Source organism: Convolutriloba macropyga, chromosome 3 (genome assembly GCF_964194025.1).
Source record: "Convolutriloba macropyga chromosome 3, txConMacr16.3, whole genome shotgun sequence".
Taxonomy (NCBI): domain Eukaryota; kingdom Metazoa; phylum Xenacoelomorpha; order Acoela; family Convolutidae; genus Convolutriloba; species Convolutriloba macropyga.
The window spans coordinates 45,744,230-45,816,318 of NC_134470.1; the positions used below are offsets into that span (position 1 = coordinate 45,744,230).

Below are 72,089 nucleotides of genomic sequence, written 5' to 3' on the forward strand. Positions count from 1 at the left end.
ATATTCTTTTTTTTAAAGGTAGTTCCAGAAAAAGTCAATATATAACTTTAAGCAACTGTTTCAATTGATTTTACAATGCGACTATCCCGCACTTTTTTCCCGTTGGTTATGCCGCTCGTTATCTAAACGACAATTTAGCAAAAAAGGTCGAAAGAAAAAAATATACCCTAGACTAAAAAGACTTACGCATTGGCGATCAGTTTCAATTACGAACGACAACAACAAGAAAGAACTCTTTATTTCTACTCACTTGGTATGATGCGGTTTTTCCACACAAGGAAGTTTCTGTCTCCAACAACGAGTAAAAGATAGTACCACGCGTGTAATTTCTCACCTGTTTTCCTGCGACTGGTTTCCTGCGGCTGATTTCCTCCGCTGTGACTTCTGCAATTGATTCCCACAAAAACTGGTGGAAATTGGTGGAAATTGAAGATTTGTTATCCCAAATCTTGTGTTTTGTCTCAAGAAAGTTTCGATTTGAGGAGTTTTTGGGAATGAAGTGCTTTTCATTTGCGTCCCCCTACTGACAAATTTGTTAAAGATTTTAAAATGTTAACTTTCCTTTAAATCTCTGTCGCCAGTGTAATATCCGTGCACTGTCTACGGTTACGGTTTGGGTTGGATATTATTCTTAAGCACTTTAAACATCGGAGTTACAGAGGAAAATTTTCCACGTTTCAGACTTGAATTTATTTGAGCAGATGTAAATGTACAATCAGTTTAATACAAAGTTAGATCTATTGCTTGTAGATATTAGAAATTTTGTGAAGATGAGAGATGTAAAGCATTTAAAGAGAGGCAGCCCGATTGTGTGAGGTTTAGTTTTGAATATGTTCTTTGGTTTCAGTCCTATCAATGGTTAATTAATCTTAGGTTATTTTTACCCATTTTCGTTAATCTTCTTGAGATTTTCTCATAGTTATTTTCTACCGCACTGGTCCCTGTTAGTTAAACTACAGATAACAGGTTTACCTATTTGACAAATCCCGTCATGCACAAACATTACTTAACGTGTCCCGTCAAAATGAAATTCCATGATGATTCCCATCATTATTTATGATGCTTTCTCTATATTGTTAAAATCCGGTTTACTATTAGTAACCATCTCTTGTTTTCCTATTTGTTTGTGAAAACTTCGAATTATGCTTTTAATATGTAATTTATGAGCATGTCATACCTTATGGTTCATACAATAGGAGAACAAAAAGAGATGGTTACTAATAGTAGACCGGATTTAAACGATATAGAGAAAGCATCAATATTAATGATGGGAATCATCATGGAATTTCATCTTGACGGGACACGTCAAGGAATGTTTGTTCCTGACGGGATTCGTCAAGCAGGTAAAACTGTTATCTGTTAGTTTAACTAACAGGGACCCGTGCGGTAGAAAATAACTATGAGAAAATCCCAAATAGATTAAAGAAAGCAATGTGAATCAGCAGTTGAACAACAAAAACAAGCTTTACAGAAAGCACCAATTTTGGGTTATCCGAATAACACGGATCTCTATAGGTTAACCACCGACGCCTCTCTATTTGGCATTGGCGCAATTATTTCCCAAAGACAACAATGGGATGAAAGAGTTATTGCATACGCAAGCAAAACGTTCAGCAAAAGTCAACGAAACTATTCTGCAACAAAACGAGAACTTTTTGCGATAGTTTATTTCACTCAACACTTCAGAAAATATCTTCTGGCACAAAAATTTTAAATTGTTACTGACCATAGGGCCCTCACGTGGTTATATACTTTTAAGGAACCAGACAGATTTTGGGCCCGATGGATAGAAAAGCTCCGACAGTTTGACTTTGAAATCAAACACGATGCGGCAAAAAATATCCCTCACGCGGACTGTCTGTCGAGAGTTCCACAGACAGAAGAACAAGTCAAAAACTACGATCAAGTGAACCAAGTAAATACGGAAGACAAAAACATCTGGTCCATTCGACTAGGGAAATCTGTTGAACAACTACTTGAACATCAGAAAAATGCAGCCGACATCATTATACTTAGAAACTGGATTGAGAGCGGGAAACGCCCTCAAATAAAACACAGGGCAGAAGCCTCTAGGGCACTGTGCAAACTTTGGACTGATTTCAGAAAGTTACGGATTGAAAATGATCTAATCAAGAGACAGCAACGTATTGACGAATTTAATAACTTAACACAAATAGTCATCCAGAGATCACTTTTAAAAGAAATTCTACCTTTCCTATGATCGTAGCACATTTGGACCACAATATGAAGTAGGTGAATTAGTAATGGTGTTCAACCCCACAATAAAACCTGGCCAGACAAAGAAATTTAAATCCTTTTACAACGGACCGCAGGTAATACGTGAAATAATAAACGATCTGAACTTTGTCATTGAGGATGTGAAAAAAACAACAAAAGGTCCACTACGATTGATTCAAACGTTTTAACAGTAGAAGTGCTACCACTGATAAAAAAAGAAACTTAGAAGGGAAAGATTGAACCGAGAATAACACAAAACGACCTTACGGAGGACAATGATTTTGTGGAAACTGAAGTGGTGACCCCAAAATTGAATGACACAGAAAGAAGAGAAGTTCAACTTGAAGGAAATTTTAGTCAAATTAATCCTAATACTGAAACTCACAATGAGACAGTCAAAGACGAATTGTTTCAAGCACCTATGGGTGGGAGTACAAGAGAATCAATAAATACTAACACCAACAATAAGAGCAGAAGCACAAAGATACCTGCACACAAAGTAGCCACACAGCAGAAGCTGGATATTCTGGTGTTAACATCCGCAAGGAGTGAAGGCGAAGAATTTCCAAATAGGAGCACGGCTTCTACTTTGCAAAATGTCGCCGAACGACGATATCAGACAAGAAGTGCGTTGGGAATAACAAGACCACGGAAACTGACAGACTATTTTCTATTCAAGGATAACGATTCAGATGAAAAAATTGATAATGATGTAATTTTTTAAAAGGTGATACGACAAAATGCAGAGGGCGTGGAACTCACATTGGATTGTGCAGCTGAACTGGAAACTTCTTCAGTTGGTTAGCATATCAGGTTTTTCACAATCCTTTGAGGTTGTGGGGTATGATTTTCTCTAGACGCAGAAACTTGCAATGAAGGAAGCGACAAAATGTGAAATGTCACATATAAATGAGGAGCAGGTAAACAAAGGACTGATCTACGCCAAAAGCAGCATCATTAAACCAAAATACTGCATGTACAGGGCTGCATACACGGTAACTGTGCTGAAAAAGAGTAGTTGGTATGACGACGCACCTTACTTAAACGAAAAATCACAAATAATTCCAACGTTTTACCCAATAAAAGAGTCAGTCTATCAAAATCTATGGCAGGGACACAAAGCGCGAATACCGGGTCTTGGTGATTTTGAATTCAATGCTACCAAAGATGTCCTCAACGAGATGAATGTTGACCAAACCGACGCTGAATTTTTTCAGAAGATATCAAAAATTTTATTGAAAGGCGGAGATGAGAAAGGAGTGAATTATGTCTACCCCGTGGATTGGATCAATCCAAAAGGTGAAACAGAGAAAAGTAACATCATGATAAATGCCGAAATTTTCATGGGGACTTTGTTCATTGAAACTAGGGAAGCAAATAAACGAACATGTTTATTTTTTTAAGACCCTTTGAAACAGGAGCAGAGCAGACCTTTTAATATCAAGGAGATACATTTGAAATAGATTCAGTACAATATTTTTTCGACCAAGACAAAAAACCTAATATCTTAACGATAGTTTAATTTTCAGACTCGATAACAGCAAAAACAGTCCGCGCTGGAAACAAAAAGTCCTTGACGAGCAAAACAGAAAAAGAAATTTAGTTGTCCATTGAAAAACAAGACAAAACATATAGACAATTTTCTGCTTTTTGAAACAAACCACAGAAATTTGTTTTAAACAACGGAAAAGTTGACGGCCAAGGAACAAAATTTTTCAACAACAGATATATTTGAGACAGATCTCAGGGACATAAAACTCGACCAACTTTTTGTGTGGGATTTTCGAGGCATGTTTGAAAACCTGAAACAAATAGAGTTAATAAATTGTCACATAGAAAAATTGCATAGAATTATGATTCTAACGACATCAATCAACGGAAATTCACACCAAATTTTCTTAAGTCAACAAAACGCTCTGGGTACACACGCAGAAAGAGCGGGAGGAATACTTTATGTCCATAGGTGCGCTAAAGTAATCGTACATGTCGTCGAAAATCAGTTTTGTACGGAGGCAGTACCAATTAGGGTGTCTTCTGACAATACTTCAGAAGTAATTAGATACATGGATCCCATTTCTAGAGTATTCTATTGAAATTTTACACTAATTAATTGCAAACCCATGTACCCGAATGCTCTTAAATTGCAGAATGGGTCATGGATAACATATGGGCGAAGAATACAATTAATTGAAAAACCCAATGATATGCCTAATTATAGAGTTAACGTCAATTGGTCAACTTCGGCGCCAATGGAAGGGCTTTTCATACTTAGGTAATGAAGAGAAACAAATCTGGCACGTGGCCAGGGAAATAACTATCAGTTTGATTTATTGGATCTAATTTTATTGGATCAAAAATCATGTTTTGTTTGGTACGCGTGTTTCTTTAAATCGATATGCTACGCAGTGGCACCAATCCTGTAATTGCACTGCAACCCATTAACCCAATAGGGGAACTAGGTTATTTTCATCATCTAAAACAACGTACAAAGGAACAAAAATTGACAAGAAAAAGGACAGTTGAAAGGTGTGATGGTGAAACAAGCATCGTAAAAGCAAAAAAAGCAAAATCTGTACCAGATATGACAGAAATTGAGGTTGATACGTTAGACTAATTTACGTGTATGATATGTAGGAATGGCAGAACCAAAAATCGGTGATTTTTGCTACTATCTACCCGAGTTGTTCGAGGTCAGGTCAATAGTCAGGCACCAAGTGTATCGGATTGTTGGAGTAACCTCAAACAAAGGTACGTGGTGCCATTTCTGAACTTCTATTCCTGCTACAGGGGGCCACAACCTGTACTATCCAGAAACATTTCAAAATGTTGGCAATGCTCTGTCATCCGGACAATGGTAGTCGTGAGGACATGTTCAAAATCATTCTTCAAGCAAAGAAAATTATGGAAGACGAGGAGGCCGGTAATATTTAAGACAATAACGGGATTGAAAATGCACAAGAATATGAAATCGAAAATGGACATTTGAAACTCTTGCTGGGTGAGTGAGTGGAACACTCACATTTTCTAAGAGGGAGGCAGTATAGTGAACCATAATGTATAACATGCTCATAAATTACATATTAAACGCATAATTTGAAGTTTTCACAAACAAATAGGAAAACAAGAGATGGTTACTAATAGTAAACAGGATTTTAACAATATAGAGAAAGCATCATAAATAATGATGGGAATCATCATGGAGTTTCATTTTGACGGGACACGTTAAGTAATGTTTGTGCATGACGGGATTTGTCAAGCAGGTAAACCTGTTATCTGTAGTTTAACTAACAGGGACCCGTGCGGTAGAAAATAACTATGAAAAAATCCCAAGGAGATTAATGAAAAGGGTAAAAATAACCTGAGGTTAGTTAACCATTGATAGGACTGAAAACAAAAAAGAACATATTCAAAACTAAACGTCACACAATCGAGCTGCCTCTTTTAAATTGCTTTACATCTCTCGCCTTCACAAAACTTCTAATATTTACAAGCAATAGATCTAACTTTGTATTAAACTGGTTTTACATTTACATCTGCTCAATTAAATTAAATATCATTAACGAAAATAATGAAAAACTAAGGACCGAGCACGCTGCCACGAGGAACTCCAGAAGCAACCGGTAAAGGAGGAGAAGAGAAGAAAGATGTTTATTAATTTTTACACATTGAGAACTGTTCGTTAGATAACCGTTGAAAAGGTTGAGAAAAGCTGAGTCAAAACCAAAATTCACAAACTTAGGCAAAAGTCTTTGATGGGACACAGAGTCAAAAGCTTTTCTTAAGTCGAAGGAGATAGAAATGGCAGGAGAATTGGTATCACGAGCTAAAAAAACAGAATCAAGATACATTATCATCTTACTTATTGACCTACGTGATTTTATAAAACCAGGTTCTTGACGTTTGATTTGATGCCATATCTTTGTGTAAAACAAATTAAACAGTAATCTTTCTCTCACGTACAAGCTCGAAAACCGGCGCTGACAGAACCTTCGCACATTGGCGAAAGAGGAATGAGTGTAACTCATCAGCACCAGCAGCACTAGAATCATCACACCACTCTAATAGAAGGAGAACATCAGATAGTGAAAAATCAAGGTTTATCAATTTGATGGAAGGTTCTGAACTGCTGTCTTGAAAGAGAAGCAAAAAATTTATTGAATATCAAGGCTTTCTCTGAATCGGTGAAGAAGGATTCATTTCCATGCAACATAACAGGAGGAAATGACGAGTTGAAACCAAAACTTCTCAGTAGTGTGAGTGTCACACGTATGTAAAAAAAGGGGTGTACTAAAAACTTTGGGTTTCAAGGTCAAAGATTTAGTTTAAATTTTAATTTATTACTTGATTAATGACTGACACAATCTTGATAGGTGTCGACATATTGAAATAGACAAAGCTCGGGCTTCGAGCAATACTAACAATTGTGACATATCAGTATTTACTTGGTTAATTTACCACGGTGATAGAACCGATATTGGGTACGGGCAAAACTGAGGATAAAACTCACTCATTGAATAATAAACCTACCTTCAGGGTTAATAACACAATTAGATCTTCATTTTTTTGAAACAATTCTCTTCTGCTTTTATCTACTTATTAATTAAACTTCAATCCTTGTATTTTAAACAAGTACCACGCTCAACTACAAAAGATAATACATATTGCGCACGGGCGGCTGCTATAGTGGCGACAGAGATTAAAAGTAAATAGAAAACCACCACCCAATAACATTGAGCGTTGTACTAATTTCAAAGAGAAATCTATTTTTTGTTTGAAAACCAATTTTTAAACTCGAGTTCGACGTCTTAACATCACGACCCGGAAGAGGAATTGTGGACTGCTGTCGGGATTCGACAACAACAACTGCCATCTTGGAACTATAAAGTGAGTACTCCCTAAGAATTCGAATAGCATAAATCAGGGCGTACATGTTTTTTGATAGTAAAATAGCGCTCAGAAACATCAGTATTTTAATTTGATTTAATTTGACTTAAACCCAAGCATTAAACCTCGAGTTTTTTTGCATTTATTGACGAGGGAATTAGAGTTTCAATCATATTTAAAAGCTGTTAACTAGAGTGTCGGGATAATAGTTCGAGTTTCGAACAGAATTAGTGAAATATTTTGAATAACAACAGCTTTTAAATAAAAAAAGGATGGCGCGGCACTCCTCAAAAACGCTGTTACCGGAACCGTTTACTGGATCAAATGATTTTGAAAGTTACATTACACACTTTGAGCTCTTGTCACAACTTCAAAAGTGGCAAAGAAAAGAAACAGTAAACGGCGCCGAGACCGAAATTGATGAACGGCCGCATTATTTCGCGTTAAGGTTACAAAAGTCGGCTATTGATTTCTATCGTACACTTTCGGAGGACACTAGAAAAAGTTATGACGAGACCGTAAAGGCTTCCAGACAACATTATAATGAGAAACCAGTAGTGTTCCGGGGGAGGCTAGCTAGGAGAGTCCAGCAGCCTGGTGAAAAATTAACAGATTTTCTCGGTGATTTGCAAACTTTAGCCTTGAAAGCATACCCTCAGGAGTCTAATGAGATAAGAGAACATCTTATTTTGAGAAGATTCCTCGAAGACATAGAAAATAGTCAGGTGCGACTCGACCTGAGAAAGAACTTGGGTGACGCGGATATGACTTTAGACAAAGCTTTAGAAAGAGCACTACACATTGAAGCAGTCACGAGAATTGAGGAGGAGGATAATGAGCCGCGGGTTTCCGCCATCCAGTCGAATGAAAACACACAACTGGTTAATTCGATTAACGATTTAGTGCAAACACTGCAGACTAATCAACCTAATAGGCGAGAGAATCAAAAGTTTTCATCGCAAGGAGCGCGGCCAAAAGAGTTTCTGCGCCGTAGTCAGCGAAGTTCAAGAGAGAACGAAGATAGAAATAGAAATACTAATAGCTATACTAGAAGCAGCGCTGAGCATAGACGAAACAATTACGAAAGTAGAGCGCGTTCGCTAACACCGGGAGGTGAGAACAGAAGCCGAGATCGATCGCACGAGAGTCGTGCCGAGCAGTTGAAGGCAGCGGTGAGTTTCGAGAAAGAAAAATGTCGCCGTTGCCGTCAGCGAAACCATGCATCTAGGGAATGCAAAAATTGTTTCGAATGCGGGAGCCCAAATCACTTCAAACGAAATTGTCCGTATTTAAACGAGAATTAGCTGGAAATGGCAGGGCTTCATTTTCAGCCGGCTACGTAAAAACCTTGCGTGGCGGAAACAGCCCAGTGGAGGCGTTGTTCGCAAAAATAGTGATAAAAGACAAATTGATAATGGCCTTAATTGATAGTGGAAGTAGTGTTTATATTATAAGCGACACACTCTACAAGCAATTGGGGGAACCGAGCCAGATCAGAATGTGCAATAAAAATATAATAGCTGCCAATAACGGGAAAATGCCTATAATGGGGTCAACAGATATTCAAGTTCAACTTCAGAAATTTACATGTGAAATAACAGTCAAATTTCTAGTGACCAGAATTGAGATAATGCCTTGTTTATTAGGCATGGAATTCTTGTACAATTTTGACTGTATTTTAAATCTCAGAAAGAACGAAATTTTTTGCGGGGCGATTGGGAAAACATTACAATTGGCCCCATCCCAACGAAGTAATAGGAATCTGTTTTTAATTGCTGCTGAGGATCAAGAATTACCTCGTCGCTGCGAGGGTTTCATTAAATGCAGAATTATCGATGAAGAAGGTAACATAACACAGCAAACAGAAATTATAGTCGAACCTATGAAAGGGTTTGAAGACAAATCACACTTATTAATAGCGAGATCGCTGAATGACATGGTTGATGATGTCGTATGGGTTCGAGCTCTGAACCCTACATTAGAATCAAAGAAAGTTTACAAAAATGCGAGAATCGCATGTGCGGTAAACATCGAAAAAATTTCAAGAGTACAACAAAATAACCCCGACAATAGTAAAAAGCATAGGGACGAATTTAATTTCGACAAACACGTGAACTCAAGATCAATGAGCTTGTCTTGTGAGGAAATGTCAAAACTGAGGTCACTTTGCACAAAATATGAAATGATATCTTCGCGAAACTCAAATGATATGGGATTTTGCGACCGAATTTATCATAAAAAAAAATTAAAAAATGATGCTGTGCCATTCAGACGTACATACGGCAGCATGAGCTTTGAGAAAAGAAAAGCCATGAAGAAAATTGTCGAAGACTTGGAACGAGATGACTTAGTCGAACCAACACACTCTGATTGGGCAGCACCATCATTACTGGTATCAAAAAAAGACGGAACCTACCGTTTAGTTGTAGACTACCGTGGTCTAAACAAACAAATAGAGAAAACATGCTGGCCTTTACCGCGAATTAATGAGGTTATTGATTCACTGGAGGGAAACATGTACTTCTCAAACATTGATCTTCTGTCGGGATACTTTCAAGTGGCGCTGGAAGAAGAGAGTCAAAATGTAACAGCTTTTATTACAACTTTGGGCCTATATAAGTGGAAGAGGCTCCCTATGGGACTAGCTTCTGCACCAGGAGCTTTTCAAAACCTAATGGAATTAATTTTTGCTGGTCTCTCTTACGAAGTAGCTTTAGTTTAGCACCTGCATCTATAGCACACCACAGACCACAATATATGCAACACCAAGTGACTATGTTTTCACGATGAAACAGAAACTACAGGAAACACACCAGTTGATGCGAGAGTATATGGATGTCGAACAAGAACGCCAGATGTCGTATTATGATCGCAGTAAGTATGGGCCGTGCTATAAAATTGGCGAAGAAGTGTTAGTTTTCAACCCAACGGTTAAAAAAAGAGAAACAAGAAAATTTACTTCTTTCTATAGAGGACCATACATAATTGTTGAAATTATAAACGATTTGAATTTCAAGGTAGACGATAAAAAACGAGGAAAGCTTTCAAGGTCCATTATGACCGACTGAAAAAATATAAAACACGAGAAAAACCATTCACGCCTGAGCCTCAGGCGAAACGAAAAACAACCAGTAAGGAGCAAAAGAATAGCAATTTGAACAGCTCAGACGATGGCGATATAACTGAAATAGAATCATCAACAGACAGTGAAAGCAACCTAATTACAGAAAATCAATCCGAATCTGAGGATGCTAGCGATTCACTAAATGTTACAAATGAAACGCCTGAGAATGAAGCTAAAGAATCAGAGCAAGAAACCTCTAAAGGGCAAGAGAAGGCACAAAATGTTCCCGAGGGTGGAGGTGCAACTTCATCAAAAGCTACCGAGTACACTGAAAAAAAATCAGCAGAAACAAAAATTCCAAAACCAGAAAAAAAGCAACAGGAATCTAGTAGTAAAACAAAAAGTACTGAAGAAAAGATTAATAGTAATGCCAGGGCACCAAAAATGGCTACAAGGTCTAGCAGTCGATTAAAATCGGTGCCTGAGAGATTAAAAATTACTTTACTGAGCAAGATGAGGAGTACTTTAGCAGTCAGGAAACTGATGATGTTTTTGTTTCAGGAAAATCCAGAAAGAAATAATGGAATCGAAAAGAAAGACGAGTTCGTCTGGAGCATCGTGTGATGGAATATCACTATGTTTGTATCTGGCATTGCTAGCCGTTTTTGCTTCTCCCTCACTTTGTATTAAAGTATACGGCTATGATTTTGACAATATCGTATCAACAAAAATATATGCTTTGGATTACAGTACAAACTGTGATAACAAAATTCGACTATCGAAAACAATAGAAGAAGGTAGTTTGATATATTCTGAGGTTCAGCCCGAGATAAAATTAAGATTTTGCATGTATGAAGCGGCATATACTGTGTCTGCACTTAAGAAGAGCAATGTATATGACGATGTTGTCTTTATTACCAAAAACTCAAGACTCTTAAAATCCATATATCCATTAAACGAAGGAACCTGTAGGAGCATTTGGCAAAACAAAAACTTTGCTTTACCAGGTTTTGGAGATAAAACCTTTAAAGTCAACAATTCAGTAACGGAAAAGATTTTACAACGCGCAAGTGAAACTACTGTATGCCGAGGAACATAGCCAGAGCTTCATGAAAAAAATAATCGTGAAGGTGCTATGTATGCTGAGCCTGTAGAGTGGGTTTCACCTACAGGAGTAAAACTTATTGGAAATGTGATGATCAATGCAAAACTTTACATCGGAACAATTTGGGGAAAGCTGATACAAAGAAACCTCATAAGCTTTAAGGATCCCCTAGGTTTCTCGAAAACTGTTTTTATCAAAACCACATATTTTGAAGACGATTTAGTAAACTATTTTTTTGAAAATCGAGGTGAGCAAACATGTCAAACGATCAAACACTTTAATAAGGAGGACCCTGTAAAAATTTTTGGAAACAACAAGACCACTTTTATCAGCGGAAAAATATTACACAAAAACAAATATGAAGATTTTGCATTAGAAATCTTAGAGGAAAAAGCAATTAGTTTGTGTGGACAGCAGGTGAAAACAACCGGAGTTCCAGGTGTTTTTTACTTCGAGGAAAGTTCAGAACTGAAAACTGGTATCCTTAAAATAACCATGGATATGTTTCTTTCAAGCGTTGTTGACACCTTGAATTTCGAACTTCTCAAGGAGAGAGAATCTTTTTTGTGAAAATTAGAACACTCCAATGCGAGATTCAACGACTAAAAATTCAAACTACGATTGAAATATCAAAAAACATTGTTAGTCCATCCGTAACGCTCTTCGAGAAAGGAACTCACGTCGAAAGAGCAGGATCGCTGTTATATGTTCATAAATGTGCAAAGATGGTAGCAACAATAACTAAATTTCCTTTTTGCGCAGAAGAAGTTCCTGTGTTAGTAGAGGGTCAGAATTTTTCTTCTATTAGATATATGGACCCTATTACAAAAACTTTGTATCATAATTATACAATCGCTGCATGCAACCCGCTGTACCCAAATGTTGTGAAATTAGAAGACGGCAGTTTTCAACAATATGGAGAAACGCTGAAGAAATTCAATCGTGAGATGTATCAGTGGTCGATGAATAATAACTTAAACGTAAGTGATGAAAACCTGCATCGCAGCCTTTTCTCCATATCAGACGTAAAACAGAGTCAAATTGCTCGAACAATGCGCCATAATAGTAAAGGAATTATCAGTCGGGAAGCGTTCCGAGATTTAGGATGGAAAATACAGTCATGAAAATTTTATTCATTGGAACGCTCAGTTCCAAAAACAATTTTTTCTAACAAATGAAATAACAATTTTTAGTAACTTAAAAATTGAAAGCTTATACGTTTGGTTAAAAGCTAAGGATATTGCTGTGTCAGTCTGAACAGTCTACCTCCTATTCCAAGTTGTGAAAAATTTTCCTAAATTGTTCATCTATTTAGGATTAGTCATTAATGGAGCCTCCTGGCAACAAATGTTGCGGAATCTCGACCCTGTAACGGGAACACGTATGTATAATCAACTACTCAAATTAATTAATGGGCGTAGAGAACAAAAGAAAATGATTGAAGAGAAAGAGTCGGCTGTGTAAAAAAAAATGAAAATGGGTTGTCTTGAGTTCAAGACCCAAAAAAAAACAGAATGAAAATGACTTGTCTTGAGTTCAGGACGGGAAAAAAATGAAAATGACTTGTCTTGAGTTCAAGACCAAAAAAAATTAAAATTAGTTGTCTTGAGTTCAAGACCAAAAAAAATGAAAAAGAGTAGTCTTGAGGTCAACACAATTAAAAATAAGGGAGAAGTCTTGCGATCAAGACTGAAAATATTGAGAAACTTTAGAAGCAAAAATGGTTTTTTATTAAACATAGCAGGCAGTGAGACCCCACAAATTGGTGAATATGTGTACTATATGCCAGAGTTGTGGAAAGTTATTTCGGAGATTTCCCCGGGAGTGTACCGAGTGGAATCTTGTTTGTCACGGACTCGGAAGGTGTCTACACTAGAACTTCTGTTACCCGCCAATATTCGGTCCCGAGCTCTGCAGACTGAAGTGGAACTGCAAAGCCAGTGCGCGCAGTTAGAGAAATTGAAGAGTACAAACTCTTTACTCCAAAAAGATTGTGTCGAGCTTCGACAAAAACTAGACAGACATTGCGACAAAGCCAAAGAGGCAACAAGAGAAGCATTGGGAAAACTGAGCGCCGAGTGTGGGGCGCTAGGAGATAACCTAAAGGCGGCGGCAGCTAGAAATGCCGAACAAGAGCAGTCAATCGACTTACTTAAGCAGGAGTTGGCCGATATAAAAGTCAATACTGATAAAAAAGAGCGAATCCCTGGGGAAAATGGAGAAAGAGAATGACCAATTGAGGTCAGAGCTTCAGCAGTTGGAAAACTATAACCAGTACTTGGCGAGTGAGTGCGGAAGGAAAGACACTATAATTGATAGACAAAAGCATTCTTTGAAGAACGAGAGTGCCAAAACGAAGGCCACAGAGAAGTGTTTATTCGAGATTCGAAATAAAAATGTACTGAATCGGCCTGCGACATTGAACGAGATTTTGTTGGTAAAAAGTTCTGCTTCAAAAGATCAGATCAAAAAACACTACCACAAAATGAGCTTGTTGACTCACCCTGATGCTGGTGGAGATGAGGAGTTTTTCAAGACCATTAATCGAGCATACCAAATACTGATGAACGATGGCGCGCGAGAAGCGTACAACAATTTCGGGCTGGACGAGGCAGAGAAACTCATGAATGACGAAAAATGATACCTAAACTTTTTATATGAAAAGTACAAACTTATTGTATTTGTATTTGAAAAGTACAAACTTATTGTATTGGTGTACTAAAAACTTTGGGTTTCAAGGTCAAAGATTTAGTTTAAATTTTAATTTATTACTTGATTAATGACTGACACAATCTTGATAGGTGTCGACATATTGAAATAGACAAAGCTCGGGCTTCGAGCAATACTAACAATTGTGACATATCAGTATTTACTTGGTTAATTTACCACGGTGATAGAACCGATATTGGGTACGGGCAAAACTGAGGATAAAACTCACTCATTGAATAATAAACCTACCTTCAGAGTTAATCACTCAATTAGATCTTCATTTATTTGAAACAATTCTCTTCTGCTTTTATCTACTTATTAATTAAACTTCAATCCTTGTATTTTAAACAAGTACCACGCTCAACTACAAAAGATAATACGTATTGCGCACGGGCGGCTGCTATAGTAGCTTGTAACATTGTCGAGTCGAAGAATGATCAAACTGATCGAACTCCTGGAACTCTACAATCGGTTCTTCATATCCCGCTACAACGAATCAGACCCTTGTACTTGGCTTCTCTTGTGTGGCTGCAATAACTGTAGAGACTTGCAGAAGCTCATCTTTACGTAAATAACAATAAATTTTGAACAACTCAATAACCGGGTTTTATGCGAACCCGTGGATTACTTTATCCTAAATCCTTTGTTATTATTATTATTATTATTACTACTCAAAACGACTTAAAACTACTCAAACTGTGACTGATTGAATTGATATGGGTCTAAAGAACCCCTGAGTTTACTCTAAAGTCTATATTATTATTATTATTATTATTATTGATGAATAATTTTTCATCTATTTCGATGGAATCTGAAATCGATAAATTGAGCTCTCTCAGTTTTAAGGCGAGTATGAAGGATCACTACTTAATTGCCTAAAATTGGTTTCTCTTTGATTAATGGGACGAATACTATGTGATGAATAAAACAATGGAGATTTAAGACAGACGGCGCGTTTCAATTTAATACTAGATACACAACAAATTTTTTTTTAGATGAAATGATTCTGATTTCAAAGAACTCTCGTTTCTTGCGTGACAATTTTTGTAAATTGAATGATTATCACATAAGATTAATTTACACCTCCTATCATTACTCTATTGTAAAATGGTACAGAAATTTTATGCGAAAGGTCAACATTGGATTCAGTAAAGAAAAACCGAAACTAGAAGCTGCTGCTACCAAAACTTGGGCTAATAAAATAAGGTTCAAAGCAGGGAATGAAAATTATTATGATCGCCTAAATGCGATCGACATCAAGAGAGTAGATGTGTGCAGTCGGCATCTTTATCCGGGATATTTTGCGGGCACGAAGCTTGGTGGAAAAGTACTATTTCATGATAACTATTTTACTGGCTCAGACTGGGTTTCGGGAATGGGACGTGTTTTGCGACATTGCGAGGACCCAGATCCACCATATCTTGCCACACAACAGGAAGTTGAAAATCGATATAAGCCCAAACGAATCCGTGGACTGGATTTTTCAGGTTTGGTAGTTTGACAGTAATTGTTCGAAACTATTGACTTCCTTCAGTTTAGTATCCAGACATTTTTGTTTGTCATTCGTTTGAGCTCATTCCGATTTCGTATAATAATAAAAAGGTTTTAGAAGCCTCCGTGGCACGCGATCAATGCGCCGGCGTCCCGTTGTCGAAGCTTCCATTGGAACCACAGTAGAAGAGGGGCGGTTGTTGTCTTAAATCACCTTATAAATTATTCAAATCTCTATTTAAAATAATCTTTACACCCTTTCTTGTGCCTACAGAAGCTATTTTTCTTTGTATACAATGCTTTGAAGAAAAGTGTTGATTTCATTCCACAACCTTATGAAGAAAAGTGTTAATTCGGCAAGTCTTAGACAAAATTTTGGCAACTTCAACGCTTTCACCGTTGGAATAACTATGTGTATACAGATATATGCGCTATTTATTCTACTTTACAATCATGGGTCTTGTAACAAAACATCCATCTAAATTGAATACCTGTCATATACTTGAGGGTGTAGTTGTTCGGTCAATTCGCTATCGAGGAGTAAAGATTATGTCAACGTACGAGAAAACCGGTTTTTGAACAAAAAATGCTGTCTTCCGATTGTCAGTTTTTGTCCACGTGTGGCAATTAGACATCTGTTTTTTGAGGTTTTTGGTCGTTTTTCTAAATGTTCTTACGAATTTCTAAGTATAGATTTTTTTATTCAATGGAACTTCTTTGAATTGAAATAATAAGACCATCAAGCGTAGACTGCAAGCATGGTACAGCTGCAACTTCTCAGAACTGTTCTGTGAAGCGAAGGCAATCCAAATGAGAATGAATTCAAGGAACAAACAGCAGCACTCTGACCTCAAGATGTTCAACGATTTCATGTCTCGTGGTAAGATCAGTAATGCTATTCGCGTTCTTTCGGATGAGCACAAAGGCGGCGTGCTCGCACCTACCGATCTCATAGACGGTAGACCGGTCCTCGAGATTTTACGCGACAAACATCCTGAAGGTCAACCCTTGGAGCCCAACTGCATTCAGAGCGAACATCCACGCACGCTTCCTTACCACCCTGCTGTCTTCGACAAAATCAGTGCCAGGCTCGTCCGAAAGCATGCAATGAAGACTCATGGCAGTGCCGGGCCTTCAGGTCTCGATGCCGATGACTGGCGTAGACTACTTTCTGCTTTCGGACAAACCTCCACGAACCTGTGCAAGCTTGTTGCCAAGTTTGCTAAGAGGCTTGCCACGTCCATAATACCACCGGATGATTTGATTGCATACAATGGTTGTCGACTAGTGGCTCTGGATAAATGTCCAGGTGTGAGACCTATTGGTATTGGTGAAGTAATGCGTCGCATCACCGGACGCATAATCGTCGACTGCATCAGGCAAGATCTAACATCCCTCGGTGGAAACATGCAAGTGTGCCTGGGCCAGAAATGTGGCATAGAACATGCCATACATTCGCTTCGCCACAGTTTTGATGATCCTGAAAACGAAGCAATTCTTCTAATTGATGCCAAAAACGCTTTTAACGTGCTCAATAGACGAACAGCTTTAGAGAACGTGAAAGCCTTATGCCCATCTTTGCATGTTGCCTTACAGAATTCCTATAGCCACCCGTCTCATCTCTACATCGGTAAGTCGACCATACTGTCTCAGGAAGGTACGACACAAGGCGATCCCCTTGCGATGGCAATGTATGGAATCGCAATCCTACCCCTAATAACAAGACATAATGACTCTTTGACCCAAAAATGGTATGCTGATGATGGTAGCGTCGTCGGTAAGTTAGAAGATATCAGGGCACTCTTCGACAAGCTCACTGAGCTCGGTCCCAAGTATGGATATCTTGTCAATCCTCCGAAGTGTCAGTTGATAATTAAGCCAGGAGGCGAGCGCCAAGCGTCAACTGTGTTTGCAGGCACAAATGTGGAAATCACGCAGGGCGCTCGAGTCCTGGGATCAGTTATCGGAAGCTCTGAGGCCAGTAAAAATTTCCTGAAAGATGCAGAAAATAAATACACAAAAAGTTTAGACAGACTTGGTCAATTTGCTCTCACCTCTCCCCAGAATGCCTATGCATGTTTGACGAAGGGGGTTCAACAGAAGTTGAGCTTCCTTTCGCGTACTACACCCTCCATGGACGGGGTTCTGGACAAGGTGGAGGAGCGGCTTGGCCGAGTCATACCGAACATCGTCGGCAAAGAAGTAATCCAAGAGGAAGGAGAACTTTTTTCTCTCCCTCTCAGAATGGGTGGGCTTAACATCGCCCTCCCACAAGATCTTCACAAAAATCTTGAGCAATCAGTTGAACTCTCAAGACCATTGGCGTCATTCAAAATATTCAACAATGTGAAGTAGAACAAACCAAGATCAGTCTCAGACAGAAAGCAGACAATCAACGTGAACTCATCTCGAAAAAATCCAGAATCGAAAACAATCTTCCAGAAATGAAGTATACCATCCAGCTGGCCTCGGAGAAAGGAGCATCAAGCTGGCTTAACGCGCTTCCGTTGTCAAAACATGGTTCTGACCTCGCGAAGACTGAGTTCCGTGATGGAATAGCACTTCGCTACACCTGGGAAGCGAAGAACACGCCAGCCATATGCCCATGCGGGAAAGAATTCAGCCTCACCCATGCCCTCCATTGCGCCAAAGGCGGTTATACGCACCTACGACACAACGAAATTAGAGATGTGTTTGCAAACCTGATGGATGACGTTTGCCACGATGTACAGATAGAGCCAAAACTTCAGTCGCTCGATGGAGAAATTTTCTCGAGTAATTCCACCACCACTGATGATGACGCTCGACTGGACATCAAGGCAAACGGTCTGTGGGGCTCCCGCTTTAATCGCACTTTCTTCGATGTGAAGATTTTCAACCCTCATGCGAAGAGCTGCCCTATGACCATAAAAGATGCATACAAATATCACGAGAGCATCAAGCGAAATAAGTACGAAGAGCGAAACCGAACACAGCAGCTTCAATGCACTGGTTTTTGCTTGTTCGGGTGGTCCAGGTCCATCAGCATCGCGCGTTATGAAACAACTCGCAACCAAGATCAGCGAAAAACGCGGAGAGCCGTACGCTGACACTATAAGCTACATCCGAACGAAAATCAGCTTCGCACTTCTGAGGAGCTGTGTTCTCTGCTTGAGGGGATGTCGTGCCCTCAAGCCTCGTGTTCTCAGTGAGACTTCGATTAGCGCCGTCGTGGAGGAGGGAAGGCTGCACTGAGTGTTTGGCTGCTTATCTTTATTCATTTGCTTATTCCTTGATGATCCATTTTTATTTTAATCCTTCCATTCTAGTTCCCTATGTGTGCTATATATATATATATATATATATATATATATATATATATATATATATATATATATAGGTGCTTTCCTCTCCACTTGTTATTTATTTTTGTGACTGGGCCGTCTTTACACTGTCTGGAGGGGAACAGCTTGGAGTGCAGCATCCGGCTACTAAGTGCTACTCATCATACCCTATTTTTCGACCTACATCCATCGATGCCGGATGGTGTACACGGCCCTTTTTTTTATTATTTTACTATATAATATAATATTTGAATTGAAATCAATATCTGTGTCCTTTCCTTAAGAAACAGGAATCTGTCGTATTGAGAAATTAATCAAAGTAGCTCGCACTTCAAAAAATTTTTATAGCCGCAAAGCGATAGCTAGGGCTATTATTGGCCTTCTCTTGGTTTTTTTACAATTTAAAGAATTTGAATTGTGTTGAGACGTTTTTTTTATAGATTTGTGGAGACATTTTGATTATTTTTGAAGTCAAATTGGAGTACTGATTTTGGTCACGCCGAAACAGCAAGTTGATTGAAAAAACGAGTAGTTTTGCAGCAAATTTTTTAATCAGTTTGTAAATTAGAGTGAGAAAATGGTGTCTGAACAAAAACCCGTTTTCTGTTGTGCTTTTATGATCACCACGAATTTTTTGATGAAATTTTTCCTAGTCTTTTCCGGGTCTGGTTTTTGTTTAGTCAATGAAAGTTTTTTGATTTATAAGTCAGGACTTTTACCCTGCTGTTTTTTGTCAATATTTTTGTTACAAACGTATGACGTCACTGTCAGTTAAAATCTGCTTTTTGTTCCGTCATTCATTGACGCAATCTTGACTGATTTGCGTGCGTGACGTCATTTTTCACTTTTACTAGAGCGATTTTGTTTATTCGCCTGATTAATTTTGGTCACATGTGATTTACTTCATTCTCAAAATGATTTTCCTCACTATAAAAATGACTTTCCTGTATTTTAATTAAAGGAGATAAGGTCAACTGAGCTTGTGACTCTAATTAAAGTTAATTTGAGAGCAGCTAATAGAATCAGCAATGAGTCATACAGTTTCTTATTCAAAGTATAACATCTTTCGGTCTGTTTTTTTGTTATCTTTTTGAATCTGCACACTTATATGAAGGTATCGCGGCTATTTTAGGCAATCTGCCAGCTAGGTTTTTCAGTCTTTGAAATCCCAAGGAGTCAATAGCGGCTATTTACCAATAATCTACCGGGTATATTTTCGTCCTTTGAAATCAACCTCCTTTTGTAAACGTATTGCGCACGGATACGTGTAAAAGAGCCGACGTAATAAAGAACCGACGTTAGAAAGCGTCGAAACCTGACTTTATTTAAAAAGAACCGAAAGCAAAAAGTTGCCTTTAGTTACCCTAAATTGTTAGCTGATTACCATGAAAAGTACTTAAGTGGGTTAATTGGTCTTATGTTTGGTTGTGATAGTTTCACATCAAGTCCCATAAGCCGCTAAGGCATGGCCATGACCCGCTATAATTTGAGGATAAATATTTATTAATTCCCTTTCAATTTCTTTTACTAGAAAATATTAAAATTTCATTTCTCAAATACTCCGTTATGATTGGCTGAGAACTTGATAGTCTCATTTCAGAAGGCAATTTAATTGGCTGCAAAATTTATCGACTAATAATTTAGATAAATTTTCGGCTCTCTTTCAATCGGCTCTTTTCACTTCGGCTCTCTTACAAGTCACCATTGCCCGCAACCCTCTAAACTGAAGATGACTAGATTGATAAAAGCGAGCACTGTCAGTCGTGAGCGATCATCCGACGTTATTTGGTTAGGTTAATTATTAATTGCAGTAATTACCTTTGATAACTTAAATTGCTGCTCGCGTACCTAATCTAATAAAATTAAATGATAGGTTTCGGTTCTGCTTCAATTTAGGTTTTCGAATCGTAGACATTGTTTGCAACTAGCTATGCGAATTTAATGCACGTGCGCGCTAGCCTTGTTTAATGAAAACTCACTGATAAAAAGCTGCTTAATAACGGACCTATTTAGTTGGATCTTTTCCGTTTGTGCCCCCCCCCCCCCCCCCCCCCAGTACGTTATACGCCCCCAGTTACAGAGCACGTGCCATTACATAGTAAATCATAATAGAAAAATATGGCACGTGCGTCTGGGGGTGCATATACTATTCACCCACTAAGCTGGGGGGGCCTTAACGGAAAATATCCAATTAATTTTGGCAACACTGGCATTATTTCCAGGCACGCATGTGAATGCAACGGGTCTGCGCAGCATTGAAGGGATGTTAGACCAGGTAGAAGTCGTCTACTTCAACAATTGCCATCTATTTGACAACGAATGCCTCAGTCTTGTTTCAAAAGTGTTTGGACCTACGTTGAGAGAACTGGATATTAGTTTCTGCTCAAAAATCACACCACAAGGACTCTGGGCATTGAAAGACTTCGGATCTCATCTAAAAATATTAACTATGTATGGATTACCCCATTTAGCCTCAAGTAGAGAACTATTTCAAGTTGACCAGACTGTACCGTATCTAAAAATATATGTTTAAGAAACATTATTTCCAAAATTGATTTTAGTACACAATATTTGTCCACATTTCAGAATAACTGAATTGATTGAATTTTGTTTGAATCCTATGAATTTATAAGTTTTTAAGCTCTTCAGTTTTGAAATCTTTTTGAGAGTTGATAGTACGATGAATCTTGTTGTACTAGGGGGCTAGGTTACTTACTAATTGCGTATATTGAATCTTGTTAGTTTAGAGGGCCTAATCTTAAAATTAATGGTTTTCCACTTTCGAGTGAATTTGGATACTCCCTGTTGCTTTATAAAATGCTGTGTTGCAGGTTCGATGCTCTCAGATCAATGTTTTTTAATCTATTTTAGATAATAATCTTTCTCACCTTTTCAGTTGAAACTTAATTCACCCATTCACGAATTTTTCTCATGCAAGTATTGCTCACGCCCAAATATATTTCTGAAATGGTGCCTAGAACTTCATAGCAGTCCACGTTTTTAATAGCCGCGAAGCGATAGCTGAGGCTATTATTGGCCTTCTCTTGATTTTTTTACAATTCAAAGAATTTGAATTGTATTGGGGCGCTGTCTTTTTTTTTACGGCTCGAAGAGGAGTATTGCAGAAGTCCTTTTTTCAATCAATTTTATTGGAGTGATTTTTGAAGCGGGAAATGAAACGCGTGAAAAAATTTGGAGTGATTTTGTTGCTGAACAAAAGTGAAGAGCGGAGCGAAAAGAGAGTGGTTTTTGTTCATACCGCTGTTTTTGAGAGAGCGAGAAATTGATGTGTGAAAAAGTTTTCTCTCAGTGAGCAAAATTTTTGTTCACGTGCGGCATTTTTAAGCAGTGTTTTTCATTTATTTTCGTTAAGAGGTTTGTTTATGATTTTGTTTTGATTTTAGGCTGGTTTCGGTAGCGGTTTGAAGGTTTCTGGAAATTCATATGAATTTTATGATAATTCGGAGGTTTTTAATTTATTTTGCTGATTTTCGGGCTATTTTTTGGGGTTTTTTTGACGATTATTTTGTTTTACTGGCTCAAATGGGCTCAAAAACCCCATCTACTTGAGCAATATTATGATAACAATTGGTTACAGTTTTTTGGGTAAGAATCATTTTTTTGTTGAGAAATATGACAAAAAAAATGGCGAAAGTTGGAACTAATTTTCTTAATTTTTTTGCAGTTTTTCGTTTTTTTTTCTGTATTTAGCTAAGTTTCTTTGCTTATTATGACTTGCCTATTGTTTTGCGAGCATCTGGACACCCTATTGGCTAAAGGGAATTTTTCTTTGGATTTATATGTTTTTTGAAATATTAAAAATTTTTGTAACTTTTTCCAGTTTTTCGGTGAAATTTGTTTGAGCTTTTTTTCTTAATTTCGCCTAAAGTATTTTTTGAAAATTCACCTAAAAGGTTTTTGTAAGTACTAGTTGTTTTGATGAAGTTGTTTTGGCAGAGATAGTTTTTCAGGATATCAATTTTTAACAAAATTTGATCAGATTTTTTTATCATATTTTAACAGATTTGTTTTTATTGTTTTTACTTTTTTGTTTCATGACTTTGTTTCAAGATTATCATGAATTAGTGAAAGCACGTTTTGTTTGATGAGTAGTTGGATGGCGTTTAAATGGATTTTCTCTTCGAGTCGTTTCCGGAATTCTTCCGGCTATGTTTTTTTTAAGATCTGTTCACACATTTCCATGATTTTTGAAGTCAAATTGGAGTAGTGATTTTGGTCACGCCGAAACAAGAAATGGAGCGAAAAAGCGAGTGGTTTTGCGGCGTGAAATTTTTTCGCTCTAAATTTAAAGTCTTTTTTTCAATTTTTTGGATCGGATTATTTTCTAAATGGTTTTTCCAATCCATTGATAGTCCGTTTTAGGTCTAGTTTTTTTTAGTCAATGAAAATTCTTTGAATTGTACGTCAGGACTTGTCCTGCTATGTTTTATTTACTTCGTCGTCATGATTTTTGTTACGACCATATGACATCACATCCACTTCAAATCTGCTTTTTGTTCATTCGTTCATGCAATTTCAACTGATTTGCGTGCGTGACGTCATTTTTCACTCTTAGTGGAGCGAGTTTTTTTTGTTGATTTGCGTGATTAAATTTTGGTCACACGTGCCTTACCTCACTCTTAAAAATGACTTCCTCACTCTAAAATTGACGTTTCTTTGCTTTAATTTAAAGGGATAAGGTCAAATGAGTGCTTGTCACTCTAATTGAAGGTTATTTAAGAGCAGCAAATAGAAACAGCAATAAATTATATAGATTTTTAATCAAAATTTAACATCTCAGCCCTTAATGAAAAGAATAAGTTTCTTTTTTGGTCTGTCTTTTTACCTTTTTTTGAGACTACAGATCTATGAAGCTATTGCGGCTATTTTGTGGCAATTTTCCAGCTATGTTTTTGTAATTCTAAATTTTTCACTCTTCTTAAACGCTCAAATTTACATTTTATGCCCTAAAAATTAACATTGGATATTTTATCAAAGTGATAATCACAATATATATAATTAAAGCACAGTATACAAAAAAGGATTTATTTTATAAATTTTATTTCTCTCGTACAAAAATTGAGCAATTTTTGGTGCGCTTGTAAACGAAAAAGAAAGACACGGAAATTTTTGGTACGCTTGTAAACGAAAGAGTTTTTCAAACGCGTTTAAATAGGTCAGGAAACCTAAAAACATCAAAAATGGCAGCTTATAGATGTAACAAGATAATATCAGATTACCGAGATTGTTTGCTCAAAGTAAAAGACAATTTATCGCACATTTTTAGTAAAACCCGAAAGTTTCCCACGAAACATTGCCCACATTGTTTCCTATTGGGTCATTCCGAAGTTGTTGAAAAGAGTCGCGTACGGAAAGTCCCAATGGGAAACTTTGTGGGCAATGTCTGCTCACCACAACATATTTGATGACGTTATTCGATTTAAGTGCATCAACTAACACAAATTTTTAATCCTCTCTCAGTGTCTGCTAATAAAATTCAAAAAACAATATTGATAAAAATTTGCTTTTTGGGAAGAATTTTTTTATTCTTTTCAATCTGGTGTAAGAATATCCAATCTAAAGTTTAACAATCTGTCAGAACTATTCTGGTTCATTAATTTGTTAGAATTTTTGACATGATTGCTTCCTCAAAAATTTCGGAAAATAGTGTTTATTTGGTGATCATAGAGAATTGAAGAAAAAATCGAGAGAATCATGAATATGAAATATAACCGAATTAGATGGCAGAGGTACAACTTTTCAATAAAAGAAGTTTCATACTTTTCTATCCCCAAAGTCATTTATTTTGCGTTACCATGCCTTTTATTTCCGGTTTTCTGCTGAGAAGCTGTCATCATGTTTCTGTTAAACGTGAAAGAGTCAATTTTCAATCTCAAATTCATCCACTGCTCATTTTCTATTTAATTTCTTTAAGCGCTCCTGAAGGGCCTTGGCCTCAACAAAAAGATCGTCGAATTTGCACCTGGTCCAGAGATCGAGCATTCTAGACAAAGTTTGTTATTGAAGCGTCATTTTCACTTTTGGATCTCGCGAGAAGTAAATGCGGCATTATCATTGTGCAAATCATAGCGCATTCAGTCTGAGGCCCATCTTCAAGCGTCCTGGTGAGAATGATGTTCATAATATCTGCAATTTTGAAGCCTTCTTTATTTTTGCTAATGGTAAAGAAGATTGGTTTCCAGTGAACTATTTCATTGTAATTTTTCCGTAGTTTCTATTTGTTCGTCTTGAAAGTTTTTCCAAAAGTCGCATGGTTCCGGGGTTGTCTCAACTGAGGGTGTTGGGCCATGTTTAGCTGTTTCTTGAGTGTCAATTTTTGCAAGTTCACTGCATTGTTTGCAAATGAATCTTGGATGGTGATCGTTTTTAGTTGAGAGGCCGCTGCGTTTGATATGCATATATGTACTGCAACCGTAGAACCAAACACAACCTCGGAGGTGAATAGAACACTTAGAGCAATGGGTTTGAGTATCTGACATTGTCAGAGGGAGGCTGGTCACCGAGTGTATATTATTGATAAAGTTGAATATAACTATGCATAAAATTCATTGTAAAATGTTGTCACACTACGTAGATACACGGTAAACAAATGGTTACCGTTGAAAGAGAAATGAATTCCATCTCGACAGAAAGAAGACTTGCTGAAGAAAAATATGTTGAAATGATCAAAGGAACTGTGTAGAATTGAAGAAATCAATGCAGAGCCAAGTTCATGAAATATTTTTTCCTGTTAACAAGTTTATTATTTGAAGTGGTAATTATTTTAGGTGACTTGACAATAAGCAGTTGGAATTTATAGCGTATGATGTCCAACAGAACTCGGTAGCATTCAACGAAGAGAGCTTGAGCAGTGGTGATCATTGAATCCTGCGACAATGCATACTGATCTCAAATTGAGGGGAGGATACTGGTTGAGTACATTGAAGAGGTCGATTAGGTTGGCTACGCGATATGAGTGGATGGTTGCTCCGACTGCGCTGTCTTCAATATGTTTTGTCCTGGAGCTACCAATTTCTAAATTTTGTGCATTACAGGGCAGGATCTGTGCAGCAAATTGTTTCACCGCCTGCAAAGATATGAAGCAGTATGGTCTGGTTCACGCAAGTACAGTCAGCTTCAAATCACGCGCAATCACAGGAGTACACTCACAGACACAGCATACAGTCATATATATATTTATATATATAATATATAAATATATATATCATATATTATTTATACATATATTATATATATATAAAATTGAATATATATATATATATATATATATATATATTTCACATACACTATAAATATACATGAAGTAAGCATTTATAGATGTGTAGGAACAGTACAACCTGGTGGTTAGATGTCGTTTCCTCCCGTTTGGCCGCAGACCCCAGAGAACACACAAAAACCGGGGATCGTAGACCCGAGACCACCAACAGGACGCAGGACCACTGAGAGAGCACAAAGAGCAGGGCACAGCGAACCACTGAGAGCAAACTTGACGAGCTTGTTTCTAAAATCCCTTAAGGGCGCTCAACCACACACAGGCAAATCATGAGCATAACGTATCTGTTTAGTAAGTGTATCACAACAATTAGGCTAATTGTTGAAAAAATGTGGGCTTTTTGAAGCTGAAAAATGTGGGTCTGAAGAATTATTTGGCCGACAACAATTGGAGATTGCTTATTATTGATGTACTGAACTACTGTTGTCATTTACTTCCTCTGCTCCAAATTACTACTTCAAATTTGATTCTGACCTTAGATGTTTCTCATTAGGTTTAAAAAGGTAAAGCAGGAAAAGTTGAAAGACCTGAACGTGAAACTTTTATTTGTCTTTATTTGTTTCTGAAAGTTCATTATAATTAATTGCTCTTGAACGAAGATCATAGCAATTATTATAAACGTGTTGGTCTTTTTTTATGCAAATTTTTTTGCTTGATCATTTTGCGCTTTTCTTCTAGAATATTCTCTGACTTCTCAAATGACGTTTTCACGCTTTCGTTCTTTAATTTTGAGTCATCTCTTTTGCTCTCACTCAGAAGTAAAGGTAGTTGAGAAGGGCCTGATAGCCGAGTGGACAGTGATCATGTTGAGGGAGAGGGAGGTCAGTGGTTCGAATCCCGGCGTGGTAAACCATTTTTGCACCCTTAAAGAAAACATAATCTAGGGTACAGCCCCGGAATTAAATTGTCTCGCCTGTCGTTCAAGAGCAATTCTTCCGATATTAGTCGGTTTATGTTTTTTATGCAATCATATTACGCTTCCGTGATGGAATGCCATTGTTACCTATCCATATAAAGTGCAGATAAAATGGAACCCATGAGTAGCAATGAAATTTTGGTTTTCACTGCAACCAAATGCAAACAATAATTTGACGTGCATTATTTGCTTTTCAAGGTTGATTCAGCGACTTCTTTGATATCTGAAAGTTCTATCTGCTTGTTGTACGTGTGCAGCCTGAGTATTGTGCTGTGAAAATAGGTACTAGTTCAGCACTTAGTAATATTCCGAAGCTCAAAGATACCCAGCAAAGCTATCCGCATTCAAGCTAATGAAAAATCGGCTAGTGAAGTGGACAATAACATTTTTTGGGCTCGAAAATTTTCATGATGCTGTGAGCCCTGTGATAACTAATTTAAGCGAGTTTGTTTACTCGTAATAACTAGCAATGGCTTTTGTTGATAGTTAAGATTAATATATACTTTTCACAAGGTGGTAAAAACTAGTCAATAATGATAATAAATTGTTTTTTGGTGTTACAAATAACTATAAAATTTATTGGAGGTAGAATTCTATCTTTGACTCCTAATGCAGATCTTTTTATTTTAGAAATTTGCGAGAAAAATAGAAATTTGTGTTATGAGTTGAATGAGTTGAAAAAAATTTAAAAAAACATTGCTTTCAATATTTTTTAACTAAATAATTAAATTTTTGCCTACAACAGTTTTAAAAAATGTTGAACAGAATATAGTTTTCCAATTTCTCATCAGCAAAGTTTTTTAGTTGCCTGCTTGAAGCTTGTTTTACTTTGTTAATGAAAGAATTGACAAGGCTGACAAGGACTTTAATCAATTTTCTAGTTCTGTTTATGATTCTGTTTTTCGAAAATTGTTAGGCCATTAACTTTTTTAACGTTAATTGTGCGAACAAAGGAGTTCTGTGCGAACAAATTGTGAGAAGTTCTGTTTCGGTTAAGGTCATGTTTAACAGGAAGAAGGGGTTCATGACATGGAAAGGTCAATGTAGTACATTGACTGATCTGAGGAGCTAACAATATCGGATTAATCGTAACTAATTGACTGATTAGATTCCTCGACTGTTTCTCTAAAACTAACAAGTTATGTGTTAGATTAAAAGGGATTAATTGTCGATTTGTTGCTTTAGAAAACAGTCCGTACTGACAAAATGCTGATAAGGTAGGGTTTTTATAATAATCTGTGGTTCCTTCTATGCCAACTGTACTAGTCAGTGCATGCGTTAGTTATCTGTGACAACTATAAGTTGCTTTTGGGGTGGTGCTTTTCTGTTTGAGAAAGTTGGTACACAAACAAACAGCATAGAATTTGGTTATTAGGCCTCCGTTAGCTAGTCAAAATTGACGGTTAGCAAATTGGTATTGCTTATGCAAATAACTCTATCATTTGGGTTTGTTGACCGGCTTCTAAGCACCTGATTATAAGGCTCCATTTATAAACAGAGCAAACCCACGTTGCAAAAGGGGGCAAATAGAATCAATCTGCCCGCATCTTTTCGTTAGAAATAATGACTTACCTAGTTGCGTATTGGAATATTCGCGGATTCGTTGAGCCGATTCATTTGATCCTTGAATATTTGGAACTGCCTTATGAGACAAAACGGTACGAATATGACAATGCAGACGAATGGCGCGAGAAAGACAAAAAGAACCTCGGACTTGACTTCCCCAATATTCCATACCTGATAAAGGATGACTTTAAAATGAGCCAATCAATTGCCATCATGAAATACTTGGGAAGAAAAGGGGGACTGTATCCAACTGGTTCGGATGAAGAAATGGCAATAATGGAACAAACTATGGAAACACTCATGGACTTTAGGGTAAAGTTTGCCATGCTCTGTTACCGGCCTGGTTTTGAGGAAAATAAAGTGGAATACCTCAAAAATGTGACGGTAGCTCTGAGTCAGTTCGAAGCGTGGCTGGGTGCTGGTCGAAAGTGGCTGAATGGAGACAATCTATTTGTGGGTGATTTCCAGTTTTGGTCAACTCTGGATTACCACGAGTGCATGGAGCCGACAGTTCTGGAAGCATACCCGAACATTAAGAAGTACAAGACTGAGTTCGAAAGTATTCCTCAGATTGCTAACTATCTGGCCAGCGACAGATTCAAAAAGTTCCCTGTCAATGGCAAGCCGGCCTTCTGGGGTGGAAACGCAGAATAGTTTATAATGATTGATTATCATAAACTGAGAATGAAATTTGACATTGAAATATAAATAGAGCCGACAAGTGCTCCGATAATCTTATTTTTTATTTTTAAAATGAAAGAGTTTGAGTTTACCTACGTTTAATTAACGGAGGAAACGTTTAATTAACGGTTTAATATTTAGAAACAAACGAGGACGGTACTCCCATTTCACACTGCTTTGTTCAACAAATATTTTAAACGAGAGAATTACTTAGCCATAACCATATGAGAAAGAGACAGCTGCTCTCAAATGAAGTTTAGTTATGCTGTTAGTCATTATTTTTTTTGCTGCTGGTTTCTTTTGAGTATCTTTTTCGGATCGATTTTATTTTTGGACTTGTTTACGCTTAATGTCTTGCTTTTTGCGAGATCTAAATTGGGCTCTTTCAGAGCTTGAAACGTTTTGTTGTTTAGAGTGTCAGTAGCCACTAGTAATGCGCGTGCCTGCAGAATGTATTACGCTCCCCAGTACAACTTCTAAAATGTGCGAAAAATTTGAACTTAAACCCTGAGATGACATATTTAGTACCTTCACACTTGCTCCTGAGTGCGGGATACAAGACCCGAGGCACATTGTTTTATGTTTCAACTAATTCAGAGGACTCAAGCGGAAAAATAGATATGGTCTTTGTACTTAAGAAATAAGGAAAAATAATGAGGCTCGGTACTGTGGTTTCTTTCTAATGTTCCGACCCGTCTCATCCTAATTTTTGGTTTAATTGTGTACCAAATGAAGCAGAGATAGGAAATTTTTTGAAGAGAGTTTTGTATTTTTTTAATTTAAAATTTGATGGATTCTAAAGTAAAGGCAAACATATATACCCGTGATGTTAATACCAGTGAAGTCATTTTTTTCCATTTCAATAGAATGGGTTAAAATTGAACTGGTTTCCAATTAAAATGGTTTCCAATGTTTCGATAAAAAACACTCATTTATCAAGTAAAGACCTGATTTTTGCTATCACAAAAACTTATCCGCTGAGGGGAAGAAGTCACAAAAAAACTCTTTGACTTCCTGGTGCCTTAGCATATAGTTGGAAGAATAATGGAGAATACGATGAAATTATAAACGGCAAGTCCTGAAAAACAATCTGGGCTAAAAATGACACCGTACCATTTCAACGTACCATTGGATGAGCTAGGCTGGGTAAGTTTAAAAACCTCCAACAGCGTACAAAGCATTGGATATTTACAGGGGTACATACAAAACCTCACCATGTCAATCTCCAACACCTTGTTTTATTAGATCGCGCTAGTGTTTCTTCTTTTAGGGCTTTTTAATAGCCGCCCTCATCTTCTCAGCCGGCTATTATTGCGCTCGTATTTTTTTTTTTACTTCGTCAAACTTTTTTTCGCTTTACCATTTTGCCGCTTTTTCGACATCTTGCGTGAAATCTTTTTGACTTCTCTAGGCTAGTTTCTCTTTTCTCATTCTGCTTAAAGTGCATTTGAACATCAGTTGCTCAGCAAAGCAATTCAAAATGAACAGAGTCGGTATAAAAAATTGAAGTCAGAAATAGAAACGGGATAAACCCATAAATCCCAATTTTAGATGCCCGCTATTTGAACGTCGTTCCTATAAGTCTTAGTTACCACCTCTAATGCTTATTGGTGTTGATAGTAGCCCCTGTAGCCTCTCTCTAAGAAACAGAAGTATGTTCAACTACGAAATGCCATCAAAATAAATCGAACTTAAAAAATATTTTTGTACAAAAATCTTTTTTTTTCAATATATTCTATTCGTTCAATCGCAATCATGCTTATTGGAATCAACGGCGGCTATTTTCCGGCAATCTGCCGGGTATGTTTTTAATTAAAAGTTTGCTGCACAAAAAAATTGATGTTTGGCTGTTTCTAAAACGCAACTATTGTGTCTCCATTCTGAGCGCGCTGATTTAAACTTAGAACGTCTTTTCTTAAATCGAAATGGGGCCAGTGTAATCTGGGAAGAATTGATAGTCTGTTTTTGATTCGACCTCATGTGATGAGGGAAGAAAAAGTCTGTATAAAGGTGTAAAAGAACACTATTTCGGCAATGCCAATTTACAGATTGAAAGAAAAGTCAGCAACGTATAAGTATTGGTAATGTACAAAGCAACAACATATAAGTATCACAAAGTTCAGAGTTACAAGCGAGACTTAGACGGCAAAGTTTTTTTGGATGCTCTTTTACTGCGTTTGTGTCTGATGTTATTGACATCAAAATCGGTTCATAACAAGTCAACAATTGTCTAAAAAAAACTAAAATTTGCAAGCAGAAAACCACTTTAATCGGTACATCTCGTGGTAAAACTTACTTATATTTATGTTAAATGAACTTTTTCCAAACTTTCTACGTATATTTCAACGTATTCAATTCTTTAATTAAAGATTAGAAACACTCGATTCTGATTGGCTAAAATTTGTTTATTTACTTCGTAACACCCTCCGGTCCGGAAGAAGTTGGGAAAACTGGTACAAGTTTTACAAGCGGGCGGACGAGTGAACCGGTTGCCGTACGTAAAACGGCGCGACGCTATCGGAGCCGTAGCGGGGTTCCATAATCCGAGCGGTAGGGTAGTAACCCCTAGAGTTGGTTTCCTCAACTATCCAAACCAAGTCACCGGTCTTACGTGTAAGTCGGCAGGACTCTGCCACGTAGAGCGTCGGTTCAACGTCGGCACGTACTCTCTGATCCAACGGGACCAGATCGCATTAGCGTACGACTGCGCACGAGCGTAACGTTTACGGTGGTCAAATTCATTATTGCCGAAAAGAGACGGATACCGGTAGAGTATTCTCTTAAAAGAAAGTGGTTGGGCGCTATAACGTTCAAATTTCACGGATCAGCACTCTCGGGTTATAAAGTACGCGAGTTAAGAGCAATCTCAAGATAAAAAAGTTGTATGCAGCACCTCATCCGTGAGACCAAGCGTGTCAAGAATAGTATACAACACGCGCTTGAAGCTGCGTACCAACGTCTCCCAGATACCACCCTGATGGGCGCTGGGTTGATTGGAACTCCGTTTTATACCTTTTTGAGCGAGCTCAGCTGCAATGCTGACCACATCACACTTTTCAATGCTTTCCAGGAGCTCTTTCTCCGCTCCAATGAAGTTAGTGCCATTGTCCGATCAAATCGTGGGCACGTGTATCCTTACATAACACAAACCGGTCAACTCCCATAACTCAAGAGTTGGTGTCCATGGATGTAATTAACTCGACATGTACAACCCGAGTAGTTCTCAGAAGTACGGTGGACAGTTACGTAGAACGGTTCAAAATAGTCAAAGCCGGTGTCCGTCAAGGAAGGAGACTGTTAAGCAAGTTCCTCTTTAGGTAAGTCAAACTTTATTGATTGCATGGTTACAACTTGGAATTCTCTGCATCTCAGGCAGTGTGCTTTGTTGATGATCTTAGTTTTGAGTACTGTATAGTATTCCTGTACAATTGATACTAGGTACTCACCGCCCTGATGGTAATGCTTTACATGGATGTGTTCAAGGAACATTTTTTTCAACGGGTGACGTGCATCTAAGATGATTGGGTACATTACGTTCAACCCAACTTCCATTAACCGTTTGATTTGGTCCGAGGAACGGATTAGTCCATTTGGGCTAATGAACGGTGAATGTGCAGCAATTCGGCTGCTCTGTTTAACAGATTTATTGTCAAGAAGATCCTTCTTTTTAATTTCAAAAGGTCTCCTTACACCAAGTACTGGAGATGACGCTCGGCTTCGTCAAGCTCAGTAGGATAAGTAATGTTACCATTAAGCTTACGGTAGCCGGCATGTTTCGGCAAAAATTGGAGAATGTATGTGGCAATGCGCAAGTAATCTTGATGAGAATCAAACTTTTGTAGCCAGAGATACAGTGTCTTCAATAGTGACTTCTCTGTTGGTGCCAATTTTGATGTTTTTAACGACGTGTTTGTTCGGTACCAAAGGGAAATTTGAATTAGTTAAAGAAATGTAACGTGGTTCCATTAGTCAACGCTGCTATACTACAAAATTTCGCAAACGGTTATCCCTTGAAGAATGGTTGTGCTGTCTGTCCACCTGAATACTTAATTAACAGTTACAGTAAGCGCTTGTGTAATTTCCCATTTCAGTCGAGCGGCGTGTAGAGCTGCTTGTAGTTCGAGTTTTGGGACAGTCATTATTTCCTTTGGCGCCACGCGCACTTTCTCCAAAACAAACGCAAGCTGTTTTTCTTCGCCCGTAAGAGTTGTTGATAGAGCTCGCAAGAATGTGACGACTCTGAAAATATTCTGGGAATTGTCACCGAAATTTTGAACCATGCCCTTTGGGAGCTCGTCATCCCATTGCTGTCCTGTGACACACCAAATATCTATTAAGAGCAGTCGCGCACCGACAGTAAACGGTGCGACAAGACCAATGAGGAAGACAAGACTTAGGACCAAGAGCTGTGTGACAGAATTGTTGATGGCGCAGCTCGTATCCCTACTCACAACTAAAGTGTCATTAGTCTGGTCCCACTTTAGCCCAAGTACGTGCGATGAATCCTGAGATTAAACAATAACCTTAGGTTCATCAGATTGAGAATTATCGACTCGGTCAGCCAGATTTCTCACATTGCTTACAAACTTAGAAAACTTGAACCCACCGAGATGAAGAAGATGTACCAATTCCTTCGATCTATTGATGGCTTTCTCAAGAGACTCCACTGAGTCAAGGTAATCGTCCATGTAAAAGTTTTCAAGGACGGTTTTTGCAGCTTTAGGGTAGAACTTGGCATTGTCTCTCGGAGTGCGTTGTAATGCATAGTTAGCAGAGGTGGGCAAGTCTTTAGCCCCTATGGTGCGTATATTGACACACTACAGCGTTAGTTGTAGGGCCCTGCCGCCACAAAAAACGAAGTGATGGTTTTCTGATGGTAATATGCCAACCTGTAGAAACATTCCCTCGATGTCGGCCGCTACAGCAAATGGTTGCTGTCGGAAGCGGAGAATTACTTAGATGAGGTGTTGCAGCAGATCAGGGCCAGTGATTAAGGAAATATTAAACGAGGCACCTTGAACATTTGCTGCTCTATTGAGCACCCTACGCACCTAACCCGGTTTGTTCGAGTTTAAAACCGGGTGGTGGGGTAGGTACCACTCTTTATAGGAGACCGATTTTCAACACTGTGAGCGTCGGAAAATTTACACGCCCTTTACTTAGATCTTCCTTGATAGCATTATTATACTTTTCCCACAGGTCTTCATCGAGGCCCAATTGTTCCCCAAGGGACTTGAGTTGCACAAGGGAGGAGAAGTAATTATTTGGGAGCTCTGTGTTATCTGCTGCCCACAACTTTTCGACACTGCATCTCAAGCCACTGTGTACGGTGGTATTCTCAAAGATTTCTTGAGCCCTTGAGTCTTCTACAGATCGTGGGTCGGCCTGCTGGTTTGCCCCGGACAATTCAATGTCGTACCATGACTTTATTTGACTTGCTAACTCATTGTCTTGTTCGATATTTACTTTAAAGCACGTTGAGGTTAAACCGGAACTCGATTTTAACGAACCTCTTCACCTATGGGTAAGCGTACGGCAACGGGTGAACGCTTCTAATCGGCAGAGAAGTATTCTAACGGGCGGATGGCATGATAGACATTTTGTCAGAGTATCTTTTCAATGTCTTTATAGGAATATGTCATGGGATCAACAACGGCTATGTGTGGGTAAGTCTACTACAGGGCCTGTTTCTTAATTATATTGCAGTCGACCTTCAGACTCTCTTTAATGAAAGGGTTGATGTTGGATGGTTCAAAATCCTGATGTTTTTTTTGTTTCAGTAACTTTAACAACCCTAGTTTCAATTACATTTTCAAAACTAATACCCATGACAGTTAGCTTTAGTGCTTTACCGTGCAAACCGGGTCTATCTGCGAGACTACCTGCTGCCCCAGAGTTACTGCAGGCGGTATCACACAAAACTAAATCCTTGGTATCCAAACCAGACGAATTGATTAACTGCAATTCAGGCACCTGAAAGAGCCCCTCAACGTCAGTAACAGATGACATCTTTGTGGGCTTAGACGGCTGTTGACTAGTAGTGGCTTTACTTTGACCTGTGTTGCCAGAAAGCTGAATAGTGTGGGATTTGTTGAATGTTTTGTTGGGAAAACCCTATCTGCGCAATGCAATAGTGTGTTATGCGAACTTTTGCATCCTTCTGCCCTGCACTTTCTTGGTTGAGAGCGCTGGCGGAATGTGTGCTGGTCCCATAAGCACGAAAAGCAAGTTTAGTTTTCGGCAAATAGCTTTGCGCGCTGTATGGGAGTTTTTTCCTTGAAGACTCTGCATTCTCGCAAGCGGTCGTTACCTTAAGGCGCCACCCAACGCGAGTTAATTGGCGTCGATGACAACGAAACCTGCTTTCTTGGTTCACTTTGTTGCGTATTTGACATAATTAGTTTCGAAGCAACTTTGTTCTTGGTTGCTGAAATGTTATTATCTTTAGTCTTTGCCTTTGTTGAAATTTGTTTTACAAGACTGTTGGCCTGAGCTTTTTCTTTCAGACAATCGTTAAAGTCAAGGCGGGTAGACTCACCCCAGTGGTTTTTAATCGTAAAGAGCGACCACGGCTCTTTCATGTTTGGTGGTAACTTATGTACCGCTTGGTTAAGAAGGGAAGCACTCTTCAAGTCAGCGTCATATGATAGTGACATAAAAACCCCAACTAGACTAGATATGGCTGCAGAATTGTCAATAATATTATCACTATTGCGCATTTTAAAAGGCGGAAAGTACATAGTTTTTCAAGTGTGCACTTACAACTGCCTATTGCCGGCCCAATTTAAGTTCTGAAGTCCTTAGTGCATCCTTTACATTAAACCACAGTAAGCAAACTCGTCTTTTGTAATTTTGGCCTTAACAGTGACGAGCGTTTTCAGGTATGTCAATTTAACGTCATCAGTTAGCGTTTGCGAGTCAACCGCGGTTTTGAATTGACCATACCACTCGCGCCATTGCAATGGATCACCACTATACTGAGCAAGTTTCTATTTGGGCAAAGGATCATTTTTCGTGCTTGTTATCGCATCAGCCAATTCTTTAATCATTGTCTGGTATTTGAGGGGCAGGTGCAGAGAGCTGCGGACCACTCAACGGAGTGGGCCCAACATAAGGACATGCTGGCTGAAAAACTGGATTGGCTAGACCAGGTACCACATTTTTAGCAGTTCGGATCGGGTTTTCCTGTTGTATGCCGGATTGCCATTGCATATCAATCAAAAGGGTTGAATTCTGGTATAATCGTAGTTGAACATTAGCGGTTGATGGTGCACTTAGTGCTTGTACATTTTGAGGCAATCTATTTACGGTAGTAGTGCCTTGGTTGGCGATTGACGGTTTGTGATGAGGAAAAAGCCAATGACTCTTTTTTGGCAAAAACTATTGGCCAAGAGGGGTATTGGGTCATATATGGGACAGGAGGAGCAAGGGAACGTACGACTTTGTGTACTCGGCCAGTATTATTTTGAAAAGTGCTGTGGACGGGAGGCTGATTGATCAAAGGGGCATTTGGACCGGGAGCAGTGAGGTTAGTAGCGAATACTGGGTTCCCGAGGGGAAGAGCATTAGGAATAGCGGGTTCCACGTTAAGCAGTTGGGTGTTTGGACTTGGTGGGTTGCTTGTGTGAAAGGGAACATTAATTGCGGGGGCTGGATTATTTGTTGTAGGAAAAGGAGAAAGGGTGGAGTTTCGGGCTCGAGGAACAAAGTTAATTTGTTGTCGGAGGAATATACGCTGGGCCGAATTGATCTCAGGCAGACTTCATATTTCATGTTCCCTGGACATGAAATATGAATTTGAATTTTGAAATTTCGTATGATAAAAACTTGGAAAAATTGTTTTAATTTATTTGCTGTTCGAACGGCTGTGGTAAAACGGGCTGTTGAATGGATGACCAAGAAGCCCCTGGGGCGTGTACAGAAGGCTGGTGACTATCTGCGGTTCGTTGGTTAGTTATGCTTGGAAAAGCCATGCCTTGTTGACTTGTTCGATTCATTTGCGTCCGTCGGTGCGCCTGGTACAACTCCTGTGTGTTAGCAGCAGCCAAACAAATTATCTGGGTATAGTAGGGGTCGAGTTGCTGCGAAGTCTGATTACTTAAAGTGTGATTACCTCGACAATTTTTTGGAATATAATGCCTTGATATTTCAGTCCTGCGATATTCCTTTGTTTCAACGTCATTGTGGCCAGGGCATTCTGGAGGGACATTTATAACCACTGGTTCATCAATTTTCTTGTTGTTAAGACCTAAAGCAAGTGACGTGTTGATCCAGTTCTGGAGAGCTTTTTCATTTCTCATCAAGCTCCTAGCACTAGGAATTGTTTCGGAAAGGCAACCTTTGGAAACAGCTTCCAGCAATTCAAACTCTTGAGTTGCCTCTGCCAACCGTTTTCTGTTGTTTTCCTCCAGTTCAAATATTTCCATTTGTTTTTTTCTGTTTAGTGAGGCGAATGGCTGCTTCATTTTGTTTTCAATTTCCTAGCGTTTCATTTTGGCAACAACGTAATCATGTTTAAGTTAACTAGGAGTTTTTGACTGGGCCATCAGTGAAGACTCTAGAACGATTGGAAGCCCTCGGTTCCTGAATACCACTCACGTTATCATCAGTAGAATTGATGTGGTTTTGTGCTGAAGTGAGGGTCTTGTCGTTCTTAGTTGTCATTGCTTCTTAGTAAGACTCTAATTAAGAAAAAAAGTTCGCTTGGATACTCCGTTTTTCCAGCAAAAGCAAACAAGTCTTCATTTTTGTCTACAACAGTCATAAAGGCTTCGTTGCATTTTTTTACTGGTCGTTCAACTTTCAAGCGGCTACTTTTGACTATTTATACAATGAAGTACGTTTTCACGTATAGCATTCAATAAAGTTTCACGCTATGACCTGGCAACGTAAATTTTATTTGAGTTTTTGTTCAAGACTATTGGAAATCACGATATTATTAATTCAAAATCAGCAACACTACCACTGCACACAGTTATCTATTATGCGCACACTCCAACCATACCAAATTCAAGCAAAACAAACCCAACGCAAAAAAACACCAAAACACAGCACACTGTAGACAGTCTGTAAAACAAACCGTCCAAAGAGCAAAAGGAATTCTCGAGTAAACGATGTGCCCGACAAAACAGAACTGGAGCGGTGAACGCTATGCGCTCATCTCGACGGGAAAAGAACAAACGGGAAGTCAAGCGAGCAACGCGCGACGCAATAGAAATGTGACGGACGGGAGGTCGAGTTAGCAACGTGTTACCCAACCGAAACAGGACAGACGAACGGGCGGGAAGTGCGAGGAGGCGGGAAAGAACTATGCTAGCAGACCACAGCAACAAACTTAACCGAAAAAAACAAGCCGTTACTCCAGAACAATTTAAGTCACACCCTAGGAAGAAGGAGAGAAGCTACTGCACAACAAGGTAGCACAATTCATTATGGGGCTGAAATTACCAAGAACAAATTAATTTACGGCAACCTAGTTGTAACCTAAAAGAATTAAAATGTCAAGAAATTGAATAGCCGCAGATCCAAAACAAACCTAAGTCACACCTCAGCAAAACCCGAACCAAAACAACCAATCAGCATACTAACCGTATTGAACAAACTACAGCAAAGGTTAAATGAACTACGATATTTTATTTGAAGACTATGACTGCTGGAAAAGTCAAGAAACAATCTGGCCCTAACTCCAGATTAAATTTAAGTCACATCCTAGAAAGCCACAAAACCAAAACAACCAACCAGCGTAGTATCAAAGTCAACATACTGCAACAAAAACAAAACTTACTTCATCACATATGGCAACATACTACATCGAAATCCAAAAAAGTAGAGGAATAAGACGAAAAGCGAAGTTTTGGGAGAGCGACGTTATTGAAAAAAAAACGGAACACGGAAAATTGAAACGTTAAAGGACGAAAAGGCTCGTAGTGTACTGAAACGAGCAAAAAAAATTTATCAGAAATCGATAATTTTCCTGTAGGCCGGAGGTAGTAATTTTTTTAATAACTTTATGTGTGTGTTGAGTTTCACTCAATTGACGAACTTTCTAGTTGGAAAAATTGATTTTGACAAATTTGCCAAATTATACTTTTGACCAAATTTTTTCTACTTTTGGTCAAATTTTTGCATGTTCTCGAATACGAAACGGTATTCCAGTAAACTGGACGTTTTTTAATTTCTGCAAGTGTGGTTTATCAAAATTCGATATTGTTTTTCTAATTTTTTTTGTTGCATCGAATTTGACCGAAAAGATCAAAATTGAACCATTTGGCATAATGTTCACTCAATTGTTTCTATTTAAGAGGTTCATTTTTGATATCCGAACCGACTTGACACTTGTTTACGAATTTTCGACAGTTCGCCCAAAAGTTTTCAAAATCGATATTTTTCGTCCCAAAAAAGTGTTTGCGTTAATGGTGACCGTTTTCGGATCGGATAGTTTTCAAGCAATGTTTGCTTTTACTACACTTAAAAACGTTTAACAAATCAGTGCTTAAACATTTAACCAATCATTTTAGCAATTGGGTTTCTTGCCAGCTAAATTAGTCTTGAAACACTTCAATGCAAAAAAATTTAACGTTTTGGTACTCTCTTTAGCAGTTTTTTTGCCATTCATAACTCTCTCTCTCTCTCTCTCTCTCTCTCTCTCTCTCTCTCTCTTCTCTCTCTCTCTCTCTCTCTCTCTCTCTCTCTCTCGTAGAGGGGCTCATTTTGTGCTGTTTTTTGTTTCCATGAGATGCTTGTCATTCTCGTATTTAATAGCGAGGGGCCTGAGCTCTGCCATTTCCCGTATCAGCATATCAGTATAACTCTAGCCTTCGAAGAACTTCAGAAACCAGCGATTGCACATCATATTTGATAGTTCTGAAACTGCAGATCTTATTACCTGAATCCATACTTGTTACAGTCCACCTCATTGCAATTGGTGCGCGACATCTGCCCAAAAGTCCTGTGTGTCTGTCGCACGAAGGGCAGTTCACATCCACATCGTTTTCATGACACTCTGCTACCAGAACAAGCTTTCAACAATCCATTCTCTCCACTACAGGTGGCTCAGTAAGGAGCGGCACCAATACAAAGGTGTAAAACAACACTCTTTCGGCAGTGTCAATTTATAGATTGAAAGAACAGTCAGCAACGTATAAGTATTGGTAATGTACAAAGCAACAACATATAAGTATTACAAAGCTCAGAGTTACAAGCGAGACTTAGACGGCAAGGTTTTTGATGCTCTTTTACTGGTTTTTTTATGTCTGATGTTATTGACGTCAAAATCGGTTCATAATCAGTCAACAATTGTCTAGAAAACCTTAAAAAAATTAAGCCGAAAACCACCTTAATCGGTACATATCGTGGTTATAATAACTTAAAATTAGGTTAAATGAAATTTTTCGGAACTTTTTACGTATATGGAACGTATTTAATTCTTATTTTAAAATTCTAGCCAGTGAACGAATTTCAGCCAATTTAAGTTTGGATAAAATTCGTTCATTTACTTCGTAACAGTCTGTTAGCTTGGCTTTTTTGTTCGCGAAGTTGTGACCCTGCAAAAAATTTGTACCTAATATTCTCCTGTTATTTAAAATCTACGGATCACATTGATTGACACTCATGTCTGGTTTTAAAGAGATTTCTTCTTGGAACGTGACAAACTGGTGAAACACTTTAAGATCGTATTGATATCAGGATTAATGAGCTTTTGTACTCGAAATGGAGGACGTTTCATAGTTTGCGGTTGAAGTCAATTGGCTTTTTTTGGTTGCTCAGATGCATTTTCTTATTCCATACAGTTCTTCAAATGCATATTTGCTCAAATTTTGATGCTATTTTTTGAAAGAAGGAGCTAATAGTTAAGTTTGCCTTTTGTTGCTTTTTGTGTCACTTGCACATAAAAAAATTGCTATTACTTGCTATTACGAAAGACAGATCTTTGTCGAGGAAGCTTAAATTTAGTAACTTTCATCGCTGCTCATTTATTGATTTGTTGAATTTTGTCACTACAAGGTTTTGAAATCTTTTTGAGAAATTTCGTAATTTTTGTATGTGTTAGTTCAATGGCTAGTGTTTTCGTTTCCGATTTTTCAAAGTCAATTCAACGTTTTTATGTACAAATCTTTAAAAACAACATTATAATACTCTGCAAAGGGTACTTTTGTGCCAAATAAACGCTTCGAGGCGTTCGTTGACAACTGACAAAGTGCATTTCTCGAATTTCTCTGTTAATTAATTAGGAAACGATTTATGAATCAAATTTTCTCAAGAGTCATCTAATCGCCAAACTAGACATCAATTTGTCTTCTGAATCAGCAATTAGTAATGTGAGAGCATTTTATGCTGCAAAAGTTTGACGTGCTTGAACGCTGCGTTGAGTTGTTTTCAGTATTGATCACTTTGACCAAGCCGGCGTTTTTGGTGCTGTTTGTTTACTTTGTCGGTTGAAGATAAATGTGGCACAGGTTTTCTAACGATGCGCAGCTTTATTTGCTCGACAGTACCAAAGCGTAGTAATTAATCCCAATGGCTTCGATAACACAGATTTTCAAAAAAATTATGGATTAAACAGTTCTAGGTTTCCCAGGCTGAGGGCCCCGACCGAAAGTCGATATGTCCAGACCAAAATGAACGCACAAGGGGGGTGTCGTGCGTAGAAAATTACAAGGTCTGGAAACACAAATGAAGACACGATAGTCTGGACATAAGCAACTTTGAACGCACGAAAGTCTTGACATAGGCAATTTTGAACGCAGGAAAGTCTGAACATTGTGACTCTGAGGCGCACGAAAAATTTTGGAATGGAAAGAAGAACGCAAAAAACTGATCCGCCCATGTTTGACTAAACACTCTTACTAGAGTGCTCACTCAAGTGAAAGCTTTCCACAAAGAAAACCTCATCTCAATTGAGTTACAAAAGTTACAAAATGTCGAACGCAGGAAAAGTCCAACATTTTGCTTTGTTTTAGACAATTTCACACCTAGAGTTATAGACCACTGCTGAAGTGGCAAACAAATCATGCTTTAATAACTAGGTGGCTGGCACCCCCCTCAACCAATTTCTCATCGAGCCTTTAAAATGTAACAGCTGCTAGGACATTCCATAACAACCATCAACCGGAGATATCTTTACTTGAAATGAATACATTATGAAAAAGTTGTCTGAACATAAACGCACGAAAGCCTGGACATACGCACTTTTGAACGCACGAAAGTCTGAACATAGATGTTTTTGAATGCACGATAGTCTGGACATGAACGCACAAATGTTCAAATTTTGAGCGCACAAATTTTGGTTGGGAACGCACAAAAGTCTGGTCATTGAAGGTTTTGAACGCACGAAAGTCTGGACATAGGTGCGTTCCGTCTGGGGTGGCATGGACATATAAATGTTTTGTCTGGGATGGTCTGGACATATGGACTCTCCGACTGGCACCTCAACCTGGGTTCGCCCTCATTTCTTGCTGTTTCCTTACTCCACTATCTTTCGCTTTTAATAAGAATTGCCATGTTTTGCAAAAGTTACTTTTCTTTTTATAGCTGAGAGTTTGCTAACGGTGTGTTTGGTAATGTTCATCTTCTGTGATGATCCTGTTAAGTGGAAAGTGGATCTAGCTGCGCGAAAAACCCATATGCTACCCTTTTTGTCTTTTTTATTTGTCCAATATTTTTAAACACTAAATAAAAAAAGCACGGCTCTCAAATTTTTCAATTTTCTGAAATCAATATTTCCTCGAATAAATGAAATTCGAAAACTATCCAATTAAAATATTGTGCAATTGACAGACATGCTAATTTATCACTCATATCTTTCTAATTCAAATACATTGGTCGGCCATAACGGATCAAAAAATGGGATCCAACGGATTTGATTATAATAAGAGGAATGGAATAAGTGGCGGAAATATGAATCACGACTGAATTTAGTCTGGTGCCAGATTGAGAAGCATTTGTGCTCAGGTATTGTTAGAAGGTTCTGGGAGAACAACCTAATGTAAATTGCGCATAAGATAAGCTTCACATAGATTGACAAGAAGCTCTGCTTGTTCAGCATATGCTTGGCTAGAGAAATGAAGCCTCGAGGAACAAGAAAGAACGCGAGAACGAGATGCCCAAGTTCGATAGCCTAAGACCACTTGGTGTGATGGTTAGCACACTAGGCTTGAAATTAAGGGATGCTGTTTCGCATCCAATACTGGTCCATTTTTGCAGTAGTTGCGCCTGCTTAGACCCCCTTTACAGGTTATGGGCCCAGACCCCAGTCTCTGAGTTTAACTGCAAAAGAAAGTCAAGATAGTTAGAAGCTGTGAAAGTGGTGATGCGCAATTTAAAGATGAGTGCTAGGAGGTTGAGCGAGAACAACCTCAACCTAATGTAAATTTTGCATAAGATAACCTTGACATAGTTTAACAAAAAACTCTACTTGTTCAATGTGAGAGTGATTTAGAACAGATTAACAAGTTCGAGAGCTTAAGACCAATTGGGTTAAATGTTAGTATACTAGAATTGCAAGAGATGCTGGTTCGAATCCAGTACTGGCACATTTTCACAGTAGTTGCGCCTGCTTAGACCCCCCAAACAGGTAACTTCTTGTATCATCTAAGACCCTAATGCCACCAGATGTATGTATAACATCAACTTGTCACCTTGATCATTCTTTGTATGATTTTTGACTGCGGAGATTCCTGTTGATAGTATTAGTATAGCCAATTGCATTTAAAAAACTTTATATGTTCATTCCCGGGTCGAGGTTTGGTCGAAAAATAATCCAAGAATTGCGGTGAATAGCAGTGAAAAAAAATAATTTTCACCGCATTGATCGCGCCCGCTTTTTTTGCGATCAATGCGGTGAACTTTTATATGATTTGCTGTTTTTAGCAGCGAATTTTTGAAAGATATGCAATTTTTAGCGGTGAAACTTTTATTTTCACCGCATTCGCTGGATTTCTTACAATATAGAAACTGCCGTACACGGGTCCAAACCTCTCGTCTTCTTCATGTTTACAACTTCGTATTCCACTGCGCCATCTGTCACTTCAATTATATTTCTTGTGAATATGAATCAGATTCAATAAACGTTATTCAAAAAATTACTGTGATTTTTAGCGGTGAATAGCATTTAAAAAACTTTATATATTCCATTCCCGGGTCCAGGTTTGGTCGAAAAATAATGTGAGAATTGCGGTGAATAGCGGTGAAAAAAAAATAATTTTCACCGCAAAGCGCCCGCATCTTTTTGCGATCAATGCGGTGAAAGTGGTGAATTTTTGTAAGATTTGCAATTCTTAGCGTTGAATTATTTTTTTTCACCGTATTCATCGCATTCAACGCTAAAAATTGCAATTTTTACATTTTTTCACCGCATTCACCGCAAATCTTACATTTTTTTAGTGATTTTTAGCGTTGACACCTCTACCCGGGAGCTATTGTAGTGAGTATTGGCATATGGTTCATGTTTCTTAAAAACTCGCTAGCGGTTGATATGCAAATCTAATTAGGATGAAGAATAATTAAAACAAAATTTCATTAAACGTATCAACTGCTGTTTATCGATTTTTAACTAAAGGAATCCCTTAAAAAATTTAAAACTCTTATAAGATGATATAATTTTGTTTTGTACTTCGGTGGAGCTAAGTCGTAATAATTACTGGTTTTGGAATCTGGTTTTAATTCATTGAGGACGTTATCAAATTCATTTAAATTCAGTCAAATTAGTTTAACTGAAATACAAACAAAACAGCGTGATTTCTTTTGAGGGGAGTTCTTTTAATCAAGAGAACTTTACTCAGCTATAGACTACAATTGGTCATAGATTTAACTGAACAGTTGCGTACAGCCCCAAAATCTGAACAGAAGAATCAAACTGAATAGTTCAAATATTGTGGAGGCGGTTTAAAGTTGAAATGAGTTACAAAGTTGGTTACTGGAATGTACGCGGCTTTGTTGAGCCAATCACACTCGTGTTAGAGTACCTTCAGTATCCATACGAGATTGTCAAATACGAATTTGTCATTTTAAATTGTCAATTGTCATTTAAATGTCATTTGAAATAGTCATAGCAATGGTTTGAGAATGACAAAAAGACTCTGGGATTCGACTTTCCCTGTATTCCCTACTTGATTTGTCCGAACGGACAGAAATTTGTCCAGTCTATCACAATTCTAAAGTACCTAGGACGCAACAGTGAGCTCTACAGACCGAAAACTGATGAGCAAACAACTAAGCTTGAGGAGATTTTGGACACCTTGGTAGATTTACGACTAAGATTTGCGTTGCTCTGTCTGAATCCCAACTTCAAAGAGATGAAAAAAGATTATTTTGACAAATTGGAGACACGTCTTGGTCCGTTCGAAGCATGGCTGGGTGGTGGTCGAAAGTGGCTGAATGGAGACAATCTATTTGTGGGTGATTTCCAGTTTTGGTCAACTCTGGATTACCACGAGTGCATGGAGCCGACAGTTCTGGAAGCATACCCGAACATTAAGAAGTACAAGACTGAGTTTGAAAGTATTCCTCAGATTGCTAACTATCTGGCCAGCGATAAGTTCAGGAAGTTTCCAATATTAGCCAAGTGGGCATATTGGGGAGGAGGCTCTCAAGAAAACGTTTAATATCGATAAAAGCTCGTATATTAAACAGTGATTCATGTTCATTATTGAAGTTTCTAATTTTGAGAACATTATCTTTGAATTCCGCGTGAACATCTTTGAACATTTATTATGATTATGACGATATCATGGAATTCTGCATAGGCTCACTTTTACGTCCTAATTTATATGAAAACACTGTCTTTAGAAATTTCTTCAAGGGGTTTTTGGCAAGGAGCTGAAGGCCGTATTGAGTTGTGAGCAAAACAGTTTTGGACTTTGGGGCAGTAAACTCCTGAACAAAATATATGTTTGGGGCGCAAATACAATATACGCGTGATTTTTTTAATCAAATAGACACAATTTTACAGAAAAAATAGGTGCATTACGGGCGTCTACCGGTACCAAATTTTTGAGTAATTTTACAAGTTTTTATTACCCGATTTCACTTTTCCTATGTTAATACAATGTGGATGTGAATCGAAATTTTAAACCTCGAGGACGAAAAGTCGGTTCCCTATGTGGAAAACCGTATCAGTATTTATCACTTTTAAATTGGAAGTTGAAAAGTGAAAACTGCTTTCCACCACAAAATATTTTTCACGGAAGCATCAACCGCGAAATTTCGGGTAATTAGATTTCTCTTAATTTAGGACCGCATTTCGATTTTTTACGGACTGGAAGCATTGGTCACTCTTAAAAGAAGCCATATTCGTTTTTATCTAAATAGGCCTAAAATTTCCGCAAAATATTACTAGCATGTGGCACAGAATAAATTTCCAAATAAAGAAAAAATAATCCACAAAGATTGAAAGCAAGCTTGAAAGAAGAAAGACGGGAATAAAAGAAAGGAACATAAGTGAAGCGGATGATTAATTGCACGATAATGTCTCATTTTATGCCTCAAAATGTGTGCGAAACGGAGAAAAACCATCAACAGTCAAGATAGATGTCGCAACCGTTTTTTTAGAGAACACCTAAAAATTTTAAGGAAAATGAATATCTTCAATAAACAAAAATTGGCTGAGACAAACTATCTTCAACTGCCTAAATAGTTTCATGTTATTAATTAAAAATTGGCTTTGATTATTCTAGAAACTTTTATTGAGAAAAAAGCCCGCAGTTTGTAATTTATATATCAAAAGTTATTTTTTTAAAAACCTACATTCTCAGATCACTAACCTGCTCCTCAGGAAATGGAGTAAAATTTTAATTGACTAAAGAGTAATGCACCCGAGCAGTCCAACTTAAAAAACAATTGGTAGGAAAAAAGGCCAAAAAATGAGAATTTTGTCAACTCTTAGGATAAAGCGGCTATCGGAGTGGGATTATATTGCCACCTTACTCGACTGCATGAAACCAGGTTGCCTAAGCGTGATCGTCTTACTTCCGTTGGCTATATTGAGAGTGGGCGCTTTTCAGTCGTTCTCTTTGTCAGTGAGAAATTGAATTGCGAGTAATATTTCTATGTAAGGAACGCGCTGAAAGCGTTGAAATTCTTTTCGACTTTTTCTTTCCTTTCTTTTCTCTGAAACCTTTTTTGTTAACAAAAAAACTGTGCTGAAATTTTGAAACGTTGAATTTGTGTAAGTAATGTGATGAAACATGTGCTGAATTTTTGTAGGAAAAGCGCTAAAACTGTGCAAAGAATACCTGAAATCCTCTCTTTCCGAAGTGTTGAAATTATGTACAGAATGTGTTGAAGAATGTGCTGAATTTTTATGTAAAATGTGCTAGATATGTGCAATGAGTGTGCTCAAAGTGCTAATTTAAGTGTTGATGATGGTGCTGGCGTAACTATGAAGATGCACTGAACTTGAGTTGAAATTCTGTTAGAACTACCTTTATAGGTACTGAAAATATTTTTATTCAGCAGATCGAGCGCCAAAACTAAACTATGAACACATTTAGCTTTTTCCTTGCATAATTTCGTCGCATTCAGCGCATTTCAAACAAAGTTTTGTGAGGAACATTAGTGCAGAAGACGACTAATATTCTTCTTCAGCAAACAAGCCCATCGAGGAAAAAGCCTCCATCTATTTTCATTTGATATCTTCAGTTATTATCAAAAACTACTTCGAGTCACCGCATATATGCTCCGTATTTTACCATCTCACGAAAGTTACCGTACAGTAGACGGAAGCATAACAGACCGTGTCGAGCTTGAGACTAAGCATCCTCTCGGGCTGGATATGCGTCATACATTTGTTAAACTGTTCCGGTGGCATAATCATTTTGAAAAATTGTCATCATGGCAATGATTACTTACGGTCAAAATTACAGGAACGTTATGCAATCCTTAAAATGCATTTTTCACTGCGTTCCATCAAGTCAAATTGCCTCTTATTAAAAAAGTTCCGTGCGGCAACCATTCAACCGATCATGGTAGACCTCATGAAGAAGAGACTCGTATTCCAGTCTCCTCTCTTTACAAACCCCGGGGCTAATTAATTTAGTCCATTTGACGTTACAGTCCATCGGACTACCGAGAAGAGTTGGGGATATCTCTCCACTTGTTTGACTACTCGTGCTGTCCACGATGAAGTCGTTCCGTCCATGGACATTGGTTCTTGTGTAATAGAAGTTATTTCGTACCGGATAATGGTACGAATTTTATCGGAGCGAAGAAAGAGCTCCGTGATTTTTTTAAAAAATGGAAACTGCTCAACATCGCTGCGGAAATTGCGCAAAAGCGCATTAATGTGATGTTCAAGCCACCGAGTGCGCCTCACCGTATTAGCATATGGAAGAGGTTGGTCCGTAGGTTTAAAAGAGTGCTTTACACCATTTTCCGTAAACGTCGCCTCCAATGAGGTTTGGAACACTACTTTTTATCTAGTTGAATACAGAGTTAACTCACGTCCTTTATCGCACGTAAACGCCAAATCGTCCGACCTAGGCTGAATTACACCCAATCTTTTCTACTTGGTAACCAGGCAGCTAGAATGACATCCGTCGTTGGCGTTGACGACTTCGATCATCGTACACGGTACGGTCATTGGAAATCATAAACCAATGTAAATTGGACTTATTGGCTTATAGAATATGTGCTCACTCTGAACCGTTAATCTATGGGATTGACGCCTGCCGAGCAGCACCTCAAGATCGGCAATTTAGTTAGGATCGTTGAAGAAAGCAACCCTAGGGGTTATTATCTAACTGGTGTCCGCTGTCGATCCGCTGTCGTATGCACGCCCGCTTTTGAACTAATTAGTTCGAATCGGTCACCTAGACTAGGACCTGCCTAGGACTTAAGTTAGATTTCTCATGTAGAAGCAAACGATTTCTCGTGTAAGCCCACAATGAAATTATTATATATTTTGTGTAAAAATCCCTGAATCACCATGTGGGCTAGCACAAAAAATTGTGCGCTTTTATATGAGAAATTTTACAAAAACTCGTGTGAATCACACGAAAACTTGTGAAGGCCAACCCGAGAGATTCGCCTACTTCACCCTTAATTAGCGGGGATTACGGTGTAATCCGTTTTCCGCTGTTATTTTTTGGGGAAGAGAGTGTGAGAGAGTAATTTTTAAAAAAATTACTCTTCAATTACACACTTCTATCCACTCTTTTTACACTCTTTGCAAAGAGTATAATTAAGGTTGGAATGATAGAAGATTACACTCTTTTTCCCACCCTTATGCTAGGTATCAATTTTTTTAAACTCTTACACTCTGACGTGTTTTGAAGTAGTCTGTAAATAGATGTCTTTATTTTAAAAATCATACAGCTGTTGTTGCTGCCGAATGATATTCAACTATGATATCTCTTTATATGATTGTATTTAAAACATTTACGACGACGCTAGTTAAGCAATTTGCATCTTTGTATAAATAAAATACGTATAAAGAATCCACATAAATTCTTGAGCCAATAATCTCTCGCTGTGACTATCGAACAATTATATACTCTCAATTGTATTTTAACTGAAGTTATTTGTGGTTGTAAAATCATAAAAAATTAAACAACGAAGTTTGAGGTCACAATTAATTGACTGAATTGAGTTACAAAGTTGGGTACTGGAACACACGAGGTTTCGTTGAGCCAATCATACTAGAACTAGAGTATCTGCACCATAAATATGAACGTGTTAACCTGGGCCGAAGTGTCAACGCGAAAAAAGCGCAAAATTATGTAAGAATGGCGTTGAATGCGTTGAATTTATGTAAGATCAACGCTTGACCGTAGATCATACATAAATTCAACGCATTCAACGCCCATCTTACACATTTTGCGTTGAATTTACCGTAGATCTTACATTTTTGCGTTGAATTCAGCGTAGATCTTACTTATTTAGCGTTGAATTTAGCGTAGATTTTACATAAATTCAACGCATTCAACGCCCATCTTACACATTTTGCGTTGAATTTAGCGTAGATCTTACATTTTTTGCGTTGAATTTAGCGTAGATCTTACTTATTTAGCGTTGAATTTATCGTAGATCTTACATATTTTGCATTGATTTTAGCGTAGATCTTGCATATTTTGCGTTGAATTTAGCGTCGATCTCACTTAAATTCAACATATTCAACTCCAATCTTACATATTTTGCGTTGATTTTAGCGTATATCTTACATATTTTGCGTTGAATTTAGCGTCGATGTTACTTAAACTCAACGAGTTCACGCCAATTTTACATATTTTGCGTTGAATTTAGCGTATATCTTGCATATTTTGCGTTGAATTTATCGTAGAACATATTTTGAATTGAATTTAGCAGAGTTCTTACATCTTTTACGTTGAAATTAGCGTAGATCTTGCATATTTTGCGTTGAATTTAGCGTCGATCTTACTTAAACTCAACCCGTTCAACTCCAATCTTACATATTGCTTAGTCTTACTAAAGACATTGGCCATTGGTTTTTGTGGACTTATAACGAAATTGAATTTGAATTTAATCTTTAAAATCTAATTCTTTTTATGACTTAAATGTTTTTTGTTGAAAAAATTTGATCCTTTGTTGAAAGGTTGTAACTGCTGGTAGTTAAAGACAAGTGAGTTTGCGTATTTTAGGTTTTGGTAGATGGTATTTTGAATTTGTTAATTTGTCCTTTTAAAATTAGATATTGAGTTTTTGCCGTATAATTCTTTTTGTTTAGATTGTCACTTGTATTGTATCGTAGTTTTAATATTGACAGGCATCATAAGCTCCCTTATGCCGTATTCCATTGTATAATTTTTTTTGTAGTTGGGGTTTGTAACAATGTTTTTCAATCTTTTCTAATTTCTTCATTTGATAGACAATTGAATAAAAAATGTGGATGGTTCGGAACAATAAAAATGTAGGAACATTATGTGCAAACGCACATCAACAAGCCTCCTGGTTAACAATTACATTTTCAGAAAAATGCAATATATGTCTCTTTTCTGTTTGTAAATTTTAAAACAAAAGATCAACTTCACATAACATGATTTATTTCAATAGTATTCAACCCCAGTTGAATGTTTATCCAGTTGTTTGTTTGTTTTAAATGGGTTTGTTTTAAATTACCCAAGGTTTGGCCATTTTAATTTTTGCCGCTACTCACAGAATGCCAAAGTTGAGGATTTGAGTTTGCAGCCACCGCTAAAATTGTACTAATTTACAGCATTGAAATTTTGATTTGAAGATCTTTAATTAACATAAATCGAACAACATATGTGCGGGGCAACAAAATGGGGCTTTGACATAAATGAGAAAATTGATGTTAATGACATGTGCGTTGTTTGATTACTTAGACCAAAATGCGTAGATTACAAGCCTGATTGCAATGATGTTCAATTCCTATTGATTTCGAATTGAGACAGAGGTGGACATACACAATTTTTCATCCCTACAATGTGCTTACGTAAGTTATTTGTAAATTTTCCTATATTTTTTTAACTGTAGTGTTTCACTCAATCTGTTTTTATATCGGCATTGATAGTATTTTTTTTTACACATTGCTTAGTCTTACTAAAGACCTTGGCCATTGGTTTTTGTTACGAAATTGAATTGAATTTAATCTTTAAAATCTAATTGTTTTTATGACTTAAAAGTTTTTTGTTGAAAAAAATTTGATCGTTATGTGGACAGGTTGTATCTGCTGGTAGTTAATGACAAGTGAGTTAGTGTATTTTAGGTTTTGGTAGATGTTGTTTTGAATTTGTTAATTTGTCCTTTTAAAATTAGATATTGAGTTTTTGCCGTACAATTTTTTTTGTTTAGATTGTCACTTGTATTGTATCGTAGTTTTAATATTGACAGGCATCATAAGCTCCCTTATGCCGTATTCCATTGTATAATTTTTTTTGTAGTTGGGGTTTGTAACAATGTTTTTCAATCTCCTCTAATTTGTTCAATTGATAGGCAATTGAACTAATTGTGGATGGTTCGGAACAATAAAAATGTAGGACCATCATGTACAAACGCACATTACCCAGCCTCCTCTTTAATAATTAGTCTTTTTGAAAAGTACAAATTATGTCTTTTTTTTACAACGTTCAGAGCAAAAGTTAAATTTTACAAAACCTTGGAGTTTTTTCGCAATAGTAGTCAACTCCAGTCGAAAGTTTATCTAATTGTTCGTTTGTTTTGTTTGATTTAAATGGGTTTGTTTTAATTTACCGAAGAATTGGCTATTATATTTTCACCGCTACTCACAGAGCACAAAAATTAATAAATTGAGTTTACAGCCACCGCTAATATTGTACTAATGTATTCTATACATTCTCAATTAGCTCTAGAAACACGGAAAAGCTAAAGAAACTGCGGGCCAAGTTTTGCTATAGAAAATAATTATACTATGAAAAAATGGGGCGATAGTAAATAAAGTTTAGGCGGAAAGGCGTCTACAGATTAATGGATTAACAAATTGAAACCTAATAATGCCTAAGGAAGAATGGGGTGGAGCTGTTACAATATTTGTAGAAATAATGCACTATTTTTCAAAATTTGCAAATTTGTTTATAAATAATTGGTATTGTGGACTTATAACGAAATTGAATTTGAATTTAATCTTTAAAATCTAATTGTTTTTATAACTTAAAAGTTTTTTGTTGAAAAAATTTGATCGTTTGTTGACAGGTTGTGTCTGCTGGTAGTTCAAGACAAGTGAGTTTGTGTATTGTAGGATTTTGTAGATGGTATTTTGACTTTGTTAATTTGTCCTTTTAAAATTAGATATTGAGTTTTTACCGTACAATTTTTTTGTATAGTTTGTCACTTTTAATGTATCGTAGTCTTAATGTTGACAGGTATCATAAGCTCTCTTATGCCGTATTCAATTGTATAGTTTTTTTGGTAGTTGGGGTTTGTAACAATGTTTTTTAATATCTTCTAATTTCTTCATTTGATAGACAATTGAATAAAAAATGTGGACGGTTCGGAACAATAAAAATATAGGAACATTATGTGCAGACGCACATTATCGAGCCTCCTTATTAACAATTAATCTTTTAGAAAAATGAAATAAATGTCTATTTTTTTTAAATTTCAAAACAAAAGATAAATTTCACAAAACATGGTTTTCTTCAATAGTATTCAACTCCAGTTGAATGTTTATCCAATTGTTTGTTTGTTTTAAATGGGTTTGTTTTAAATTACCCAAGGTATGGCCAGTTTAATTTTCGCCGCTACTCACAGAACGCCAAAGTTGAGAAATTGAGTTTGCAGCCACCGCTAAAATTGTACTAATTTACAGATTTTTGATTTGAAGATCTTTAATTAACAGAAATCGAACAACATATGTGCGGGGCAGCAAAATGGGGCATTGACATAAATGAGAAAAGTGATGTTTGTGACATGGTCGTTGTTTGATTACTTGGGCCAAAATGCGTAGAATACGAGCATGATTGCAATGATGTTCAAACACATGCTGTGTTTGACAAATAGAGCAGACATAATTAGAATTGACAACGTCATCACCACAGAATGACACAGAAAGTACCACCAAGTGGGCTCATTCGTGTATATTATGACATTTACTTCGTGTCCATTTTCATCCACCATTAACCCACCTCCATCTGCGCCCTCTAGTGGCAAATAGCCGTCCTGGTTAGAGCCGCCATATAAGGAATGTTTGTCGGATGCGTTGAAAGTGTAGACTATGTTTGGGACAATGAGGTTACGCCTGATCACATTGAGAGATGTGAGGAATTCCATGTTTATGTGAATTGTCATTCCCATTAGAAAGTGAACAACCCTAAACAGAGATATGATTTGATAAACAACATTCAAATTCATTGGCGTGCTAGAACTATTCAGATTTAAATCAATCAGTTGATGTTGTTGTTTATTTTAACAATTCGCCCTAATTGACTTGTTCACGCGTGTCCACTATTGCTAGCTCTTTTCTACCTAATCCTCTCTATTTACATCTTTCAACTTCCCATTCATTGCTTTTGAACTGTAAAGTGGGAAATTTTGTGAAAGAAAAATTGATAAGACAATTAGCTTATCTCACCGGAAGAGTTCGTTCCAGTCCAGCTCTACTTAATTTATCAATGTGGAATATTTTTCTATAATCATTACCGCAGACTGCTTAATTCAGTTTTAAAATGTATAAAATGCATCGTATAAAAGCTATTTGTGATAAAAATTACCCAAAAGGGTCAACTTCTACCGATAATGGATAAACAAAATCAGACCTGTTAGCAAATTTTATAACAACCCGGTATGTTACTGTAAAAATTCACTTAAACGATTTAAATGCGGATTCGTGGTTTGGGTTGTTTTAGATAAATTACTTAAGTTTTATATTTAAATGATCTTACCTTATTACTGACATCAAAGGTTCTTGCTTGAATTCAAAGTAGTTTTGAATAAGAGTAAATTATGTTTGATTTAAGTTTATTACAAATAATTGTTGAGGAAGAGCTCAACTAACTGGATTTGAAAGCAGAAAAGTTTTATCCCTAGTTATCGACGAATTCAAAATCTTGCAAGAATCTTGCAAGCAATCTTGGAAGGGAATGCATACTACTTGCAAGCAGCTGTTTATTAAAATCTCAATAGGAAGATATTTAGACCCCACCATAAATAATTGGAATTTTTTTACGACAACAAAAACATGCTAAAATACCGATAAGATCAGTAACAAAAAATTCCAAAAAATGTTTTTTTTTAAAAATAATACTTTTTTTAATAAAAAATGAGAAAAAGATTGAAAGTGTTTTCGTCTTTAATTAGGTAAATTGAATTTTAAAAAGACGGATTTGATTGCCTCAAGTTGTCTCTAGTTATTTGCCGGAAATTGGTATTTGAATTCAAAATCCTGCAAGAAACTTGCAAGATTCTTGCAAGATTTCCCATTCAAAAGGCGTGTTCAAAAAAAGTCAATTATGTTCAGTTTTGCTGATCAAGAATACTGATATCAGTCATTTCATTCGGTTTTCAGTTAGTTTCAGCTACCAATTATACAAATAAATTTTATACACAAAACCAATTATACACAAATAAATTTTCAGCTACCAATTATACAGCTACCAATTATATAACAAATAAATTAGTAAGCTACCAATTATTCACAAATACCAATTATACACAAATAAAGTTTCAGCTACCAATTATACACAAATAAAAATAAACAAAAGTTTGCTTCGAAGATGTTTCCTAAAACATTTGTACCCCGATTTATATTTTTGCCTTGATTGATATCTTGCAAGATTCTTGCAAGAATCTTGCAAGTTTTGAATCATCTTGCAAGATTCTTGCAAGATTTGAATCCGCTCATCACTGGGGATGTGTTAATGGGCGAAGGAATAGGGCCAACGGAACAAAATCTCAATTAGGTCTAGAAACACGCAAAATCTAAATAAAATTGCGTGCCAAGTTTTGCTATAGAAAATAATTATACTATGCACAAGTTGCGCGAAAGTAAAATAAAGTTTAGGCGGAAAGGCGTCTAAAGATTAACGGATTAACAAACTGAAACTTAATAATGCCTAAGGAAGAATGGGGTGGGGCTGTTACAATATTTGTAGAAATAATGCACTATTTTTCAAAATTTGTTTATAAATAATTGCAAATTTGTCATTAAGTCTCAACTAGGGTTACTTATCATAATCCTGGTCAATCACTATGATCGAGATCAATGCATGGTATTAACAAAACAACCAAATTAACACATGCACGTAATTAGCCAGAAACAGTGCATCTCGGGAGCGAGGGAATCTTCAATCGTCTCTTCATTTTATGTGCTAGAACACCCTCGCATTGCTTAAATTTTGGAGAATGAGAGTGTATTGGGGGTTTGTTTTCTCAATATTCGGCCTAGTACACTCTTTTCCATTAGCTAAGAGTGAACGAGGCCTTACACCCTTATCCCTATGGTAATTAGAGGTGGATAAATGTTGAAACTTCAACCCGAGAATGCATGCTTGTAAACTGACCTCTTGTCTTCCTGCACGCATTGATCCTGCACTGATATCTGTAACACTAGCATGAACACCACCACCCCTCTCGCTAAGAAGTCCACAATGCCCAGAGTTATCTGCACATTGTAGTAGGTCAACTTTTGGGAGCTGCTTTTGAAACACCCGTTGCCAGAGAAAGCCAGAATGGCCGCATACAATGAGTTCAACATCTGTGCCACAATTGAGCTTGTGCTTACCGCAACCATTAACAAAGCTGCCTTAAGGGTATTGCTGGATTGTTCCCAAGAGCGGAAATGAATCGCAAATGATCCAGAGGACTCTGGCGAGCATAGGGCTACTTTATAGATTGTGAAGACTAGATTGCCTTGGAAACCGAGGTTGACAATGACGACCAAAAGAGATTTCACTAGAGACAAGTGGGTGAATCGTGGTTGCAATTCGCTCGTGTCAAGCTTCGCCAAGTCCTGAGTTTCAAATGCCTCGTCGGGTTTTGATCTAAGCAATTTCACCGATTAGTTAAATTTAATTCTTTATCAGAAACACAATGATTGAGGTGAAAACGTACTGCTGGGCAGCGGCAATCAGAGATACATATATAATTGAATTATCGAAAATTTTAAGATTATTTACCACTTATATAAAGGCGGTAAAATCATCCAAAAAATTCGGTGAAAAAGTAAAAATGAGCGCTCGTTAGCGGTGACCGTACCTAAAATCATTGCTTAACTTACAAGTGGTCTTAAATAAATTCACCGACTGGAAGAATCCGCTAAAATTATCTTGGGAATCTCGTGTGAAACAAATATTCATCCATTCTAGCGTTAATCTTACTGTATCATTTCTTCAGAAATACAAACAAATAGTATAAGTGTGACCAAGAAAAGTGAGGTTTCAGAAGATGGAAAGTTTTAGTATGTATGGGTGAGTTGCAGTTAGCAAAGGGTGCCAGTTGCGAACCGGGGGGGTTCAACAAGTCCTCTTGCATCAAATCATTGATGGTTTTTGTTACAATTCACCGCATTCTAATTCGCCGCTTTCCAAGTTAACGTCTCTTTACTCTCTTTACAACCTAATTTCTAGTCAGCACTATTTGAACAATTAGGATGAGCTGGGGCAGTGGTAGAAGAGAGGAACTGAATTCCAAGCATACAGTGCATCGCGTCAAAAGGTACACAATCATGTAAATGACTTGGGTGATTATAACTACGATCGCCGTTAAAAAGCAGTAATTTTTAACAGATTTGACTAATTTATGTAAGATCACAATCCATACATGTTTAGCGGTGGCATTGACTAATTGAGCCTTTTTCGCCTAATGCGCCAAATAATAAAGTCATATTTTTTTGCAACTTTTCGATAAACGCAACTTTTCAACTAGTGGCAATCTTTCTTAATTCTGCTAAATTTCATAATTTTATTATTGATAGAAATTTGTTTTTCAACTAGTTGCCGAAAGAATTATCAAGTTAACCAATTGCCAAAGCGGAAACTTATGAAGTATTCTTTACATACCAGCACAGTGGTAACTCTGTCGTCTTTATTTCTTGTAGATTTCTAGTTTCTGTAGAACATTTTGATCGGAAAAGCAAAATGTAATTGAGTAAATTTTTGCTGTTATCTGACTTAGTCTACACACACACACACACACACGCCTTCGTCTAACATTTTCCCAAAAAGGCAAACGCAATAATATGGCGGATAAGATAGAAGGAATAAGACTGCAACTTTGCTTTCACGTCATTTCTTAGTTCATTGAAATTCCCAATAGAGAACTCAATTGCAGGAAATTGTTCGGTTTAGCTGATGAATCGTACTTGCTAGTAACAGAGGAGAGCAAAGAGCAAACGGAATAACAGCCAAAAATTTTTGGAAAAGATAAACCGTTCGGATAGCGCTAACAATTGGACGATAACAATATGGAAAAGATTTTCAAACTTGCTGAAATTTTCTTGTTTCCAGGTCAAATATTGCAAATCAGCAAACTCCCTGAATGCCGAAAGTTTTGCATCGGTCAACAAGGCAACTTCTTAAGCTGCAAAAAATGCGTTTACAGAAAAAAGCCTAGTTTCGGTGGATATTTTTCTCGTCATAACCTCATGAATTCAGCGAATTAAATGTTATGGAAAATTTGAACCCAGTATTAAAGATTGCAGCAGCTGGATTTTCAAAATTATTTCCCCAAAAATCTTTTGCATGATGTGCAGTGTAACGCATCAGATCAACCACTAAATGCCTTGAGATCATTAACTTCTCCGTTGAAAAAAAGTGTTGTTCACTCTATTTCCTTCGGGGATGTCTTGAGGAAAAACAAAGCTAAAAGATTAGCGACAAAAGCATAATCACAAGCAACAGATTTTCTTTTCGAGAACCTGTAATTTGATGTTGGGGTGAAAGGCGGATTGAATGCCATTATACTTTCGGAAAAGGCTTTGTATAAAAGCTTTCTTCACCTCGTCAATTTTCTCTGGCGTTTTACGAAATGGTTTTTGCAATGCGTTAAATTATATAAAACGAAGCAAAATGATGATAGCAGTTACTAATTCAAAGATTGGCATTGCCATTTTTATCCAATTTTCTTGTTCTCAACACAGTCAGTTAAATCCTCGAACATTTTATGCGAGCTCGGGCCTAATAATGGCCTCTACTTTAAGGCCGATAACTGTGAACAGTAGTCAACAGGTGACCTAGACAGACTCGATACGAAAAAAAGGAGGGATATCACGGGTTTTGAGGGTCTTGGATTAATAAGATGCGCAGATTTTGTCTGCAAAAAACCTATTGACAAAACAGAGAAAATAGTTCTCGTACTAATAGAAAAATTGGTCTACGACGATGATAATCAGTACGCCTTAGGTGCTCTATGCCACTGCATTGGGGCCTCAAGTTTTTGTGTTGACTAGGTTTCCAAAAACGGAACAATCTAATTATCAAATGGTTGAAAAAATCTGATTTCCAACAGCACGCAAAAGTTTAGAAAAAATTTGGTGCTGTTCTTCGATAAAAATCTTGGACTCAGCCAATCATACCAATAACCCTATGCCAAGGTATAAGGTATTGGTGTTCCCCTATGCCAAGGCCAGATTAGAGCATCATACGTTGGTCCTATTTTGTCCTCACAGAATTTCAATTAACAACAACAGCCCAAAAAACTGTAATGTTTTTAAGCACTTTGCAGTTTAGTTCCACTAGATATTCCAAATTTTTTTTGCAAAAGCGATCCAAGAATTTTTTTATAACAGAATATTTCAAGGACACCAAAATAGTTTAGCTTCGGAAGAAGAATCTTTTTCTCATCTCTTAATATCTGTTGGATATGCTGAAGCATGGCATGGTTGTTTGCTCCCCATATTCCCGCTCCGGGACTTCGAAGTTTAGTCAAATACATGTTGGGTATCCTTGTCTAAAACGCAGAAAGGAAACGCTGGATCGTTAGAGCAATAGTTTTAGACATCTATGGTGATCAAGCCTCTACGTTTCACGGGTGAGGAGACACAATTCCAGAAAAGGACTGGACTTGAGACAAAATAAAGTCTGCTCGCTCATCCAACAAACTCTCAGCAGTAGTTAAAAATGGAATTGTTTGTTACAGAAAGTCAATCACGCCCGGAAACATCTTTGCTTTTACTTGAAAAGCAGGCAAACCTGCTGCATTTGATGTAAGTGTTACTTCGTCAACGCGATCTCATTTTCTCACAAAAGAAGGCACTTGATGCGGCAAATGAACAAAAGTTTTGATTGCATTACAAAATTTCTCGAATATAGAGAACGCATCTATAACTCTTGAAATAACGCAAGAATGTCATTAGCAGGAGCTCTCCAGTCTACTGTTAAAAATTAGGTAAATGCCCAATCAGATGGTTGACTGTTTGAATTATTCCGACCTGATGAATGGGGGATTTTGTTAATTTTCACATGCACATCCTATTGGCCGGAGCGTTAGGCATTTAGTCATCAGACGTAGAGGAACTGGTACTAAGCCATGAAGACCAGGGCAAAGGTGCGTGACCCATCCGGAGGCCTAGCTCTTTGAGAGAAGAGTTCGATGAGCAGCAAAACTCTTTAGATCATATTTTGAGACAATGCAGAGCAGGTGTTGACTAATCCAAACATGTAATGTAGCCATTCTTTATCGTTCAAGCTCTGCAATATCAGTTGCAACACTACTTTGACTATCTATTTAATTTTGCGACTATCACCACATCTTTTTTTCTTATCTTTCCATAGTATTTCTCACTAAGAGTTCTTTACTTCAGGTACTAGCAGTGCGCTGGGAAAATCAAAAAAATTTTTCATGCGCTACTAACCGTATTTCAGACGTACACTGTATCAATCTTCTCAAGGTTGCACCTAGACCCTACTGATACTGCTTTAATTCCCTACTAACAAGGACTGCAAGTTTATTTGTTCATTTAGGACTTGAATCGGTGGGTCTAGCCGTCTCACCGCCAACCAGGCATATTTCATCTACTGTTCTCAATTTCACTTTCGTTAATTTGCTGACTTTCGAATCCGTACGACTTTCGAATCTTTGGCTAATTGGAAACATTCCCAATATAAAGTTGAAGTCACTGAGAAATGACTACTAGGGCCACTTTTAAACAACAGGGTCCTATCGGCAACCACTTTTTTCTCTTCTCTCAAGGGCACTATTGGATGCTCTGCCTCAACTGCTCCATCTCAGACTCCTGCCTGCGCTGATGAGTATCGGACTGGCAAAAAATTTAGAACGAGATTTGTTTTGAGACCAAGGTGGCTTCTTCAAGGCACACATCTAAGACTATCCACTTAGCTAACTACCGCCGACTGAACTGGTACCGGTTACCCATGTTTTTTTCATATTTTTTCTCACCAATAAGCTTTGGGCAAAATAACTGAAGATTGATATACAATACAACAGATGAAAATCGGAAACAAAAGAAAAAGAGCACTCCGTTGTGGACTAATAATACGGAGAGGAGTCAATTGTACGTAAGGTCAAAATACAACATCAATTCTTTTCGTCTGAGTGACTAAAATTTTGACAACCAAGCTGATTTAAGTTGAATATTTTTCTTCTGCTAAATATTAGAATAACATTTTCAAATGAACACAATGATGTACATCAGACAACGGATGAGAAAACTTTTAGCAGTATTTCAACTTTGTAAATCGAGGTGAATGGGATTACATTATATCTCAGTTGGATTTCTGCTCATTTTTTCTCACTCATATTTTTATAACGAATGCTATTCCCGGGTCGAGGATTTTTGGTAAATTTTTGTAAGAAATATGGTGAATGCGGTGAATTTTGGAAACAAATGCTGTGAAAGCGGTGAATGCGGTGAAAAAGAAAATATTTTACCGCATTTCACTGCATTTCTTACAAATATTCACCGCAAGATTCACCGCATTTCCTCCAAAAATTCACCGCATCGACTCTCGTGGCAAAATAATGTAAGAAATGCGGTGAAAGCGGTGAATGCAGTGAAAAAAATCACCACATTTCACCGCATTTCTTACAAAAATTAACCGAAAAATTCTCCGCATTTCTTACAAAAATTCACCGCATATGATTTCCAAAGTTTACTCAATCTGATTTAAACTCACAAGACATTTTAAAGATGTACTTGACAGTTGGCGCAGTTGACTAAGCAGTTGAAGGCATGCAGGAGGACAGAGGTTCGAACCCGTGAGGGAACGATTCCTTTTTGTAAGAATACTGAGAACGCGGTGAAAATAAATAATTCACCGTGATTCACCGCATTCACCGCAAAAAGATGTAAGAAATACGCGGTGAAAATTATTTTTTTTCACCGCATTTCACCGCATTTCTTACAAAAATTCACCGCCAAACCTCGACCCGGGTTTAATCCTGTCAAAAATGGAAATTGTTTGGGTGGATTTTTCGACTATCCGCTCAAATTTGCTCCTCTTTTATGTTTTTATCAGTCCCAGTCAATGGTACTGCGGCATATTTACCTGTTTGTGCGTCGCTTGGTGCCTCGACGATGTGCAATTGCAAAAACAATATCGCCAGTCCAGTCGGACATAACCGAATAAACAAAATAACACAAAATCAGACCTGAGTTATGACAAAAAGAAGCATTAAACTGACATAACTATTAAAATTTCTGGTGTAACTTCAAATTTCTGATATGACTATATTCAAAAGGTTTGATTATTATCGAACAACAGCTTTCACATGCAATAATATTTCTCGTGATGGGCAGAACTTATGACAAAAATTATAAAAGAATCTGAAAAAAACTCTATAGATCTAGTTTTGAGGTTATAATTATTGAAGTAAGAACATAAATTAAGCACGTTTATGGGTCCGTTAGAATCATTTCGGTTCTGCTATATTCCTTGGAAGTAGGGGGCCTCTAGCTTATAAGGTCGCAGTAGCAAAAAAGGGTTATATATGAAAGAGATCAGGTTGTGATTGGATGGGAGCCAACTCAGCAGGATACCCTGCACAGGTAAACAATTAGCTATTTCTGGGCTATTCACTGACCCAAATCACCGCTCCTGTCTAAAAACGCCAATAGTTCAAACAAACAGACCCACCATGTTTTCATCTTGATTATAGATTATACACCAAATTTGGCATGGTAAGAAATCAATAACATTATTAATTGTTGCGCGAATGAACTTTTATGGCTCGTCGTTTACAACTGATGGAACTGACCATCTTTTTTTATTAAATGTTGTCGTAGTTTTCGTAAGTTAATCCCGTTTAATTTTTTAATGGGTTCTGTTTTAATTCTGAGAACAAATGAAGAAATACTATAAGGAACATCAAATTAATTTGTTAATACAATTTCAATTAAAAGATAACCCCAAAAAACTGATAGCGTAAACAGATATTCTTCTGTAAAATGCGTTGATATTTGCTTAAAAAACAAGCTCCGTTCATAATTTAAGAGAATATAACTGTGTTGCGGTGGCGAAAAAAGATTTACGGTCCAAATTTAATCAAAATTGGCGCCAGTCATTTTAGAGAGCCGTTAGAAAAAGAGAGATTTCTTAAGGTGTTCCTTTTTCACTCCAGGTTATGAACGAAAGTCTCAGCTGTGTAGAAGATTTATGGTAAAAATGCAAATGCTATTGTACCTTTTGTACCTTTGGCTATTTTTGCACTGACCTCCTGTTTAATTAACCTTTTGCGGCTCTTCATGTAAATTGAGATTGAAAAGTAATATATAGTGTTACCTACTAGTGAAGCTTGAGATGCAAATACGGTTGTGAGTATCTTTTTAAAGGAAGATTATTCACGCAGTTAGAATGTGAGGCTGTTAAAATGGAGGTGGTCACCAAAGGGATTATCAATTGTGTCTATTTAAGAAAGTTTAGGTAGGTCATGTGCGTTATCACAACATTTATCCAATAATATTTGACGCTGGATATCACCATAATAGTGTTTGAACCCTTTGATGCATCCTAATTACAATTTCAATACAAATCACAATTACAATTACAATTTCTCTACTGCAACAGGTTGTATGAGTTCCTTGAAGCAAACACAATGCCGATCACAGTGTATCTAGACATAGCAAAGGCCTTTGGTACCATCAAGTATAATATCATACTTTTAAAATTATGTCGAATGGGATTTGACAGTGCTTTCTTGAGGTTTTTCGCGTCATATTTAACTGATCGACAGCAGAGGGTCAATTTTTACAGTGTTTCTTTTTTCCGTTTATATAAATGACCTACCCAAAATAATTGTCAATGAGTGCTATTTATACGCGGATGACGCAAATACTGTCAGCACTGTAGATAATAAAATACAACTGGAAAAAGATATTGAAAATGCTATTGCTAGGAGCAAGGAGAATCGGTTAAACTTCAATTTCGATAAGTTTAAAAACGTACAATTTTCATTACGTAAAAACCAAATCAAGCAAATTTTGAGTCTTCCCAGCAATGGAAACATCTCACAGGAAAAACACTTCAAAGAGTTGGGCATATATGTTTCAGAAAATTTATCGTGGGATCATCACTTAAGTTTTGTTCTACAAAAAGCAAATCAGAAGCTTGTTTATCTAAAGAGAACAATTCCAAGTGAAACAAAATTGTCACTCAAATGCAACCTAGTCAAAACTTACATAATATCGATCTTGTTTTATGGATCAAATGTTTGGTATGCCAGTAAAACTATCGTCAGGCAAATGGAAAGGCTTCAGAGAAAAAGTTTAAAATGGATACAATCAAACAGTCATTTTACTGATAAAGAATACAAAGATTGTCTTCGATCAGTAAATTTACTTCCGATCACATATCAATTTGTCTTTTTGGATCTCTTAGTTTTAAACAGAGTTTTGACAAAAAACTTCCACTTGAGGCAGAGCAATTTTGGCAAATAAGGAATGGACATCCGAAAATCCTATCAAACGAGAAAATATTTTTATACTCAAATGAAATTAATCGCCGGCGTTGCCGATCTAATTTTTTCTACCGAATTACAAACTTCAAAAATTCGATGTCACTGGCGCGTGATTTCCCCAACTATAACCCATATTCAATTCCTCTCAAATTCAAAAGATAAGTCAAAGAATATCTATTTGATTTAGCTAAGAATTTTAATTACAAATCGTACCCATATGGATGGACAGTGTTTGAGGGAAATCTATTTCAAGCCCCTTTAGGGACTCACTAAGCTTGGTGAAAACAAGTTTAGTGAAATTCATTATTATTATTATTATTATTATTATTATTATTATTATTATTATTATTATTATTATTATTATTGTTATTATTATTATTATTATTATTATTATTATTATTATTATTATTATTATTATTATTAATATTTTTATTATTATTATTTTAATGTGTCCCGGGTCGAGGTTTTGTCGATAAAATTTGTAGTCAATATCGCTGCAAAATATGTTTTTCACAGCAAAGCGCCCGCATCGTTTAGCGATGAATGCGGTGATTTTTTGTAAAATATGCTGTTTTTAGCGGTGAATTTTTGTAATATTTACGGTTTTTAGCGATGACATTTTTATTTTCACCACATTCACCGTAATTCTTTACAAAAAAGAAACTTCCTTACACGGGTGCGAGCTTCTCACCTCCTGCATGTCAACAATTTCTTATTCAACTCCGCCCTCTGTCAACATATGCATTGAAATTTTGTGAGATGTTTGATTATTTTCGCTGAATTTATTATTTTCGCCGTTTCAGCGGTAAAAAAAATCAATACCAACAGGAAGTGGTGACAATAAAAATTTCACCGCTAAACACCGCAAATCCTACAAAAATTCATCGCATAAAAATTAAAATATTTTTTACCGGTGAATTAAACAAAGATGTGCAGATCTCAGGAGTGGAGTTTTGTCTCTCGCCGCTTTCCACGATGAAAATAAAATAACTTTTTTGCAGAGAAACTACACCAAATTTCTTGATTTCCCACACATAGGGGATCTCTGACTATGAGTTTGATTTGATTTGAATATTCCCTAAAGCAGAAATGGACAGAAACGGTACTGTTATGAATTCTGCAATTATTGTTTTGACATGTTCAAGTAAAACCAGTTATAAATTTCTTGTGTATATTCCAAGGCGAATCGCGTTCACAATGAAAAAGCATTTCAAATCACATACCAAAGAGCCTAATTGGTTCACTTTCAAAGTATGCAGCCCCTTGTTTTCAACGATATGTGAGCGCCAGCATCTAGCTCAACAAACTTGAGGGAATAGATATCATCTGACTTGAATTTTAAATTGATTTATTTGAGTAACACCGTGTTCTAAATAAAATTTTTTTCATTCTTTTTGTTTTCATGCAACTAAAACAGGTGAAAAGTTTTTTTCTAGAAAAACACACTGAAAATTCTTGTTGTTTTAGACTCCCCGTAAATAGGAATCTCTGACTACGAGTTTCAATATATTTTGACATTTTCGTAATTGTTATATGACATTTTTGTGAATTATATATGTTGCTTTACTAGAAAAAACTCTTTTAAAAGTTAAAATCTTCATCTGTCTACTGGTTGCTACAAAAATTGTCAACTTGACCAGTACTACCGTACCACTACTGCAGCTATTAGCGCGTTTCGGAGAATTTTGCCGTAAAATTAATATTCTTTTCCAAAGCTTTCAACGCGTTGACTCGAAATCTGACATAATTTGTTAAAAATTTGATTTGGTAGGAAGCTGTGTTAATTTAGCGGTGAAACACTAAGGTTTGCTCTTCTTAGTGGTGAATTTTTTTTTCACCACTCAACACATTCACTGCTATTCTCACATCTGTTTTGTGCTGTGAAGATGTTTGGTAAATTTAGCAATGAATTTTTGTAAGATTTGCGATTCGTAGCGTTGAAACATATTTTTCACCGCAATCACCGCGTTCAACGCTGAAAAATGCAATTGGTACATATCATTTACCGCAATTCTTACACTTTTGTTCACTTTTAGCGTTGACACCTCGACCTTCATGACATAGTTTCCGTACATTATAATTTTTTGGCTAAATTTTTTTCAAATTTCAGCAGGAAGGACAGACGAACAGGCCCTACAACTTGATCGCACGATCTTTGTAAATTCGGATCCGGACTATTTTATTTTCCGCTCTTGAGAAAGCTTTCTGGAATAAAAATTGTTTTGCTTGTCGCCAATTTAATCCAAATTCATCCAGAATGCATAGTTTATTTTTGATATTATTTTTTTTAATGCCAAAAGGTTGCTTGCTAAAACTCGGAACAATTCTATTGAACTAAGCAATATTATGTTTTTAGAGAACAATTCATAGTTTTTATTGGCCCGACGAATTGCTTTTGGTTAGCTTCTAAAAAAATCTTAAACTTTGCCGGCATTTGCCGTTCTTTTGTTAGTTTGTCATGAGTTAGTCTTATTAACCCAAGATGCTACTGGTTTCCTGAGCAAATAATAGGGAATTCTAAGGTTTAACTGATGATAGCATTTCTTCAATCAGTTCGAGTTTTTCATCCACGGGAAAAACAGACGTTGACAAAACAGAACAACAGATTGCCGAGCAAAAAGCCACGGTATCAGTATTTGAGACAAAATCGGAGTCATCATCGGTAATATAAACGATCTCGGCCGCGTCTATATTTGGTAATGGAAACCGTTTCTTCTCCTGATCCTCCTAAAGGTTACGTGGACTGAGATTATCAACACTACGGACAGAAGTGACAAATTTGGGCTGCGGTTGCAGAAAACAAGATCTAAAATGAGAAACAAGATACAATGTTAAAATAGTACAGGGCACACGCGCATATACACTTCTGATTTCGGTAATTTTCACGTCGTCTTGATGAAATATGTCGGCCAATAGGCGTGTCTTCTAATTTGTGTGTCGGCTATGCCCCTAGTCCCGTAAAAAGACAGCACACCAATAGAATTTTCTTTGAATTGTAATAATTAGTTTGATTTTGACCATGGTGATTAGTAAACGCAAGATCAATGCCCGACCAGCAAATCCTCGCGATCAAACATCATCTGAACAACATCTGAACAAGTGTTTCTAATCTAATCCTCTAGGTGAGGTATAACTAAATATCGCTTTATATTTACTGCCTCAATTTTCTTCTTTCGGTTTACTATCTCTCCAAGGGAGTGCGCTCATAGATAGCCGAAGGCTCACATAGGCGAGTCATAAAAAATTTTTATCTAGGCAGTTTGGTTGGCTTTTTTGCGTTCAATTCATGTAATTCAATTGTGGTTGCTCAATCAAATTCAGTTATAAGCACAGAAAATCAAGTGACGTTGAATGAAGAACAAATGAAACGCGGGCCATCGCCATGCATCAGCGGAAGGACGCCGGTATCTCAAACTCAATTGGCAGTTTTCAATTTTTGTGGAAAAATAATGGGAAAATAGCGTAACGAAGGTCTATCCGTGCAACCTCCCCTTTCGGCTAATAATCACGGCAGCAGTTAATTAGACGAAAATTAACAACTGACGTTAACATGATTAAAGAATAGCCTAAGAAACCCTAACAGCAGTGACACTTGTAAATGGGTAAATATGTTATCACGTTTGATAGTTGCATATAGAAACACACAAAGCCGTCTAAACTTAGTTCAACTTAAGAGTGAAGTAGAGCTGTTGCAGTTATTAGGACACTTAGTCATCAGACGTGATTTACCCAACCTAATCCGTAAGTACATTACGATTATAAACTGCACGCATTAATGTAGAAAACGGACAGTTTTTAATTGAATTATAGTTAGTTTCATTTCAGTTGACCGCACACAAGAGCTTTTCTGCCAAAATCGGTTTCCTAAATTAAGGACAACGCGCAGTATCATAAGTTTCCAGAATTTTCTTCTCTTTCTATTTTGTTGAATTAGTTTACGTTTGGAAGTTAATAATTCATGCTATAATTAAATGCACTGGATCTTTCTTTTGCCCCCTCCCCCTCCAAACCCTATAAGCTGACATTTTTCCTCAATACCCACGCCCTGCTTATTTCGTTACTACCCGAATGACTGCGAGAAGTGAGCAGTTTCCCAGAAAATTAACTTGATCTGCCCAATTCTTGTGGCCCAAAACTTCAAAATTTGGATAAAACAAATTTTCATCCATGCATACCTTATACGCAAAACGTTATTTCCATAAATGCTTTAATTTGATACGTTTTGATTACTTATGTTAATACTGATTATGATAACAGTAATATGTCGGCATCAGAGGTAAATCGAAGGGATTTTCGCTCTCGATTACTTAAAAAAAATAATTTGATAAAACTCTTCTTGGATAAGATATCGTCAAGAAAGGATAACGACAAGAAATTTTCTACTTTTCTCATGATCTAATTTTAACAGATCTTGCCCTTGCCGAATTTGTGGAGGAATATGTACCAATGTGAGAGTGACAACGATATGTTTGATTCATGCACCGATTCGGAATGTTGAAAAAGGAGGTGAAAGTTTTAAGAATTCTAAGCCCTGGTTAACACAAGAATTGAAGCATTTGATTGCCCAAAAACATTTTTTGTTCAATAAATGGAAGAAAAAGTCCTAACAGCGAGACGTACAAAGAATTTAAGCGTTTAAGAAAATTAGCTAATATGACATTACGGGAGGCGCACAACAATTTTTCCATAAATTTTGTCCAAAAACTACCAATAAGTACGGAAATATGAAAATTCATTAAACAGAAGATCAGTCCGAGTGAAAAAAGTGTCAAAGTTGATGAAATCACATTAGATAGTGGTAAAATTGCAAGGGACATAAAAAATGTCGTCAATTGTATAAATTAAACCATTGCTAATCTAGGTGTTTTCAAAGGTTCAGATATTGCTTGTAAATACCCTGATAAACCCAATATATCGGAAATCACATTCAGAATTGTGACTAGAAGAGAACTTTATTCAGTCATTGACTTGCTCGACCATAGCAAAGCAGCAGGACCTAGTGAAATCTCATTTCGTTTCAAAAAATCTTGCAAATTAGCTACGTAAGCTAAAGTTAGCCTTAAATGTGTGCATTAGGCAGGACAATTTGCCAACTAAAACGAAACTAGCCTATGTAACACCAATTTTCAAAAAGGTGATAAATTAGATAGCACAATCTATCAACCAGTTTCTGTAACTCCGAGTTTTGCAAAAAATTTTTGAGCGCCTCTTTTTGACTCAGAAGACGGATTTCATTGATCAGCATAAAATTATAAATAAGGAGCAATTCAGATTTCAGGAAAAAAGTCAGCAACAGATGCAATTTTATAACTGGTTGTAACAGTTTCGTCTAATTTAGATCAAAGCAAAGAAACTGTTGCTATTTTTCTAGACCTTGCAAAAGCGTTTAATTCCATTTCGCATAATCTTTTTCTTAAAAAATTGAATTGTATGGTTTTTCCCAGGAAATGAAAGGGTTGCTTTTTTAATTTCTTGCCAACCGCAGACGAAAAGTAAAACTTAATGGCACGTTCTCTGATTGTGAAGTTGTGAATAAGGGTTTGCCACAGCGAACTGCTTGAGAACCACTCAATTTTCTTCAAATGTGATTATTTTCTCATCTAATAAAGACACAACAGGAAAAGTAATTCAATTCGCAGATGACAAATGTATTGTCTGTTGTGGACAAAAGAGTAGCTTACATGGGAAAATCGAAGAACTTTTAAAAAAAACAGAAGAATATGTAGAGATGAACAAACTAACTTTGAATACAAACAAAACCGGATTAATCATTTTCTCGCGCAATAATTCCTATTTCGGATCTATTGATAATAAAAACGAAGTTCTCACAACACAAAAAAGTTGCAAATATCTTGGTCTTGAAATTGACAGGAATCTTAAATTCGCTGAGCAGCTGAATAAAACTTTAAAAAAAATTGCTCATGCAATAAGATCAATATACCCAATAAAGCAACAAATTCCCCTGAACGCGCGCATTTTTCTTCTAAAATCACTTGTGCTTTCACAATGATCGTTTTTGGCAACCTTTTTTCAAAATTTATCTGCAAAGACATAAAGCTCCTGATCTGACAGATTAACTGGGGTATAAAGGTGTGCTTTCTACGCAAAATGTATGAAAAAGCGAGAGATCTGCTAATCCAGACAAAGACCCTACCAGTTGGGCTGATAATAGCAAAAATTTCGCTAATCAAATTCAATTATGATATAGCCAGGCCAGAATTTCACGTGTATCTGAGTCTTCATCAAAATATTCGAACAAAACAATTCAAAATTAGACACATATGTTACCACAGTTGCTTCTGTTGGCAAAACAAGTATTTAAGAAAACGTTGAATTATTTCTTGCTCTCAAAACATGAAAAATATCCTGTGAATTGTATAGTAGGAGCTTATTAAAAGTTATTTTTTTAGGAAGAAAACAATGGGAAGAACATTTTATGTGATTCTCTAAGAAATTGATTGATGCTCATTATCTTATTTCGCTTGAATGATTTGAAGTATTTATTGTTTCAAGTATGTTTAAGCATATGGTTGTAATTTTCATTTACTTGTTGCAAAAAAGAAGATAAATATCGAATTGATAAAACCGCCTCGCCTAGGCCTCGACTTATGAAAAGACATTAAAAGTCTAGTAGGGGGGCCATACTAACTAAAATTACACGATCGAGCTTCCTTGTGAAGTTCGAGCTAATATCTTTTCAAGAGTCGAGCGAACGCCTTTTCATAACGAAGAAGGTTCAGTTAAAGTCTTTTCATGGGTCACCATTAGTCATTTCATAACCCACAAAGAAAAATTAAGGTCTTTTCATGGGTTAACCATTCTGTATTTTTTAGAATTCGAAATGTTTATTTTTTTCTGCTTCTGTACATAAAAATGCAGTACCAGAGCAAGACTCAATAGTTTTGCACCAGAGCAGTCCAACTTAAGAAACATTTGGAAAACTGCCAAAAGCCTTAAAATTTTTGTCAAATCTTATGATAAAGAGTTATGGCAGCTTGAGTATATAACCACATTACTTGATTCAATGAAACCAGCTAGCCTAAGTATTGGTCCTAGTACCATTAGCCGTTTTGCGGCGTTATTCAGTTTGTTTTCCCTTTCAAATTTTTGAACTATATTTTTTTTCAATCAACTGCAGGTTTTTGGGGGATTTGTGGTTCCTCTGAATCGTAAAAGACGAAGGAGCACACAAACTGACTACGTTATATGCAATATTGCACATAAAATTTTAATGGTAAAGAGCAGACTTATGAAAAGACCAATGGTGGACCCATGAAAAGACTTTAGCTCAACTTTGTTTGCAAATATTGTGTCGAGCTTAAGTCCAGCCCAAATTTTGGGTCAAGCCAAAGTCTTTTTGTAAAATTTTGGGTCCAGCTAAAGTCTTTTGCTAAAAATCTGAGTCGAGCTAAAGTCCAGAATGTCTTAAAGTCCTGGTAAAATCTTACATAACTGAAATTAGTCGAGTAAGCTCTTTTCATATTTCATTTTGGTCGAGCATTGTCTTTTCATAAGTTTGTACCTAAACTTGGAGCGCA

The 72,089-nt window shown here is 37.1% G+C and overlaps 2 protein-coding genes and 1 long non-coding RNA gene across 3 annotated transcripts; 2 read left to right on the top strand and 1 right to left on the bottom strand.

The window, feature by feature from the left end:
- Window positions 1–14,473: 14,473 nt before the first annotated feature.
- On the top strand, window positions 14,474–21,458 carry LOC142337084 (uncharacterized). Its single transcript, XR_012758928.1, has 2 exons — window positions 14,474–15,487; window positions 21,037–21,458. It is a non-coding gene; the product is annotated as an uncharacterized LOC142337084 (long non-coding RNA).
- Window positions 21,459–28,397: 6,939 nt separating this feature from the next.
- LOC142337085 (glutathione S-transferase B-like) lies at window positions 28,398–29,362 on the top strand. The gene has a single exon (XM_075386154.1). The coding sequence runs from the start codon at window positions 28,588–28,590 to the stop codon at window positions 29,242–29,244; it is 657 nt and encodes a 218-aa protein (XP_075242269.1). The 5' UTR covers window positions 28,398–28,587; the 3' UTR covers window positions 29,245–29,362.
- Window positions 29,363–53,435: 24,073 nt separating this feature from the next.
- Window positions 53,436–62,801, bottom strand: LOC142337086 (uncharacterized). The gene is made up of 3 exons (XM_075386155.1): window positions 62,145–62,801; window positions 56,202–56,681; window positions 53,436–54,013 (listed from the first exon to the last, which is right to left on the bottom strand). Exons 1-3 carry the CDS (start codon window positions 62,213–62,215, stop codon window positions 53,629–53,631), a joined length of 936 nt encoding a protein of 311 aa, XP_075242270.1. The 5' UTR covers window positions 62,216–62,801; the 3' UTR covers window positions 53,436–53,628.
- Between the last annotated feature and the right edge of the window lie 9,288 nt (window positions 62,802–72,089).

What these genes read in the sequence shown, in the direction of transcription:
- LOC142337085 (XM_075386154.1), top strand. Translation starts at nt 28,588, where the DNA reads ATGACTTACCTAGTTGCGTATTGGAATATTCGCGGATTCGTTGAGCCG.
- LOC142337086 (XM_075386155.1), bottom strand. Translation starts at nt 62,215, where the DNA reads ATGTCCGACTGGACTGGCGATATTGTTTTTGCAATTGCACATCGTCGA. An exon ending in ACCAAGCGACGCACAAACAG is followed by an intron (nt 56,682 to 62,144) that starts GTAAATATGCCG and finishes GAAATTGCTTAG; the next exon opens with ATCAAAACCCGACGAGGCAT. An exon ending in TGCGTGCAGGAAGACAAGAG is followed by an intron (nt 54,014 to 56,201) that starts GTCAGTTTACAA and finishes ATCTCTGTTTAG; the next exon opens with GGTTGTTCACTTTCTAATGG.